Source organism: Melospiza georgiana, chromosome 2 (assembly GCF_028018845.1).
Source record: "Melospiza georgiana isolate bMelGeo1 chromosome 2, bMelGeo1.pri, whole genome shotgun sequence".
NCBI lineage: Eukaryota > Metazoa > Chordata > Aves > Passeriformes > Passerellidae > Melospiza > Melospiza georgiana.
The window spans coordinates 103315569-103387657 of record NC_080431.1 but is presented as its reverse complement, the minus strand read 5'-3'; the positions used below and the strand labels follow the sequence as shown (position 1 = coordinate 103387657).

Here is a 72089-nt window from a genome sequence, read left to right as displayed (position 1 = left end):
AAGAAAGAGAGCCCTACTATCTTTCACATCTTGCAGCCTGGCTTCAGTCATAAGCAGCTCCAGGCAGGCAAACACACTAGTGAGTACCTAGATGCAGGGAAAGAAATGCAGTTTACACAGATTGAAATTGGTGAGAAGAAATTTCTTAGGAGTTCATGGGTGGAAAATCTAGAGCTTCTGCAAGTATTATAGTGCCCTGCTATTCTACATGTGAAATACAATTTTTATTTGACAGGCACTGTGTTGACAACTTTTGATTGTCATGTATAATGGAGGAACTTCTTTTCACAGAAAAAAATATTTTTCCTAAAATTCATCCCACCAGTTTCTTTAAAAAACCCTAGAGTTTCTGTTTACTTATCAATGCTTGCAGAATACAAGCCCCCTAGTATTGCACCAGACTTATTTTCTTTTCTTTCCCCCTACTTCTCTCTCCCTTGAAGCCAATATTCCTCCCAAAAGTAATTTGTTCTACTGTAAATTTAGAGTGTGCTCAATAGTTATTGAAGTCGAGGATTAATGGATGTCTGGGGGAAGATAATCAGGAAATCTCACCCCTCAGCTCTTCTAATACAGTTTAACCTTGCAAATGTTTTTTCATTCTTCAGTCTCTCTTTCTACAAACATTTAGCAGTTCTCATGGTCATTCTGTCCATTATATAAGTATGAAGACCATGCTTTAGCAGAGGAGCCAGTTGTGCTCAGGAGGAATTTTCTGAACTAACTGACTTACTGAGGAGTCTTTGGCATGTGTGCAAAATTACTTTGATAGAAAAATACACATTATCAATGATGACCATTTTTTTTACCATCTACACAAAATATGTACAGATGCAAAGAGCCCCTCCTGTGTTTGCTACAAGTTCATGCCTGGTATAATGCCTACTGATGTCTCAGTTCTGCACTTAGATGATAAAAATATAAACGTAACAGGGCTTCCTTTTAAAACAAGTTTTATTTTCTGGCACTCCTTCAATCACAAAATGACTGTCCTGTGTTCCACTCCATCCTGCTGATAAACAGTCTCTCCTTATGTGTGAGATGTTAGCATGACGGATGAGTGCCAGTTGGCACAACTTCCTTTCATAGTGATGGGCACCTTCTCTCCCAGTCAGCACCAGCACTGTGCTGATCTACGTGCCCTTTGCACTGCAGATGAAACTGCCTGACGGATTTTTATGGGGGAAGGAAAAGAAAATGACAGATGCTCCAAGCTGCACCCTTCAATGTCACATAGGGGGAGTTTTCTCATGTGTGCACCACTTACAACCTGAGTCAGAGCTTCCTGAAGTAATTCAGTGCTAATTCAGGCTGTTGTTTAGAAGAGCTCTCATCTAATCAGGCATCAAGTACTTCAAAAGACAACACCACATGTGTAACAATCCTTCCTTTTTTTGTCTCAATTCCCCTATGTATTGTTCCAATTTAATTTAATCTATCTGTTGAAGAATTAAAGCAGCATGAGGGCAAAATTAATAAATACTCTCTTTTTTTTTGGTTGGAGAAACAGGACTTTGTTTCAAGTGCTGTTATCCACAGGTTAATACGGTGCATGCTGAATAATAGAGCTGTTTCAAAGGACACAGCTTGGTAAAGTACTATGGGCAATAGAATTGCACAGGCTTTTAAATGACACACTACAGAGGGAGCTCAGGGAATTATTTCTGTTTATATTCTGTGGGACTGGGCTGTGGCATGCTCAGTCCTGCCAGTACTGGCTCATGGTCAGCACAGGTGAATGTCTGGACCCAGCTAATATCACTGGATGGGTCTAGGCACTTCCACTCCTTGCCTGGGAAAAAGGCCAGGGTGCAGAGCACATCTTGTGCATAGTGCAGATAGTAGGGGAGACTGGTGTGGAGAAAGGAGTGGGATCATTTGTCCATGTGTCTGGACTATTCTGTCTATCTGAACAGTTGGAATTAACATTCGGGCTTAGAGTCATCGTGCTGCTGGAGACAGACAAAACCAGAATGACATAGGAGTGAGTAATCCCAGGGTCCCTTACTGGTTAGTGGGAAGGAACAGGCACTTCCAGACTGGATTAATTCTTCTTTGGACAGAGATGAATCATGCTACAGATACCTCTTTCTCTTCATTGACCATAGAGGAAAGCCAGGGTGACAACTTTAATGCACATATCTACAATGTAAAAGCCTTCCTTGTGTGAGATGAGACTTTCAACTAGTGTCAGTTCCAGAACTTTAGAAAGAGAAACTAACTTAAAAGAAAAATGTGCCCTGTGATTTCTGAGATGAGTTTACCTCTTTGCATATTCACAATAATCTTGCTAAGTTACATTTGGTGAGATGAAGAGGCAGATGAAACCAAAAAGAGATAACCTTGGCTCATACTTGACGAGGGCAGAGTAAGGAAAGACAAGAAACAGAAATCTACTGACCTTTTCATTATTTAAAACCAAACCACAAACGAAACGAAACCAAGGAGTGGAAAATAAGAAATAAAAGACTTGTGAGTGATCATGAATTGGGTAGCTTTGATTTCTGCAGAGACCCATCAGGAGTCTGCCATTTGGAGCTGAATCATTCTCTAAAGTCAGAAGTCAGGCAATCATTTTCACTCAGTTGATATTGAGCACAATTCATGGTCTCAACATGCAAAGTAAAAAAATCCTTCAGCACTGTTAATGTTCAGTTGGCTGAGAGGTATCTTTTCAAAGATAAATGGGCAGCTGCTGCTTAAATATGCTTACTCTCCACTTGAGCAAGGATTAGACTGTTATTTGCACCTGCATTACAATTTGTGCTGCCTAAACTACAAAAGAAAAGTGTTACCACTCTAAGCCCAATCCTTAAAGGAAGCCTTTAGCAGCTCTGCTTTTTTTTTTTTCTTGTTGGAGCTTTGTTTTGTGCAATCTAAGTATACCCATCACCTAATGGAATTTGTAATAAAATGTCACCTGATCCTTTGCTGTTCACAAAGCATGTAACACATTGCAAAACAGCTGTATTGTGCCCCATCTAAACCCACTTCAATTGCTGTCTAAAAGGTTTTCACAACACAGACAGCATTAGGAGAAGATGCATTGATCTCCCAATTTCCTGGTACCAGTGCTATTTCTGTAGCATTACCTGAGTGAGTGAAAAACCTGACAATAAAATGGAGGTTACCCATGCACTTCATCTGCGACAAGAAAAATGCAAACGGCAATTACAATTCCCTTTTATGCGGAAAGACTCATGCTGATGTGTCTTAGCTACCCAGGGAAGGCCTTCAGCAGAGAAATGGCACAGCTCTGTGGCCTGGCCAGGCACCTGGGTGAGACACTCCTGAGTGCTGACTCCAGGGTGCTGAGACCAGCATTGTCAGAGACAAACACAGAGACCATTGTCAAGTGAGTGGCAGCCCATGGCACATGGGGTCATGCAACAAGAGCCTAATGTTCATTAAGATCATATTTTTGGGCTTCAGTAGTTTTCAGAAGAGGACATATGGACTTTTTGAAAACAAATCCTCACTGTGCCATGATGTGGCAGACTTGTCTTCTGATGAGAAAAAGTAGAATTGTCATCATGGCCTTTACAGGAGTGATGGAAGATTGGAGGAAGGGGAAATTACTGGAAACAATGAAAAGGAAAAGCTCGGTTTGTGACACATTCAAAAGCCACAGAGTTTTATCAAATATCCCCAAAAGACAATGAAGGAAGGACATTGGTCAATATCCTTGGAAATTATTACTCCAATAATTGGCAGAAATGCTTTTGGGTTGTGTAGGTTACTGCAAAGTTTATACATGCTTCAATCTGCATCTGCACAATCTCTCCTGTGTGAATATTTCTTTGCCTAGAGTTTTTAACATGGCTATTTAATACAGTGCTTGGCATTTACAAAGTATTATTTGCCTGTGTGGAGAAGCAGTGATTGATATTAATAGACTTTTTCTTGTTACAAGAAGTCCATGCCCTTTAATCAGAACAGGTGCTGGAAGGTCTTTCCTTAAGAAACAAGCAATGTCTGAAGAAACCAGACAGAAAAAGCAATATGTTTAAGAATTTGTCTTTTCCTCCCCTTTGCTAGTGTAATTAACTACTTGTTCATTCCAGCACGCATGCCTGCTGTTCTTGTTACTGCTTCTCCCTAACAGCCCAGTTTTTTTCAGTCTTTTCTTTTAGTGGGTTTTCTTGTCTCTGTTTCCTCCATTAACCATCTCAGCTACGGGAATTTCAATTTTTTTAGAAAGTCTGAATGGCTCCTTGGCATCATTCAAACAGTCCCACTCCCACCCCCACTTCCCAGGGATCCTAAGCCGCATGGTTTTGAGAATTCATTCTCACTTTCTGACAACTGCATCTTTGAAATTTGTTATGGCATCATATATGATATGATAAATCATGATCATAAATGTATCATGATGATATACACTTATATCTTTAGACATCTTAGATCTTTGAGGGTGACTCTAATCCACACCATTACCCATCCCTGGCACAAGTATCTTTTCCTCTGGTTGATTCCACTTAATAAATACCCTTCCCCATCACCTGTTTTTCATCATGACCCATATTTTCAATTATCTGTTTTCACAGGTCCGTGATACATATTTCAGTTGCAATTAATATTTATGCTTGAACTGCAGCTTCTTTATTCCAGGCTCTGTGGCTTATTTTCTGCTGTTTGGAAAACAACAATGCTTTTATCTTGAAATTTACTACAAGAACACTATAAAAGAAAGTACTTAAATGGAAAATATGGAGGATTAGAGACAATTAAACTGCTTATTGTAAATTTCTCACAACTTCTGCCTTGTTTGGAAGGTGGATTTTCCTTTTGAGTTATGCTAATTTAGCATTATATCTCTCTCTCTATCTATCTATCTATCTATCTATCTATCTATCTATCTATCTATCTCAACCCCTAATTTATGGACCCAACTCCTTACTACAGAGAGATCTGGTATATCTGCTGCTGTCTCCCCCAAGAAATTATTATCTAATAATTTCATTTCCTTATTCACTCTGCCTAGTATCTGGTTAGCCACAAAACACATATGTGAGATCTATTTCTTTGAGGATATTTTAGCTCCCTGAAGCTCCTTTCTTCCTTCCAGATTTGAACCAGGTAATTTTCTGCAAGGCTGACTTTCTGAAGCCAGATGATTTTGTTTTCCATCTTAAGGAATGCAGTCACCCTTCATTCTGATTCCAATTGCTTTCTAATGCTCATGGTTTTTGCAGTGTCTCCTCCTCAGTTGTTTCTTGGCTCTCTGTACACAAAAACTGTAAAAAGCTGTTGCCAGCTTCAAGACATTGCTGGATTGTCTCTGACTACCTGTTGTTAGATCAGGATTTATCATGGAGAAGAGGAACACTGTTTCTATGGTTCTTTGCTCAGAACTGTATTCTTCGAAGACTACAATCTTGGGATGCAGTATGAAAAATATTTATTGACCATCTGTGGCTCAGGGACTCTAATGGCAGTATGCTATATACCATAATAGCAGGCAGTAAGATTTGGAGTAACTCAGTGGGGAACAAATATAAAACTTACTTTCCCATTTGGCTCATTTAGTCAGCCCTAGAGGAATTTTGAACTGTTGCAGTGAATCTAGCTGAGCACAATTTTCTTTGGGACTCTAAGCTGATCATCTGCCTTTATTATCCTTGGAAAGGAAGGGAAAGGTAATAATTTTCAATTAAAAATCCAAAAAGTTGTTGTGAGATTTTATGCCACATACTCGAGCCACTTCCCAGCTCTTACTGATATTTTCAATCTCCTTTTTCCTCTCAAAGAAGTTAAATGGTTCCATGAGGATGACACTACAAAAAGGATTACGGTTATTTTGTTATGAGGGCTCCACTGGGACTTTGAAAAACCCCATAGAACAAATTTACAGGACCGGTGGAGAGGAATAATATTCTCATACTCTGCCCATCTGTATCATCATTATTCTTAATGGCTGTTCCTGCATTTCTAGAATACAGTGTACCTAGAGCTGGATGACTAGCTGCTCCTTGGGACTCAGTGCATTTGGATTCAATGCTGGATACAGGATGCAAACCTAAGGGAAGGTAATATCATGAACGCATTCTCTCTGTCAATCTTTCTGAAGTAGTCTCATGTGTCGTACATATACCTTTTTGTGCTTTATTTCCTTTCTTTTTCTTTCTTTCTGTTGTGGTTTGACACCAGCCAAACACCAAGCACCCACAAAAGGCATTCACTTCCTCCCCTCCCCAGCCACTCCATCATACCTGGGAAGAGGAAAGGGGAAAAAATTAATGAAGGGTTCATGAGTGAGAGAAGGACTGGGAGAAAACACTCCAAGGGCAAAACAGGCTCAAATTAGAAGTAAAAAGTGAATTTATTACTAACAGAATCAGAGGAGGATAATAAGAAGTAAAATAAGCCCTTAAAACACCTTCTCCCCCCCAGCCCCTCCCTCCTTCCCCCCGGCAGTGCAGGGATACAGGGCGTGGGGGTTTGGTCAGTTCATCACCGAGATTTCCTCCCGCTGCCCCGGGAGAGGAGCCCATCCCCTGTGAGGCCGCGGGTCCCTCACACAGCAGGCAGCTCTCCATGGTCTCTCACAGCAGGCAGCTCTCCATGCACTCCCACAGCGGGCAGTTCTCCATGCACTCCCACAGCAGGCAGCTCTCCATGGTCTCCCACAGCAGGCAGCTCTCCATGCACTCCCACAGCAGGCAGTTCTCCATGCACTCCCACAGCAGGCAGTTCTCCATGCACTCCCACAGCAGGCAGCTCTCCATGGTCTCTCACAGCAGGCAGTTCTCCATGGACTCCCACAGCAGGCAGCTCTCCATGGGCTGCCCCGGCCTGGGTCTGCCCTCAGGAACTGCGGCCGAGCCGCCCCTGCTGCAGCGAGAGCTCCCCCAGGGCCGGCAGCGCTCCCAGAACTGCTCTGACCTGGAGCCCTGCCCTCGGTGCTGCCCTGCAAGGACGGGGGAGCGGGGCCCGAGGACGGGCTGCTCCGGCTGGGGAGCGGCGCCCCTCTCCCCTGGATCTCCCCTGGAGCACAGCCTCCTCCAGGCACCCACCCGCTCCGGCCTGGGCACATCCCCACGGGCTGCGGGTGGATCTCTGCATCCCCCGTGGATCCCCATAGGCTGTGGGGTCGATCTCTGCATCCCCCGTGGATCCCCGTGTGCTGTGGGTGGATCTCTGCATCCCCCGTGGATCCCCATGGGCTGTGGGTGGATCTCTGCATCCGTCATGGATCCCCACGGGCTGCAGGGGCACAGCTGCTTCACCTTGGTCTCACCACGGCCTGCAGAGGAATCTCGGCTCCAGTGCGTAGTGCAGCTCCTCTGCCGCCTCCTCCCCTGACCTTGGTGTCTTCATGTTGTTTTCCCTCGCATGTTCTCACCTCCTGTTCTCTGACTAGAAGAAAAAATCTGTGCCCTCTTTGTTCTGATTTTCTTCCTAAATATATTCCTAAATCTTCCTAAATAATCACAGAGGTGTTACCATCATCTCTAAATGGCCCAGCCTTGGCCAGAAGCATGTCCATATTCAGAGCCATCAGTGGTTGGCTCTGCTGGACATGGTGGAAGCTTCCAGCAGCTTCTCAGAGAAACCACCTCTCTGGCCCCCCTGCTACCAAAAACCAGGCTGTGCAAAACCAACCCACTTTCCTGGTTTGTTAAGGACTGCTGGGGAAAGTGCTGAAACAACAGTCTGACTTCTAATGCACCTCTAGAGAACTCCTGGATGAATTGCTTTTTTTGTCAACAGAATTTTGTTTCTCATGCACATCATTTATGGCACCTGTCTGCCATTGTCACAGTAACTTTGGAATGGGTTCTCCCAAACTCCATAGTCGTCATCACTTCCTTCAAATTAATTTGCATAGGAAATTCAGACATCTGTGTTGTTACATTGAGATATAGTTTTATAGGTGAGACTGCTCTCACAGATCACATTTGCATGTGTATTCATGTGATTGGAAGTCTTTTGCTATCCAAATACCATAAAAAATTCACTTGATTTTCCAGAAGTGATTTTTTAAAAAAGTTTGTTTATTGATGTTCTTTGGAAAATTGATGGACATACTAGCTGATCAGAATTTTTTCTGTTAGATATGCTAAAGAAAAAGCTTTTTGCCATCCCCCTCTCCTCCCAAACTCTGTATTTACATGCAAAGAGACTTCTCCTTCCTGAAAATATCTTATACATGAAGACTAAGCAAAGGAATATTAGAAATGGAAGGTGTAAGTCCAGTGGGCACTGTCTAAAGAAGCTTGGGTTTTTTATCCTAGAGAAAAGGAGGCTCAGGGGAGACCTTTTCACTTCTGAGTCTTCTGGAAAAAAAGGAGGTTGTAGCCAAGTGGGAGTCGGTCTCTTCTCCCAGGTCACAAGTGGCAGGACAAGAGAAAATATTTTGAGTTCCACCAGGAAAGGTTCAGGTTGGATATTAGGAACAAGTTCTTCACTGGAAGGGTCATCAGGCATTGGAACTGTTCCAAGATGCCCATGATGGTGGAATTACCATCCCTGAAGGTATTAAAAAACACATGGATGTGGCACTTGGGTACATGGCTTAGTGGTAGACTTGGCAGTGCTGGGTTAACAGTTGGAATTTATTATCTTACCGGTTTTTTGCAACCTAAAGGATTTTATGATTCTATGAAAAATTACTCAATTTGGTCTGAATTAAAGGTAGCATAAATGATGGTATTACTCAAAGTGATATTTTTAAAAAACATGGATAGTTAAAATGAGGTTCCTAGAAACAATAAGACTAAACCCTGAATCTTTAGAATTCCTCCAAAGCATTTTCCTGGTTTTGTAATATCTGAGCTGAAATTCACACATGCAATAAAAATCTTTTTCTCTGTATTTTACTGCAGAATTATCAGAAGTCAAATCAACAAACCAAAGCATCTCTATTTCCACATTTTCGTCAGCTTTCAAAACTAGTAGAACACAAGATGCCTCTTACAGCTTCTGTTTATGACTTTTTAAGCAAGGAAAGAAAGCTCTGCCAAACTGAAAGCAATTGCTGATTTCTAATGCAATCAGCAAATAAAAACTGGGTAGCTGATACCAACTAAAAAGCCAGCCCACATCTTTGCTGGGCTGGTTAACACAAATGTATTAACTCCCCAAAACCTTTCTTCCCACTCCAAGGAAATAATGTATGAGGTTGCAGTGTGGAGTTTAGTACCTTCAACTTTAGAATGCTGTGTGGTATAGAATTTAAACAGGAAGGATGATCTTAGACCAAAGCAAGGCATGATAAAAAAACATCCCAGAATTTAAAAGATGAAGTGAAAAAAATCTTTCTTTGTCTAGGGAATTGTTACTTACCAAAAAGAGAAGACTGTGGTGAAATAAAAAGTAACCCTTAGATCAGAAGCAGAAAATCAAATCCATGGCATGTGTTATTTGTAATGTGGAATAGTTGTGATTTGCAGCTAAGAGTGTCAGAAGAAAAAGGAATCAAAGCATATAGCAGATCTTTTCATATGAAACACTGCCTCATATATCTTCCAGTGAATTATTGCACTTACCTGCTGCCTCCTGTCCAGCCTGGCTGTCGTGTCCCTGTGTGGGTTTCTCTGTGTCCCTATAAACAGACACTTTGGACGTGGTGTCACTTGTCAATGTGGCCATTCTGTGTTTGGCTGTCTTGTGAGACACGTTGTTCAAAATGAGGTTGTGGGAACAGCCTTGAGGGCAGGTGTTCACACCTGGGAGCTGGAGGATGACTGCTCTGGTAGGGTGCAGGGTCTCAGAGACACATCCCACCCTTATGGGACTTCACAGGTGTATGGGGTGGGGATTAGGATGACAGCAGCCACATTTTCAGAAGATGCCTCTGTAATGGCACATCTGCAGTCAGCATAATTAATTCCATTAACTTCAAAGATACCAGGCAGGCTGCTTTACTTGGTGGTCTGGCTGCTTAGATGAAAGAGGTAATGCTGTGTCTGTTTCTTTCTGTACTCTGTGTCCACATTTTTCACTAAAACAAAAAATTAAAGCTGTATTTCCAATAAATGTCACCTTATATCAATCACAGATAACATTACCCTGTATCCCTGTGATTAATTCAGACATATGCACACAACTGTTTGTCTTGGAAGGTTCAGTTCATTGCACAGTAACTTATAACCTGAATTTTGGAAAGCCCAAACCAAACCATATGTGGAAGTCAGCAAGCGCTGCAGTATGCTTCACTACTTGCAGAGTTCAACAGTTAATTCTGCCTGGCTTCCAAACACCCTTTGTCATTCCCTAAAGCACTTCCTCTGCCATCTACCTTCACAAATTGTTTGTGATAACTGTTTGGAAGATGAGCACATTGAGTTAATTAAGAGTCAGACACATATTTTAAAAGCTCAGTATAATTTGCAGTGATAAAATAATAAATCTGTATTACACTTGAAACACAGGCAATTACATAAATTGTTATTGCTCCTCTTTAGAGCCTTGCATTCCCTTCACATAGCAGGAACCCATTACCTCTGCAGGACCAATAGATAATACAAAGTCCCAGTGTAAGGGAAGATCTCAGCCTGAGTGCTCTTTGACTGGTTTACAGGCTGTACAGGAAGTTTGGTACACCTGCACACCTGTTCTCAGCCTCAGAAACAGCTCAAGTGCATTCCTCTCATGTCAGTGTCACCCTGATGCCAAGACAAGCTCTTCCAGGTACTTCAGCAGTCATTCTCCAGTGGTGTCCTTCTTTGATTTCCCAGTTGAAATGTCTGGGCCTGATTATCTTTTCTCCTGCTGTTTGCTCTTGCTGGACTTGGCTCCCTAGAGCTGTGGTACTAAGAAACAACTGAATATTGATCTCTCCCAGTTAATTCTCCAGGATAATCTTTTTGTTTACTCTTTTTGCCAAAGCATTTTCCACTGAGATTGCTTCTCCTCTCAAAGACCAACGTGCTTTGCAGACATCCTGGTTTTCTAGGCAGGAATGCCTCTTCTCTCTCTTGCCTTGATGTATAACTGGCATTTAGCTGCACTCAAACACTTTTCTCAAAGTGCTCTCTTGCCCCAGTCTCTAGTGTTTGTTGACCTCCCTGCTAACCTCTGTCATGCCTGTGGTTTACCAGAAGTGAGTGTGTATCTGCTTGCAGGGATTGATGAGGATGCTGGGTACCTGGATCAGCCCATGAGGAAGATATTTGTCCCCACTCAGTGACCTCCATGCTGACAGAAACTTGAAGTCTGTCAACAAGGCAGTTATTTTTCTTTCCAGCCTGTGCTATATTTTACGTTAAGTAGAGGACTGTCATCTCCTGACACCTAAAGTGTATGACTATTATGTCAGAGAAGTTATCTTTAATCATGAAATATGTCATCTTAATGAAGAATGAAATCATTATTTATTTGATAAGATTTTTGTTATCTGGGACGTTGTGCTAAGCAACATAACTATATTCCTATAATTAAGAGTTTTTTAAAATCAAATCCTTACATTAGCTTTTTCTGGCATTTTAACTACAATTTATCTCAGGCTGGGCTGTGAAAAAATGCATGGAGAAAACAGGAGGTTGTCCTCTCCCATCCACTTTTAAGAGCTTTGTTCTGTACAGTGCTGCCCAAGGTGATCCTGATCCATTTATAAGAATGGAGGAAATTTTGAAAAATAGCCCAGTAATAATACAGAAATTATTTCCCCCAAAGTAGACAAAGATAGATGAAAGAATAACTTTTTCTCCTTTCTTGAGATGAAATCCAGAGCACTGAACTGATAAAATACATGAAAGTTGCCAAGAAAATCCCCAAATTGAATTATTAATGAATAATATTGATTTCTATTTTATTTAGATGTGTTACTGTAGAACAGTTTATTGGGAGGAACCCTGCTTTCACTCAAATATTTATTTTTCAGCACTCAAACACTTTCAATAACTCTGCTTACCTGCTTTTTTTTTCAAAGCAAGAACTCTGCACATTTCTGGACCTCTTGGCTCTTCTCAATTTTAAGTAAAATGTGTCTTTGATAAGCCAAGAATTTAAGCACTCAATTGATTTTTTTCAGGTGTCCTGTTGGGAAATGCAACTTTCCACTGCACCAAATTTACCAGAAGGTCCCTGGTCAGTATGGTGCATGTTGCACTAGAGGCTCCCCTTTGAGGCTCAGTCCCTGAGGATCTGGGTTGTCTGGGTCCTGGATATCTTGAGAGCCAAAGTGACTGACTGAAAATCAGCTGCTGCAGGAGGGTATTGGGTACCAGGGCCTCTGGGCCAGCCTTGGAATGCTGCATGAGCCCCTGAGGTGATGCCACCATCTGGGGGAAGCCCACAAGGCATTCTCCCCTGGCTGACAGCTGTGAGCATGGTCAGAGCTGACCTCAGTCCCATAGCTGCAGATTCCCACAGACAGATTCAGATAGGGCAGTGTGGGTCCTGTTCCCCATCTCTGTCCCAGGACACTGTTTTGGACCTGGCTTGCTGGCCCTGGGGGCTGGCAGGTGGTCTTAATCATTACTCATCTTAAAAGCTGATAAGGGCTGCCAGCCAGTCAGAGCCTGACATTTCAGCTTATGTCACAGCTAATTTTACTTTATTTCCTCGTAACCAGTGGCAGTCAATGGGCCACCACAGTGTGTGATAACCCTGTAGATGTGCTGAGGGCACAAGCACACAACATGATACAGGAACAAGGTAGTGTTTTATTCATTGTGAAGTAGTTTGCTGCTGAGATATTGATGTGCCCTGATCACCATGTGCCTTGTTCCTCCCTCACTCAATGCTTTCTCTCCTTCCACGGGCAGTGACATGTGAAAGAAACAGAGAAGCGTGCTGTGTACAACAGAGCTGTGTCTCATATCAACTTAACCCTGTCTAGCCAAGTCTGTGGTCACATTTCTGCAGAAAAAGTGGGAATAACTTCTATCAGCTTTTGCACAGTTGCTCTTCTGCAGCCTCCTTCTTTCTCTTCTTCTCTCTTGCCCACTGCATCCAGCTTCTGTGATGCTCTGAGCAGGCCTGTCCACACAACTGACTTCTACCACTGCTGTACTAAGTCCACCTCTCACAACAGATCAGACTTTGTAGCAGTTTGCCTGAAATGCATAGTGTAAAAAGACATTGCTACTCTATACCTTTCCTGAGGATGAGGTTCAGAATTGTCACATTATGGAAGCCTCTAGGAATGGTGAGCATTCTCATTATTACACTAGACCTGATCAGCTGGTCTAGGATATGAATTCAATAGCAATCATTTTGCTTCCCTGCTCTTCTGAAGGACCCATCTCAGATCAATGGTAGTGACTCTCCCAATAATCATGAAAAAAAGACGATGTAGAGAATTACATGTCAATGTGCTTGGAAATTATTTTAATCAAATGATGAACTGTTCAGAAAGTACCTGAAAGATAAAGAAAGTTAAGGAGGTAGTGGGGATTTGTAAGGAGCAAATTGTGTTACAAAAAAATCTAATTTTCCTCTGCAGCAGAAAAGCAGATCTAGAACTAATCTATACAACTTCACTTTGGGAACTCTTTTGATTTGATCTCACATGACATTCTTGTATGCCAGCAAAAGACCTACAGCATGGATTAAATCACTAGATGGTGAATCCAAAACATGTTCTGTATCTACACTGAGAATTACTTCAATGGCAAAATCTAAAGTGTCAACAAGGCTCTTCCAGAGGTCTTTCTGTTCCAGTTCTGCCCAGCACTTGCACTGCTGATCACACAGATATCACAGAGTTGGGTTGGAACACAAGCTCAAGGTTCAAAGTTCCTTGGCACTACAGAGAAAGGGCATAAAAACCAAGGACTGCTGCAAGGGAATGCTTCAAGTGATGAGCACCCAGCTGCTTGGGCGCAGTGCATTTAACAAGTAGCCAGGTTGCTGTTTTGGAGAAGGATCATGAGCAGAACACAACAACTCTGTACTGTTATGAAAAAGGCAAACAACCTACCATGATCTATAAACACACGTGGAGTTGGCAAAATACCCAAGGTATCAGGAAGAACCGAGCAGGAATATCTTGTCCAGTTTTGGGCACTGTGGTTTAATGAAGATGGAGGCCAATTGGAGAATGTCAGAAGAGCAATGTGAGCACATCTGTACTGTGGAAATATTTTTCCCTCTAAAATTGGCTGTAGACAGACAGTTCCCTGGCCTGTGCTAACTCATCAGGTATGTCCTGCAGCTCTCCAGGAGAGTGCAAAGCTGTCCCAAGTCCAGCTGGGCCAGTGACTGGTTGTTATGGCCTAAATGTTACATGGTCCTTGGGTATATAGAGATCATGACCATGGGTTTGCAGGATTTTTTAATACACAAGGACAAAAGAGGCTTTATCTTCTAAATTTCTCTGGTTTTATTATAGATCACCACAAATACTATGCAAGGATACATATATCAATAACATTTACATATCTATCAAGCCATTAAAATTACTATCAGCAGTCAATACAGCACCACCAGTGGTATAGCAACAATCAATTGCATAGCAGCAATCAATATTATAGCAACCAATAGCCAACCACCCTAATGGGTGTAGGGACTATTGCAGGTTACTACACCCTCATCGCTAGTGAAGTAAGCTTCTCAACAATTAGCAGCACACATGCTTATGACAGATTACTTATATAGATGTCTAATGCCCATGTCAAATGAGTTAGACAGATTGCAGAAGGGCCCAAACCATCCCGCAGGTGGGAGAACAAACCAAACCAAACCAAACTGACTCCAAAAGAGGGCCCAAAGGGTGTCTAGTAAGATAACAGAGAGACTCTCACTTCAGAGATTATCTCACATCATAGGGCTTGCAGCTGGATCCCCAGTGAGAGCCCAACATCTGGTAAAGAGTTCATGTGGAGCATTTAGCCTGTTTAAGGATAAAAAATGCATGCAGCATGTATTGTTCTCAGTTGTTGTACTCTTTTTGCATAAAAATTAAGTCCTTTTCACATCACAGAGGCCTAAGAGGATGTAGACCTCATCCCTTCAAGCAGCCAGTAGATGTTGCAAAACTTGATTTTTCCCATATAACAAATGATAGCTGGTGTTTTCTGACTTTTTCCAATAATTTTTTTTTCTAGACTCCTTTTCACCTTTACAGATTATAAATGGTCATTAAAGGTCCTTGTTTTTCCACTTTTTGGTGGTATCTCAGAATGTCTCTAGTTTCTAGGCACCCTGGGTATATTTCAAAAAGACCAGCTGCTTCATTTTTGAAGTTTCTGGTTCTCAGGCCTGGATCCCAGGCTCACAGCTCCCAGGCTGGCAGGAATTTTCTGTGTCAATATATTTCAGCAGGCATTTTGTTCTATTCAGTAATTTTACCCTTCTAGCCAGGTTGCATTTGAGGCTACTCACATTGCTTGTGTCCAGAAATTATCTCTGATGTTGTTTGAATTATAGACAAAATACATGATTTCATGACCTTTATCACAGTCTGAAATGCCTGGCACCACCACATGAAAGACAAGCACCATTTCTTTTAAAGTTTTAAACATGATGCCTGAGAATTTAATTAGGTGACCTTTATTTATTTTGTTGTGAGAAATAGTGAATGCAAGTCCCTATTCACGGCTACATGCCATTCATGGCTGTGTACACATGAAGACACACAGGCTCCTTTCTGAGCCTTTTCTTTCAAAGATGAAAATATTTTGAACTCTTTAACCTTGATACAAAAGCTATTCCAAGGCTTTGACTGCTCTTACCTTCATATATATATGTATTCTACTTCTATTTTCCTGGAGGAGGAAAGAATCTGAACAGCACAATATGATCATGCAGTGACAGAGGATTATTATTCCGTTTGTTCTCTGTTCCCTTCCCAAGAATTCTTAATGTTCTATTTACTTTTTTGATGGCTCCTGAGCATGGCATTGAGATTTTATTGTAATTGTCAATGGCAACTCAAAAATCTTTTTTTTTCCTGCTTGCTGATAGCTAATTTAGAGCTCATCACGGTTATGCATGGTTAAGAATGTTTATTTCCATGTGCAATACTTCAAATTTATCAGCATCTCATCTGCCATTTTTCTCACAATCACTTAGTATTGTGGGCCATCTGCAACTCTTCACAGTTGAATTCCATTTTATTGCCTTAAATAATAGAGTATCATCAGAAAATTTCATTACTTCATTTTTCCAGATGTCATATGAACATGTGGGATAACATGAGTTCCAGCACACATCCTTTCAAAAAACTACAAAGTGCAAAGTCTATCCATTAAATTAATGATTTAAAGACATAAAATAACAAAAAAAAAAAAAAAAAAAGAGATTTCTTAATAGGTGAGCAGTAGATATGTCTCCATCTTTTCCTGTGGTGTTATTTTACCTTTAGTAGTGCTATGGGGACTCAGATGGAAGAATACCTACAGAGGATATCACTCAATATTTCTGAAGATTCTGCCTTTTACTCTTGTGACTATTGTTTTTCTTTTGCACAATAGTCTGCTCTGCTCTGTATCAGGGCAAGATGTCACCACCCTATGGGAGCTGCTGGTCCTTCTTGCCATATTGTACTTAGGTTTTCATCATCTGACACAGAGATGTTTTTCATTTTCATCCTATACTCTACCTCAGTAATACCACAGCATGAGAAGCCTTTAAGTCATTGTTGCGGGAGCCTCAGGAAAATTATATTAGAGAAGCCCTGCCACTGAGCTGTGAGGTGCAGAAAGGACCCCCTTGTGTACTAAACTCTTTCTCAGAGAGGAACCTGGGGGCAGATGGATCTGATTTTAGCACAGACTGTCAATGGCTCAAGTAACTTTGTCCTGCAGGCTTTAATGATGGCAAATCAGATATATTAATATAATATGAATTATTTATTATGACAAATGATTAGACAAAAGATCTTAATCAGAGTTACTTACTACACAGTATAAAAAGCTAAAACTATTAGCAGTGTGTAGTGTAGTATAGTGCAATATATCAAAGCAATTATATTAAAGCTAGCAAAAAGAAATAATTGTTAAGTAGAGATTGGTGTAACTCACCATACCAGTGCTTGTGGGCAGATCCCTTTCTCTTAACCTCAAGGAATATCTGTGGGGGGTCTCCCCCTGTCCAAGGGAGTAAACTTCACACATTCCAAGCAGGAATGTGTTGGAAGAACCTAACTCTATGAAAGTGCTTTTATACTATAAAGTGATTGACTACCCATCATATGTGTCCAGGAGAGCTTAGCAGCTTAACTGCCAAATATTTGCCTCTCTATCAGGATGATAATGTGGGGGTAGTTAGCCGGACTGCTTTTAGCATAATTCAAAACAGCAAAACCAGCACGTGGCAGCCCCTCTCAATCAATCCACTATTAATAGCTTTGCAAACAGGACATTTTCCAAGCTGCTTGATCACATTCCAGGGCAGAGCATCTTGCTACAGTCATGCCTTCCCACAATATTTTCAAACAAATTTTGCAAAATCACTTGTGCTTTCACATCATGCCTTTAGTTTGCTCCACTACTCCGTAGCACAGAAGAGATGTCTCCATTCCCACCACCATTCTTTTTCCCAAATAAAGTAAAGGAGGGCATAATAAAGAACTTTCCAGAGGCCATTTTAATGCCTTCCTAAACAGCTAATTTGTAGTCATCAGCTTTTCCCCTTTCCCAAGCTTTTTGCATTGTATACAATAGCTTGGTATTCAACCCAGGGGCCTGGTGTACTGTCAACCATACTCCTGTTTCAATATCTATTCTAAGATATGCACACTTGCAGTTCCTTTCTTTCCTTCAGCATCTGAGGCCAGGCTTCAATAATTACTTTTTCCCAGGGATGGTGCCACGGCAGGACAGTCTCAGCTGCAGCATCAAGAAGTGACATGCATCATTAGGCCTCTGAAATCCTCCCTGCACAGAGAAGAGGATGCTCTCAGTGAGAGTACCCAGCCACAAGACCATTAATTTCTCACTTTCCTTGAGGCAACTGAGGGAGGATGATATTCATGATTTTGTTACTTCTCTCTTGTCTTCTTGGTTTGTGGTATTTACAGATCAGGAATGACTGTACATTTATAAAATACTTGTCTGCATGACTTCCCTCACTCCACTAGATGGTTCAGGAAAAAAGGCCACATTGATGCCAGGAATTGGGTACAAGAAGCAGCACAATTTTGCATCTTTTCCCCATCATGGCTTTTCACCTCTCACTGGTGCCTCAGCACACAGAGGGGTAACCAGGATGCCACAGTGGGCTAGTTCCACCTCCAGAAAAAGGGAATGGAGGCCACTGGAGACAGTGAGGATCACTGCATGGTCTCCAAGGAGCACTTGCTACTGATGAAGCTCTGCCATGGACATTGCACTACTTCAAGCCTTTGCTTTGCCTAAATCCTTCTAGGAAACTTTGGGAATTTGCTTTATCTATTTGCTGACCAAAATCTTCATATTCTGCACTTGCAACACTGAAGGAAGATGGAGTGAGCATTCCTTTCCACAGTGCAGATATACTTGGGCTCCTGTCCTGAAGGGAGGACATTAGATTGAGTGATGGCTTTGGTGGAAAAGTCAGAGGAACACAGCTAAGTTAATTGTGGTGTTTCTTTGGGATATCTGGTGAAGGCATTCATAGTGGATGCATCCCTCTTCCCTGACAAACCAGCGCCAGAATGAAGTCCCACAGGGACTTGCTGTGGGGACTTGTGTTCCTCATGTTTGCTGAGGAAAGCCCTCAGTGCACAGACATCTCCCTCTTTTCCAGATGGTGTTTCAGATGGCATTGCAGAGTGGAGCAGGATGAAGTGTGAATGAAACAGAAATCTTTCACTGAGTGAAGCTATGCAAGGACTAAATCACAAGGAGAGACTTATGGCTGGATAAGAAAAGAACAATTCAGAAAGAGGTCTGGCAAAGTCTCTGTAATTAGCCACATGAGATAGCACCGGCTCACACCTGTGACAGAGAAGCTACTCAGAACCCTTCATGCCTCTTTCTGAAGTCTATCCTGATTTCTAAACTTCTCAGTTGAGCCAGTCACTGCAACAGAGAGTCACTGCAGTTTGAAATATTTGATCAGGATAGTTAATGTGTCTCGTAATGTGGTAATTCTTCCCCCACTGCCCCAGCAACACTGTGTTAATTGAAGCTTGTGGGTCCTATCTTGTAGTAGCAAAATATACAAGCAGCTAAAATAGTGTATTTGTTGGTTTTGCCTATTTAGAGAGAATGGAGTAGGTGGTACATAGGCCAAACATAAGTTAGGAAGGTTCAATTACCACTCAAACCCACTAAGCCAAATCATTATTTGCAGCAGCAAACTGCTTTAGTAGGACTTTACCCCTTTAATAGGACTTTCCCCATTCCAGTCTCCTGAGCACTCAGCATAGCTCATCTCCAGCTCTCTACAATTTGCAGTTCCTTACATTAGACTTCATGGTCCTATGTTAGATTTGCTCTCTTCCCTTCCACCCCTGCAGTCGACAATAAAGACTGTCTCCATTCTCTATAATATATTACCTTTACAGCTGCTGTAATTTATTGGCCCAGAAATAATATAAACAGCTGGAATAATCAGACAACCAAAATGTTACATGGAATAATTATATATATTTTGAAACTACACAAGAGAACAGAGTATAATTTGTATTTCCAGTAAAATATGTAAGACGGTGGTACAACTTGAATATGGATCATCAAATACTTAACACATGAAGATCACAGTATTTTCTTGTTAAGTAAAAATGCAAAGGAAGAAGGAATGAATTCCTAGGACAGCAAGGAGGAGCAGTGGGTACGTGCTGAAATAGCAGTGTGACATACTCTGCTCCCATTGACAGCCCAAGCCATGGGCTCTGGCGGTGTTTCCTGGGTGAGGTGCTGCAGTGGAGAATTCATTCCTCTCCCTGGTAATGGAAACACCAGAACAATCAGAGTCCCTTCTCAGACAGCTCCCCTGAGTCAGTGCAGTGGGAACGGCTGCAGGCAACAAGCCCTTTTCATTTCCTGCTCTTTCACTGCTCCCTCTGTCACAGCTCTTTAAGCGTCTCATTTCCTAAGCCTTTTGACCTGGTGAAACAGAGTAATGAAATTTTTGTGAAAGGCTGACTTAGCTCTCAAACATCAGTCACTGGTCATCATCATGTGAGGTAGAAAAAACTTATTACTAGACCTTTCATGGAATCAGGGCATGAACCACAGGTCACCAAAAGCCAGGGTTATTTTTTTATTAGCTGCAAAAGCCTTCAGGTACAAATGTCACGACCAATTCTCTTTGAAGAGGACCATGAGGACAGCTGACCCCAGAGAGATCTGGAGAGGATTGTGAAGGAGGTGTTCAAGCTCCAGAAGTCGGCCATACCTTGCAAACTGGATAGCTTTTATCTGGGAAATTTTTCCTAGAGAGAGAGGGGTAAAGTTGGGTGTTTGATGGGCTGTCCAAAGGGATGCAGTCAAGAATATAAAAAGCAAAGAATAATTCGTTCTTCTAGCTTTGGAGAAGGATTAGTTTTGGGGCGGGGTGGGGGGGGGGGCGGGTGGCTGGATCAGGGTGGGAATTGCACCTCTGAACTAAAGAGAACACTGGAGAATCTTTAAAATCATCTGTACTACTTCAGCTGGCACAGTCAGAAGAAATCTATCTCTGCTTCATCCTCTCTAATTTCACAAATAAAAACATCCACTAAGGGGTAAAAAGTCATATATATTTGTGGCTTGGCAGCATATCACAAGAGTGAGAAGTTGGGTCTACCCTTCCAGCTGTTGCAGATCACTGAATGACAGCAAGGTTTGTCTCCTGGTTTACCCTCAGCTGGCAGCTCAGTCCCATGCAGCCAATTCCCACAGGCAGATGGGTGTTCTGCCATCTGCAAGAAAGACCACCAAAGATCCCTGAAGCCCTCTGACCCATTTCCAACAAGGTCTAGAAAAACAAACTGTGTGTGATAACTAAGTTGCATAGAAAGCAAGAAACTTAGCTGCAGGGTGGGGAAAACTTACCTGTAAACCCTGTTAAGCCTGGGTGCACACATCCAAGGACACCCATCAGCTGGATCAAAGCTGCAACTTGATTGGTGACCCTTCCTTCCGACACTTCCTTCCTTCTCTGTGTGTTATTAGCAGTTTTCAAGTTTTCAGCACAAATCCAAAACACAGCTCCATGCCAGCTGAAGTAAATTAACTCTATCCTAGCAAAAACCATAGCAAAACAGATTTTTCTCTCACTTCTTTCCAGCAGCTCCAGAGATACCAATATGGCAAATAATCAAGATAAGCAATAAATTCCCAAAATGTTTATCTTGCAGTTATACACTTATTGAAGGCTTCTTGCTCACTTCTGTTTCTCATTTCCTAGTTTTCTGTAAATTGCCTGGATGCTATCCTAATTTCCTGCTGATAATAAGAATTATATTAAAGTACAGATTTAACCTTTTATTTAAAAAGAAATTCTGATATCTATGATACTAAAATAATCTTTCAGGAGTGCAGAGAAACTCACAGAACTACTGAAGAATGGAGAAGATTAACAAGTTCTGAAAGACAATTTAAAAATAGTAATAGAATTTGTGTCTAGAGAGATTCAAGAAAACATTCTGCAAATGGGGGACAGGGACAGATGCAGAGCATCTAATAAACATTTCATCCATGGCACATGAGTGATGAGCTACCCTGAAAGGTTTGGGCATTTTGGAAGGCAGGACCAGAGTGAGTGTCATGATGAAATTTATTTCTCGTCCTGGGCTCTCAAGAAGTGTCTTAGGAGTGTGCCTTCAAAATGTTAATTAATCTAATGGGAATTTTAGGCTTTGTGATCTACTTCAACAGCTATAATAAGGCATCTCTTAACTAGGTTTGAAGAAAATTGAATTATCTTGGGAATTGAAATTTCCATGACATAAGCAGTAAGTCATGATTTTATGCAGGGTGCTATAAATCTCAAATACAAGCATGTCTGCACTGAAAGGTGCCCTTGAATCTCTCAGCTCAACTAGTGTTTCCTGTTTGGCTTACAAAAACTGACATGCCAGCAAGTTACTGGGAGGCAACCTGGAGTGAGTTTGAGGTGCTCTGGTGCGGCAGAGCCAGGTCCCTTGGGCAAACAGCTTGAACCAGGGCTGGAGTCACGATGTCCATACCTGACTGCAGCTGCATTTGCAGCTTCCCATGAAAAGGCATTCCTCTATGTACTGACAGAATCAAGTCTTGGAGCTTCCTCAGGAAAATTCTGGAACGTGGTGGTACCAGCTAGGATCTGCACTTACCTCAGGCTGCCTAAAGGCAGGTATGCCACCATCAGCTGTAAGCAGACTGGATGCACTGGGAGCCAAAATAATTGCCACACTTACATGAAAGTGTTCCAAAGATCCCAGCTTTGTGCAGAAAATAGTACTGGGGTTAGACACTAGAAAAAGCTAGAAATTTAGAGTTCCAGCAAACCTGGGCAGCTGATAGACTTGTACCCCATCAAGCCTGAGTGCTGCTCCCCTGCCCTTTAAACGCTATCAGGGATATGTGTTCACCAAAGCAATGTTGAAAAGAAGTGTGAACCTGTCATCTGACTCTTCAGCCTTGGTGCCATCTTTTCCAAAGATTAGAAAGGACTTGGGTGGCAATCTGCCATTTCAAATGGGAGCTGCCTTAGGATCCTCACTCATCACACTCATCACGGGAATGACTCGTCCCATACATGGCTAAAATGACAATTAAAAATTGCATTTTGATAATTTTTTTTTTCTAAAGCATTTCTAAACCCACACATCCCTGCCAGACAAACACAAGAACAACCATCAGCAGGCAAGGATCGTTCATATACAGCCATATACAGAGAAGGCACACACTCACATACCTCTCCAGTGTTCAAAACAAGCCTGTTTCTCTACTTTGGAAGGTGCAGAAGGCTCAAGTCAACCCAAACCAACACCTAACTCCTTGGATCTTTCAGTAAGAAGAGTCTAACAGATTCTCACAACCTCTTTGAAGCCAGTTGACTGCCCAGCCTCAATGCAAGGCAGGAGTGTTGTGTGTTCTGTTGTGTGTCCATCTCATAATCATTGTAGCACACAGAGAGAAGATGAACTTTTCATTGGCATTATAGTTTATATGGACTGACAGCACTGATAAATGCTTCATCAAAAGGACTACTTCATAAAGGAGCTGTCAAGATTTCCTACAACTCATCATTTAGAAGCATGAAAATGAATGTTATCTTTTTGTTTCCCTGATACCTTTGGAGATGTAGCTCTTATAGCAATGCTACCTATGAAAGCACAGATAATTTCTTTTCTGGTATTTGCACTTTGTCTATACTGCATTTAGTTTAATTCACTGAAGAAAGAAGCAAAATCTAAAAGCAAAGAGTCATTATTTTGTCTCCACCCATGTGCCTTCACTTTTTTTGGAAATTATGATTACACTCACCCTGACATCTTCCATATGCTGTGAACACCTGTGTTCAGAGGGAAAACTGGTCCTGTGCTCTTAGAAAAATTGAGCATAACAATTATACTCCATAAAATAATGTAACAGAAAGGATTTAAATGTTTAGAAGGAGTAAAATCAGTGTGATTGCCTCTTTTCAATGGACAGGGTTCAGCCTAATCTAGGTGAGAATTAGCTCTCTGCAGTGCCCATGCTAGAGGTAATAGCAGAGCCTGCAATGTTTGGAGATGTGTCCTGCTGTTTTGATCTTCAAAAAGAGTAGGATAACCTTTTTTTCTTCACTGAAAGTAATGCTAGCCTGTATGGCCAGTCACTTTTGCAAACTTCAGCCTTTCTCTTAGATATCTCCATCACTTTTTTTTTTTCAGTTGTTTCTCTGCTCTTTTCACCAGGCACAGTAACATTTTTTATCAAAAAACATCTTGCATTGCTTGAGAAGACTCACCCCATCCATCTTTACTGTTTTCTTCAAAGCCTTATTTTCACATGGCATCTACAAAAAGTCTGCAAAGAAGCCAGTGCTGAAGGTAACAATTTCTATAACATTTCCAACATCAGAAATGTTTCCGTTCAGGTTTCTCAATGGATGAAACACCACAACTCAGCTGTAGTGATGTTTAATTTTGTTCTTCCTGTGCCTCTTGTTCCTGGTAAATATCTACTGGGTAGGCTTTGGAAAGTGTCATTGCAGAAAATTATCCCGCTCTGGTGAAGCAGCAGGGAGAGCACATTTTTCTCTCAGCAAAAATTTTTTTGTTTCCCCCAATAGCATTTATTTAATTTTTCAGTGCAAGAGAATGTGGTTTTAGATCCTCTGCCTTAATTTGAATTTTAGAGCTGTTCTAGGGTCTGTTGTGTTTGTGTGAATGTATAGTGACTTACCAGACCTGTTCCCTTCTTACATGGAAACTGCACTCACAAGTTCACTGGAGTGCCTCCTGAAGCTTAACAAATTCAAGTATGGTTACTACAAACAAATGAAAAATTATAATAAAGAAAATAATAACCTACCTTAATCAAAGGCCAATAATCTGTTGCAGGAGGATTAGCAAGAAGTTGAGGTTACCCAAGAAAGCTTAAGAATCAGTTCTCAGTCATAGTGATGAAACTGAATTAAGTGGCTTGAGGGACCCTAGAGTAACTCCCAGTAAAGATATCCTTATTTACATTTGACCAGCTCTGAATGAGGGTGCACATAATATTCCTAATATAAGTATAATATGGAAATCAGCTTCATTAACTTAATTTCCTGGTAAGAGTGTCCTTTAAGCCAGTGGCAGAAAACTTAATAAAACCCAGTAAAGTTAATAACCCCAAACTTAATAAAACCTATTAGGTAAGAGACTTGACATATTTTCTTAATGAGTATCTTAATAAATCCCTATGTCTGATAGTATGAAACAGCAAAGAAATGTATTTTTCCAGTAGAGAATTCCCAAGATCTCTCATGCAAATAGAAATACAATGTAAACTGGTAATTAATGTCAACACTGGACAAGATGCAGCAGAAACCAAGAGAAGCACAGTTCTGCTCCAGAACATTTCTATCTGAAAGTAATGTCAGGCAGCATAAGGTGATTCTTTTTACCATTCTTTGTATTATATGACAAAGCTGTTCTAAGAATTGTGGGTGTTGGTGGACAAGGAGCTGGACATGACCCAGCAATGTGTGCTCACAGCCCTGCAAGCCAGCAGAGTCCTCAGCTGCACCAGGAGGGGTGTCGAGGGAAGGGATTCACTCCCTCAACTCCACTCTCATGAGACCTCACCTGGAGTTCTGCAGCCAGCTCTGGGGACCCAGCATGAGAGGGACAAAAGGCTGGAGCACCCCTCCTGTGAGGACAGCCTGAGAGAGCTGGGGCTGTTTGGCATGGAGAGGAGAAGGCTCTGACCTGCTATCAGCCTTGCAGCACCCAAAGCACTGAAATGAGAGCTGGACTTTTTACCATGGCCTGGAATTCTAGGACAAGGGGGAATGGCTTCACCCTGAGAAAGTACAGGTTTAAATGAGATGTCAGGAGGAAATTCTTCATTACTGTGAGATGCTGGAACAGGTTTCTCAGAGAATTTCTTTACTTCTTTGTGTGTTCAAGCCATGAGATTGCTGATGTGCCAGCACAACTCATAATGGCCTTGTCTGCCTGTGCAGAAAGAAACCAGACTGCAGACTTGTAGAATTTGCAGCCTCTGGGAACTGCATTGCTTGCAGTGCTGTGAGAAGTGTCTTGCAACACTTTTCTCTATAGATTTTCCAGTGAGTATCAGGGAACTTCCCATTTGTGCAAAGTGCTACATAAAAAAAACCCCAAACTAATGGGATTACTGTGCTCCATACCTTTTAATGTTAAATGCACAGTGAAAGGTCTGTTTTGATACATGTAATCTGTGAAAAATATCTACTCAAATGCAGTATTCAGATTATTTAGTAGTGTTTAATATTATAATACACAGATCACTTGGAAGACAATGCAATATAAGAAGCAGTTTTGTATAATGATATATAACAGAACTGTAGCCAACAGGATAGAAAAAGAAATTGAAGTTTTCAATGAGGGATGGTCTAAACATACAAAGAAAACCTTCCCAATAAACAGTCTTTTGTCAATTGTCTATACTGTTTATGCTTTAAATAATATTATTAATAATAAGTCAAACATGGAGCGAAGTGTGAGCTGCATTATGAATCTGAATAAAACAATGCCAAGCAGAAGAAAATGAAGTTAGTGTGACATTCTGCCTCCTGCAGCACTCCTACATTCCTAAATCTGCATCCAGCTCACAATGTTTGTAGTGAGGATGGAAAAGAGCCATGGACCTGGTGGATTGGATGGATGACCTCAAGTGCAATAACTCTCCACAAAAGCAACATCTCCTTCAATTGTGAGCTGCAATTGATTCTAAGAGGGCCAAAACTGTTGTGTAACAGATGCTCTAAGTGGTATGGATGTTGAAGCAAAGGTCACTCACAGTTTCCTTCCAGTGAGCCAGACACAAAGTCCACCGATGCCAACCTGTCACAGGAGAGCTTTCACAACATGCCTCTGTATATTTCCATTAATTAACCTTATGCAGCTAAGCTTCACAGCCAATAACTGTTAGATGTATCCAATTATTCTAAAACAATTGCTCCTAGCCCTTTGTTTTTACAGGCAATGCTGACAGCAGCTTTTCATTGCTCAGGCTGTGGCCTCCTCTCTCCCTGGCTCCCTCCACAGCCCCCGGTGCTGCATTCACATCTCCACCAGTGCTGCAGGTCAGTGGTGGCAGAAATGGGAGCATCAAAAAACCTCTCCTCTGCCAAGCCCTTTGGGTTTGCACACCTGTTGCCAGTCCAGTGCTGCCCATGGGAGCAAACTGGACCTGGGATGAGGTTCTCAGCGGGATTTTTGGTGGCACAGCCTTTGGTCTTGTCTGTTTGGTCACTGGAAGATAACCCTTTCTGATGCTTGAAAATTCACACAAAAGCAAATGGATAAAAATGTTTATGAAACTTGTAGGTTTTCTTCTAACTAAGAAGCAAGAGATGTAATCTATTTTGTCTGTCATGCTTTATTAGCTGTAAGTTTTGTGCAATTCAATATTCACATTTGACAGTCTTCAACTGAGTCCATATTTATGTAGAGGCCAGTCATGAGCAATTTTAAAAGCATAGTGCATAAAATTAGAAAATACATCAAAGTAACAGAAAAAAATCCAAATTGTAACACGTTTTCACTTTTTGACATTTTTTCTTCTAAATTTCCTTCTAAATGCTATTTCAAGAGTGCTGAGACATTGACATTAATGCAAATTTTCTTTTAATAAGGAAATTATTTTTCACTGTTTTCATAGCAGATTATACAGCCTCTGGAAAAGGAAAGCAAAGTATGTTTCAGATGAAATAAACTGCACTGTCTGTGTGCACAGCAATACAAGATATTTACATTCTATACAGATGGCTGAATGCATACATACATTACTTTGCAAAGCAATAAATAATATTCATAGGGAGTATCAAATTTTTGCACATTTTATGAAATATGTACAATCTTGTAGTTTGTAACTAAGCTTTTGCACATATGCACTTGGAAACTGAAATGAAGAGAGCTGTGTTTTCTGCTGTCCTCAGAGTGCACTGCTGATAAAGCTGTGGCTTCTCATCCTGCTGTTCTGATTTTTATAAAAAGCAAATACTGCATGGTCTCTTTAAGATATTTTTAAGTGCATATCATGGTAATGGATTGCCACCTTCCTGAATCGATTCCTGGCTTGTTCTAGATTGCCAGCAACTGGTCTTGAATGCACATTCAGAATGATTGGAAGTGCTCAATGATTTTTCCTCCAGGAACAAACAACCGAACTTGAAATGCCCCCCTGGAGTTTAGTGCTCACCACTCCCTCAAAGGGCTCTACTTCTTGGAAAGGTGAGTTCTGCCTGGACACTGCTAACTGCTGAGTGAGGGCACAAAATTAGAGTGTTTTTCAACCTAGACTCTGTCCCTCAGATGATACTGTGCAGTTTGCCTCTTCCCTGAAATGCAATACTACACTTATAGGGAGAAACACACCCACTTTTCCCAAGTTTTGTTTTGGTCATCAATAAATTGGTTTTTTCCTACAGATTGTCCCTTTCATGGCACATATGAGTGTGTTTCAGATCAAGGACCAGTTCTCTTGCTCTTTGCCTTCAGCCTCTGGCATAGATAGAAGAAGTGTAAATACTGTAGGCATGAGATTGGCTTGAGAACTTCCTGGATTACCTTCTTCTGAATGGCAGTAAGATTTTTATTCTATGTAACCAGATGGCACGTGGGAGACAGGCCATAAATTAGACTTCTGGTCTAGCAGAGCTTGAGCAAGTTGTCTCAAGTGGTCCCACAGGGTCCCTGTGACCACTGGGAGTGTTTTCACAGCCAATTCCCCTTATCATTCCAGTGGGGAATTTGACAACCCCAGAGGGACAAATGAGCAAAGACCTGAACCACCATCTGAAGAGGTCTCCTATATGCCTCATTAAGGTGACTTGTGGGGAGTAAAAGACTCATTCTCCTTGTTAAACCTGAGAGCCAACCTAAGGTGACATGAGATGGTAGTGACAGGGCAGCAGCTGGTAAGAATAGAATAATGGGGCATCAGGTACATCCTTCTGCTGGCCAGCAGGGAGACAGGGCTGGATAGAGAGACTCAGATCAGTGTGCTGGGACTTAGCTGGACAGACATCAGCCATTTAAAAGTTAGGCATTCAGCCCATGTGGCCAGCTGGAGTTGGTCTGAGAGATGGGAGATGGGGCCTGGGTCTCATGCAAAGGGTGGTGTCCAAAACAGGGGGTACAGTGTGCACTGGATGTGACTGTCCATCTCCATGGATTGGTGAGGATGTGTCTGTCTATCTCCATAGATTGGTGAGGATGAGCCTGTCCATCTCCATGGACTGGTGAGGATGAGCCTGTCCATCTCCATGGATTGGTGAGGATGAGCCTGTCCATCTCCATGGATTGGTGAGGATGAGCCTGTCCATCTCCATGGATTGGTGAGGATGTGTCTGTCTATCTCCATAGATTGGTGAGGATGAGCCTGCCCATCTCCATGGACTGGTGAGGATGAGCCTGTCCATCTCCATGGATTGGTGAGGATGTGTCTGTCTATCTCCATAGATTGGTGAGGATGAGCCTGCCCATCTCCATGGACTGGTGAGGATGAGCCTGTCCATCTCCATGGACTGGTGAGGACAAGGTGGATGCTCAACAAGGCTGGGTGCCCGCTTTTATCAGTGCTGTAGGAAGGAGAGTGGCACCCCACACCTTTGGAACTATGCTCAGCTTTTTTGCTGACCTCCAGGGCCAGTGAGCCACCCATTTCTACCTGCTTTGATTTGAGTTTAGGCAATCATAAAACACAGATAGAAACATCACTTTTTCTTTTTTTTTTTAATTTCCTTTAACTCTTTGAAACGTTTTGGACAAGAAGACTTGCTCAATGGACATGTGTTATAGTCTTCCTTCTCTACCTCAGTGCAGAGCCTGGTGTCAAATCCACTCCCACTAAAGCCCAGCTGCAGAGGGATGTCGGTGTGGATAATACACTGACTCTACAGCTGGAAGTGCTGACACAAAGCTCAGATCCATCACTTCAGAGCAACACACTGGGTGGACCTGACTTGCCTGGAAAACACAGAGTAGCCATTACAAAGAGATGTTCAGCATAAGGCAGGCATTTTGCCAGTAAATGTAATTAATTTACATTAAGATAGATTCAGTCTTTTATTTCAAAAGAATTCTAGGATTGATTCTCTTTAATTCATATCCACTTACAGTGAAACAGTCAGGCTAATCACAGAAATCATTTGAAGTAGCTATTTCCATAAACAAGCAATTAGGCACTTATAAAATGACTTTTAGATGTGATTTTAATACAAAATGAGACATAGTCTTCATTGATAATCTTAGCATTAAGCAGAATGTTATTCAGTCTCTATTCTTTAAAGATTTTACAATTGCTGTGCTCAATTATTAGGAAGTAATAAAGACATAATACTAATCCAGCTGGCCAGCAGTGAGGGACTTTCTAAGGGGGAACTCTTTCCAAAGGGAACTCTTTCATCCCTTTTGTGGATGACCTGCACAGCTGCCCTACCTGTGTGAGGACTCATGGGTTAAGTGTGAATCCTCATGGAACTCCACCAATTTCAAGGTGCTAAGCCTTTCAAGGTGGCCTGAAGAATTAGTAATCAAACTTCAGCCTTCCTAGGGGAGCCATTACAATGGAGAAATAAGTTACAGGAGATCTGCAGCCTGGGCCCAAGCAGCAGCACCTGGGGTCCCTGAAGCACCATTTGGAGATGTGTAGTGCCTCTTCTTCCAGGGCTGCAGCTGCCTACAGCCCCAGCTGCAGTGGGATGGCAGCAGTGGAACCCTGCCAGCCCTTCTGGGAGGAGAGAGGGGTCAGGGCAAGGTGTCTGACCAAAGGGAGTGTGTGAGCACCAGGCTGGCCCAGGCTGCTGGCTCTGGCTGCAGAGGTGCATGTGAGATGTACAACCCCTGCAAGAAACACCCTGTGCCAGAAGACCCAAGTCAGCTAAAATCAGCTATTTTCCCTCCATGATTTTCAGGGTTAAAAGACAGTATCACATATAAAGATTATGTCATTAAAAAAATACAATGAAGTGAGGGTAGCACAAATATTTCAGTAAGGGGCAGAAAACTCTCAGGTTTGAACAATGCCATCTAAATATTTCCTTGCATCTTCAAACTGCTGCCATGTTTGTCTTGGAAAGGGCAATATCAGTAATCTCTAATGATTTATGGTGAATGACAGAGGCCCATCACCTGCTGTGGTTTCCTAGGACGGAGAGGATAAGCTACCCTATTATCATGGCCCAGCACTAACAATGAGCAGTTAGCATTCAGGGGATTGCTCACTGCTCAGATAAGCAGCACTGAGCTTCTTGCCTTTAAAGAAGGCTGAAAGATAGGGACTTTTCCCCAGCTGAATACACACAGTTTTCTGCTGTAAAAAAATTATTTTGTCAGAAAAATGAGGAAGAAGGTATATTATTTCTGCCAAACCATGCATAAAAGTATAATCTTTCTGGGGTTTAACTATAACATTCATTCCGCATAAGTCAAGCTAATTGGGAGAATCAGGATTACACATATCAGTAACAGGCTTCCTTCTTTCTTGTTAGGTGAACAGAGATGCTTTGAATTTTTGTTTGTTATTTAAAACAAAGAAAAAGTCATTACCTTTTGCATTTTTGGTAGAATTAAAAAATAACTGAGTTCAACAAATATTTTCCTAAATAAATCTTTGTGTTTAAAACTTAAACTCTTTCTTTTCACCATTTCTTGCCATCTTGATATTTTTTCACCATCTGATATTTTTTCTTGTTTGCACCTATTGTTGCCATGTAGCAGAATTATACACCTTTTATTTTTCATATTTAAACATATTCTAAAAGGCGACATTTGAAAATACTGCAAGAAAAATTTCTCTTGCAGACAGAGGTGAGGAATATGAATTGTATATCTGGTGTCAGTATTAGCAAGTTTCTATAGTTTCTGGTCCTTTGTAGTGATTTTTCAAACCTACAATAAATAGTTTTAGAGCCAAATTGTTCAGAAGAATCCTAAAATAAAGCAAGAACAGCTGAAAGCTCTGATTTACTTGGCATCTTCATCTCCCACCAGGTTCAGGAAAGGAATTCAGGAATTTCAGAAAAAAATTAATTCCTAATGAAGAACAATTTTTTATCCTATTTAATTCCTCCTCAGCAAGCAGGGACATAATGTAAGCATGAACATAACTCAATGTAGAATCAAAAAATAGTTTGGTTTGGGAGGAACCATAAAGACCATATCACACAGGACAGGTGTCACACAGGACAGGCCAGACTGACCCACACTGCCACCCTGCAGACACCTGAAATGGCACAACCGCCATGTGTCACACAGGACAGGCCAGACTGACCCACACTGCCACCCTGCAGACACCTGAAATGGCACAAATGCCATGTGTCACACAGGACAGGCTGGACTGACCCACACTGCCACTCTGCAGACACCTGAAATGGCACAAATGCCATGTGTCACACAGGACAGGCCAGACTGACCAAAGGGCTGCCTGGTTCAAAGGGAATTTCACCTTTCCACTTTATTCCTCAGTCTCCCAGGAGCCAGGCATTCCAGGGACACTGAAATATAGCATTCCTCAAAAACCATGGCCTGAGTCATTGCTGCAGTGCTTCCAGTGCTGATGGAGGGAGCTGGAAGCAGGGTGGAGAGCCACCCCAGGGTCACAGCCAGGGACTGCACAGCCTCCCAGGACTGGGCAGTACCTGAGAGCACAGGGCTGGAGCTGCCTGCCAGGATTTTATCTTGGGCACAGGTTTTCTTGGGATATGCTTGGGCACAGGTTTTATCTTTGGCACTTTGAAAATTTACCAAACAAACAAAACGCTGCAGACAACGCTCCAGGTTCAAAGAATCAGCACTGCAGCTGTGCCAGCAAACACTGGGAGAGCCCTAGATAAGGGATCAGGCTGCTGCAACAGTGTAAAGTACATCGTGTTTTTGAAACCAAGGTAATGAGACAAGGAGTGAGTAACACACATAAAAAATGCAGCTACAAATATTTCAGTTACATGCTGGCATATTTCAGAAAACTTTCTTGAATCTTCCTTCCTTCCCTGATCTCACCTGCTGCATTGATATTTTTCATTATTTTAATATGAGGATGAAATAGGAATAAATCCAACCACAGGTTTGCTCTTTCAGTGGTTTTAAAAAATGAGTGCAAGTTTGTGAAATATGTTTCAAAATATTTTTTGCAAGGAACTTTTTTCAATATTTTTTTTTCACAGACCCATCAAATTGTCTTAAAGATATTGAACAGGGAGTCACGGATCTGAATAAAGTGAAGAATGTTAATGAAAATTGACATCTCATTTGAAAAGACTTGATCTAATTTTCTAAATATTAAAACAACTTGTATGTATCTTAGATTCTGATGAAAAGATTGCATTTTGCATGGAGCCCCCCCTAAATTTAAGCCTATCAGATGCAAAAACAAAGTAAAAAGGAATCGTGGAATCACAGAATCATTAAGGTTGGAAAGACCTCTAAGGTCATTGAGTTCAACCAGCAGCGCCAAGTCCATCACTAAACAGTAGTGAGCAACTTAAGCAAGAGTGAGGTTGTGACACATGTGGACAACCTGCAGCTGCATTTCTGGAAAGCACTTTTCAGACCAGAGCCATAACCCTTTTCTTTTCTTGGAGGAGTCACTAGCTCGGGTTTGAAGTATATAATCAATAGCACTTATTTAAATCTACAGTGCTAAATCTTCATAGCTCTCCTGTGTTCAAAACAATGCCTTTCTCAGAGAGGCAGGCTATTTGATTCAGCATAGCCCTAAGGGAGTTATAACCATGCTCTTTTCCCCATATTTATGATTTTCTCATTTTTATGATTCATGATTTATGATTTTAGTCCCTTCCCTCAGAAAAAAAAAATCAGAAACTTTTGAAGTCTCTTGTAGAACAACAGTAATCTCTTGTTTGTTACCAAACAGGAGGACACATTGTGTAGCTGTTGAAATATGTAATTCCTGGTGTGTTTGCTGTTGAAGTATGTAATTCCTGCTTCCCTTCTTACAAGGCTAAAGAAAATATTTAATAAAATTACCTTACACCAGGTAATTTTTTCTCATTTTGAAATGTCTTTAACAGCTCGGAATTCAACCAAACTCTCTGAAATGGTTGCAGACTGAGCTTCTGGTACTGTATGTGGCTTTGTAGGCAAGATTAGGGAAAGCACTGAAAATTTTAGTAAGGGAGGACCTCAGATAGCTCAGTAAATTGAAATTAACATCATAGTGACACAGTCAGCCAAGCAAGGGCATTGACTCATGTTTAAAATAACCCGGTCCCATTAGTTTTCAGCCTGCCTGGGATGTGGGGCACTGATGATGCAGCAGGGGGTGACACACAGGTGGCAGTGCCCAGGGCTGGGGTGAGCAGGGCAGTGTCACCCTTGGCAGCACAGTGGCCCCATCCTCAGCTCACCTGCGTGCCCAGCCTCATCCAGAGCACAAAAGAGAAAATGAGGTGAAGTTTTCAGGGCTCTGCCTTTGCCATCAGAGCCTGTTTGAGTCCTTGGAGACCGCAGATCCCACCAGCATCCCAAAGCAGCTGCAGACACAGGCTGAGAGCTTTTACACTGCACACATGACTTTTTCTACAAACACAGAGCAAACCCAGGTAAAGTTTTACCAGCTTTAATGTATCTTTTGGTGTGGTAATGAAAAATATCATCATCAAAGAGGATAAGGACCATTAAAAAGCCAATATTCTGCTACAGTGATTGGTTTATGGCCTCATTTGGCAGCAGTTTTATTTATCAGGTGTGCAGCTTCACTGAATGTCTTATAGCCCAGGCGCTTCAGGAGTTTATTATCTGCAGGACACTGCGCTCCTGTTCCAGAACAGATGATATCTGGAACAGGAATTGTTCTGGGGCAAACTTTACAGATCTGTTTCTCCAATCTGTCAGCCAGTTTTGGCACTCTGTCTCCACAGATTTCTGTGAGGACAGTAGGAAAAAATGTAGGCTGGAGATCACACCTTGCATTGCTGATAGCTTTTGCTGAAAAACTAGTGTTTTACAAAGCACCACTACAAGAAAAATAGCTGTACATCAATTTCTGCTATTGCCTGCCCTTAGTTAAACCTGACTCAAATTTTGTGGTACCACTTAGGTGATGGAACTTTCACTACCTCACACCTTTGAAGACAGGAAGAACAAAACAGTAATGCTTGGAAATTGCCCTGCTGTCTCTTCCACAACACAGCAAAAGCTCACACAGTTGAAAGCTGTAAACATATTGCAACTCACATTTATTCACATTACTGCTTTCACATTGACGTGGTGCAAGATAGTGCTCATTTCAGATGGGGCCACAGACATGCCCCAGTAAACTCTTGATATCTTTTAGACCATGAATTAACACTGTACTCAGGACATTAATAAATACTTGAAAAGTCTGTAAATGACCTATGTTGAACTCTTTTGTAAAAGTATTTACCTTATTTAAACGGATTTATTTCTATGTCAAAGTACATTACACCATGAAGTGATGGATGCAACTGTTCTGACAAATTGTGTGCACCTGATATGGTCTTTATCACTGCTGCAAGTCTGCATAAGTATGGGATTGAGCAGGAAATGATGAGGATTCTGCAGAGCCAAAAAAGATTTGATCTTAAGGTGCTCATTTTGCTCTCATTGAAAGCACAGCAGCCCTTCCCAGGGAGATCCTGTGAACTGGTGCTCAATGATCTGATGCTCTGGCGATGCCTCAGTCCAGGGTGAAATGCTGGATGCTTCAGCCTGAGCCCAAGATGAAATGCCGATTGCTTCAAGCTCCTCTGAGCTCTCTGAGCACACCACACCTCCCTGCATGTGCGTGTGCACGCGTGCGTGCGCTGCTCACCATGCCCACGGAGCAAAGTCCAGCAGCCACGCTCATCAATTCATGTCCCTGCCTGTGCCCTTTAGACACAGCCCTCGTGGCACAGGTGGTTGCCATTGATGAGGCTGAAGGTGGCCAGGGAGTGGTTGGTGCTCTTGAGGGAGGTCATGCGCGTGGTGCTCCTGGCCATGCTGTGCGAGCGGATGAGCAGGCGGGCCCTGCAGCACAGCAGCTGGTTGTTGAACTGCTTCCGGAAGCTCTTGCTCAGCAAGTACAGAGCAAAGGGGTTGACACAAGAGTTAGTGAAGGCCAGGATCCGAGCACAGATGCTGGCAATGAAATGCAGCACTGAGGTGTCCACCTCGGAGTAGTGGTAGGAGCGGTACAAGTAGATGATGTGGGTGGGCAGCCAGCAGAAGGCGAAGAGGCACACGAAGACCAGCACGGTCTTGGCCAGGCGCTTACGGGACTCAATCTGGACAAAGAAGAGAAACACAGATTAGCTGATGGTCCTAGCTCAGATCAGGGCCTGGCTATTTCTGCCAGTGCTGCAGCTTTCCAGCTAATATATGGCACATAGCACACCCAGAGCAGGGATGTGGACTGCAGGTGAACACAGTCAAGAAATCTGGACTGCAGGTGAACACAGTCAAAAATTCTCCTTGTCTCTCCTCAACCCCCTTCCCTTATAAACAAAAAATTCTGAGAATTTATTACATAAGAAGTAGTCTTTCTTTTCCTTTCTGTTTAGAAATAAAATTTCCAGTGGCTTGTCACTTTGCAAAATCCCAGCTCTGGCAAGAAAAGTGTGGACAATCTGCATTAGTTATCCACACATAATATATACAATCAAATGTAATTTTAATAAATTACCTTATTATTATTGCTATTATTATAATTAATAATCATGTAGGAGTCTGGGATATTTCACAGAGCTCACAGGCAGGACATTCTGCCATGGGGCCATGTGGTGTATGTATACAAAAGTGCTGTCAACAGCTCACAGCCCTTTAAGACCAAGTTCAGCACTCAGTCTGAAGCAGATGGAGAAACAAAAAGAGGATATTCTGTACTTGGAGGAACACCAAGGTGGACCCTTCAGCTGAAAGCACTGGAGCCACCAGGAGAGAGCTACAGGTGGTGAATAGATGGATGACCACCTCTAGGCAGAATCTGAGCTTTGTCAGGGAAAGGTGCTTTCACAAAGCCACTGCACGCAGTGTAACCTTCATGCAGACCAGCCACACTTTTGTTTTACTTTTTGCTTCCACAGGCTTGGAGTCAACCCAAAGTTATTGCTCAACTGAGGGGAGCTGAGGTAAACCATACCTTGTCTTTTGCCTACAAATGCTGTACATTAAGATAACAAAGCCACTGAAAACCACATCTCTCTTCCTTATGAATGCAAAAGCCATGAAGGAGGTTGCCAAAAAAGAGAGGACAGAGCTGCCCAGAAAAACCTGCTAAAATGCATCACTCCTTGGGAGAGGTAATGCCACCAGAGTTTGCAGGATTGGGAAATGTAACACTGCGGATCTTTTAGGGCTCCCTAATGATCTCCTGTGTGGTAATCCCAATAACACTCCCCGGCACTCCTAGAGAATTAGCTGCATCCCACATCTTGTACTTAAGTAGGATGTGAAAGGCCTGCAACTGCCCCTAGCCTCAGCCCTGCTGCCCTTGCTCCTGCCCCAGTGCGGCCACAGCGCCTGGCCAGGCTCCCAGGACACTGCCCCATCCTCACTCTGCTTCCAAGCTCCACAGGCAAATCAGAAACTGAGCATTCCACACAGGCTGATCTATTCTCAGGACAGCTGCAAGCAGGAAGCAGGCAGGAGAGACACTGCAAGCCCATTTGGACTTTATTTCATGCCCCTTTAATGGCACAGACTAAAAAAATCAGCCATTGAGCTCAGGAAGGACTGACATGCACCAGATGATAACATCTCCAGCAAGCAGGCTGAAAATTAAATCCTTTGAGAAAGGGCTCTCCTTGGCTAAACCATATATTCTTTTAAAATGTATTCTTAATTTGATATAGGGCTATTGAGGCCACATCTGCACTATAAAGAAAGGAAGCAATGCAATAAAGAAATCGATACCAGTTATCTCAGATGGAGACGTATAGCACTTGAATGCACTGCAGGACGGGAATGATGGACGGAGGGTGCTAGACCAGCCTGGCCTTTTGCTTTCTTTAGAGCTCTCTCCCCAAAACCAAAGGGGAAAGGGCTGCTTGTACTGCTCACTTTATTGCCACTAATCAAAACAGCCATCGAATCAGCAGAGAAATGGCCTGCGGGGGAAAAGATTTACGCACATTCAGAAGGGAAAAAGGGTAAGGATTTCAGGGATCACACATCATTTGATGGGCAAAACCCAAGTCTTTCCAGCCTTACAGCTTCAGCATAGCACCTGAAGGCTGGGTAAGATGATTTTGTTGGGTCAGTCTAAGGTGGAGGCGCCAGCTGGGAGCAACTGAGTGGACAATTGCTCAGCTACGAATGGCTTGTGTTAGTTTTGCTGAGGTTGAAGCACACCTCAGTTAAAAAGAGGAGGTAAGGCAAAACAAGATAAATACCTCAAGGTAAATAGGCTGTTTAGAAACAGGCAAGGCTTCATCCAAGGTCCTCCCTCTGACAAAGCAACTTTGTGAAGTTTTGATTTTCTCCCATATCACCCCTTTGCTTCAATCTGCAATGCTGTATCTGCTCTGCCCCTTTCCCTGCATCCTAGTCAGTACCTTTCCAGGCTTTGGCAAGGGTCTCCTGCTATGCTTGCCATGGTAACCACTCTTCCAAAGTCTCTGAACTTACAAACAGGAGGAGATGCTTCAACTGTTTAGCCCTGTATTATGGCTTCTTTCATCCGTTTTAATTCTTTTACCCCACCTAATCTATTAAAATCAGTATGACAGACAGAGTCTGTCACAGTATAAATTTCCCTGTATTCCCTCTTTCCTCCCAGATTCAAAGAAAATGTGGATTTTTGAAGAAAGTCAAATCTCTACCTGTTTCCTCACATGCACATTTCCTTCCACGGGGATGTTGTAAGCACTCCGGATCAGATTCTTAGCAATAAAATAATAATATACTGAAATTACAGATAGGGGAATAATATAAAATATGAGAAAGGATGCCATTGAGTGAATTTTGGGATGCAGCCCATCTGAATGAGGGTAAGGAGCGCAGCTGATAAAGGTTTTATTAGTCCCTTTGTCATGGAAAGGGTGCAGATCTGAAAATACTGCTTCAGGGATGGCAAGCAGCATGGATACAATCCAGATTATAGCAGCTCTCACACAAATCTTCATCAGTGCATGCGATGCTTGGATCTCCATTGGCCTTACTATAGCTTTATACCTAAAAAAACAAACAAAAAAAGGATATAGTTGATTGACCTCAACATTCAAGCATAGTATTACTGCTTTTCCCTTCCATTCAGAAATAACAACACAAACAAAACCATTCTTTACTCAAGACTGGATTTTTTCTGGTGTTTTTCATTTCAATATTTTCAATAGATTTCTCAATTTAAACCCAGAGCCACCTGTCATCAGTTCATTCAGTTTCATGTGTATTGAGTTCATTTAATTTGTAATTGACCCAACAAAGCACAGGGCTCCCTGACATTAACATGTTAATTAATATTAATGACATTAATATGTGTCCAAACAGCATTAAGACAGGAAGTGCAATCATAAACTTCTCTTCCAAAGTGTACAGCAGCTTCTACCCCAGAACAGTGTTGAAGGAAACTGGGCTGAGATTTTGACACACTTTTCAAGCTGTGAGTATAGCGGTCTCCTGCAAATCTTATTTTTTCTCAAGCTACAAAGAGCATGCTGCCTGCTTAATTGCTGTTTGGTGGTGTAGCTGCCAAGAGTAGCTCAATGCATTGAGGTAAAGTAGCCAGAAGTGCTAACTGAGTCTCTTGCAGAAAATCACCATTATTGCTCGCTATTCCATATACATAGAGACATTTTTTGACTTGAAATGTTGCCTTTCATGACTTCAGCCTTTCAGAAAATTGTACTTTAGGATCCAAGGATATCAAAGAATGAAACTTATTTGAAATTGGTGTGGGTAATGAGAGGAATGGAAAACATCAGAGCTTAATATATGCTGGAACCCTGCTTTGGCAGGATTTGACACTCCAAGCAAGCCACAACTCACATATGCTTTTAAGGAGCATAGTAGAAGAAAAAAAAGGTGATTAGGAAGGAGTATCTACAGGTTTCACCAACTAGCATGGAGGGTCATTATTATAAGTTACAAACTGTTGGATATTTCTTCCAGGATCTGCCTCACTCTGCCATGGTGTGCTTGGCTCCCCGTTGGTCACTGCTCCCTGGGACTGGTGTGTGCCTGGGTCCCGGGCAGTCCCAGCCCTCTCTGGCATGGCAGGGTACATCCCATCAGCTCCTCAGTCCATCTCTAAGCTCCTTCCAGCATCCTGGCTCCTTCAGACAGCTGAAGTGGGCACTGGGTGGGAGCAGAGGCAGTGAGCACACACACCCTGCCCCAGTGCGGGTGGCACAGCAGGGCCCCTCCATGCAGCAGCACAAACCAGGCTCTACAAACACTCCATGAGTCCCCCCCTGCTACAGCCTGCATTGTCCTAAAGCCCAGCATCTGAAAGAGGAGTCCATCAGTCCTGAAGTGTTTTAACTGCTTAATTGCGTTATTTGCAGGGTTAGCATGCATTCAACTTCTGATTATATGCAATATCCTGCTCAGTACACCCAGCTTTCCCTCCATGTAGGTATATATGTGTCTACGTATCTTTGTGTATGATTTTAAACACACACACATATTTATTTGCATGTACATTTATGTATACATAACTACATACATAGTTACACAGTTATTTTTATGAAGACTGCATCTAGACATTTTATCATTTGCAGGTATTTCTTCATGCAGGTGTGTCTTGTGTAGAGGACTTTTCCTTTCATGTACTACCAACACCGTGCTCAGTAGTTTGCTGTTTAAACACTTACTCTCCAAGCCCTGCAGCTCCCCTTTTATCCAGCTACAGGGGCCACACACAGGATTTTTAAGGCTTGCTTAGTGCCTCTTTAACTTTCACTCTGAAAACTGTGGATTAAGTGGTGTCATAACACAAAACACAATCTTCCAGCACCAGATCATAAACTCAGGTGAAGAACGTCACGGCTCTTAAACAAATATGATGCTCTGGATATTGCAGTCATAAAACAGAAGTGCTAGGCAGATTACTAAAGGAGTGGTGTTAAAATAGCTCCATTTATAGTCTCATTGACCAGATATAGATTATTGACAGAAACATTAGCTCACTGAAAGTCTTCAGTAAATCTTAAAGAAAAGAAATGCAAAAGGAAATTAATAATATATCAAGGTATTAGCAAATTTGGTTGATTCAAAGGTCTTTCTGCAGATGTTTACTGTATGCTTATCAACATGACATGTTAGCATGATTATTTCAGGGATTGTCTTACAAGATATAGACAGCTGAGAGAATATTTTCTAGTATTATGTTCCGGGAAGATGGGTAAGTTAAAGAATATAGAGAAACTGTTTAATTTTTATTAACATTAACAGAGCCAGGGGAGCCAGAAAATGACTTCATTTCAAGTTATTGGCGCATTTTAATCAGAGATGGCATACACAAACAATTTAATTTGGACAGAACATAATTAGAAATGTCTAGGATGTTGGCACTGACTACTAGGCATTTAGTGTATTTTTAAAGCCTCCAACAGCCGATGTAAGAGAAGATATGAGAGAAGTTTTGCTTGCAAAGGGTTCAGTGTAGACCCATGGGATGGGAATGAAAAAAGAGAAAGATAAAACAGAGGAAACAAAGCTAGAAAACAGATTTTGAAAATATTAGTTCCCAGGTACAGGACCAGGTAGGTATTTTCTTAATAGCCTGACAATCAAATAAAATTATTTTGCTGACTTTCTGCATGACTTCCTTGATGGTGGGTAAATTTAAGCAGAAATCTCTAGTAATCTCTGTCACTCTCCAAGTATTGATGTGTGAGTGATCAGTACTGATCTGGTAGGAATTCCCATTTCCAGCTGCCTTGCTGATGTGTCAGTGGGTCTCTCCAGTTTGTGTTCCAGCATTCCACTCCAGCTCAGGCTCTGGACAGCAGCTGCAGGGGCTGCTCCTGGTCAGGGCACAGGGGATGCTACACATGAGGAATTGGCTCCCCTGGCTGGTGCTTGGGCTGGGTGGGACAGCACTAGATTTCCCTGTTGCTGGTGCTCAGGGTGTGAAAAAGCTGCATCTCCTGGTTGGCTCCTGAGTGGGGGTCAGAAATGCCTTCACTCCTTTACTTTTCCATACCACTTTCCTGGCAGGGTCAAGCCTGGGGCTTACAATTTATTTGAAATTTATTCAGAACTTCATCCAGGTAGACTGGATTTGAGTAGCAGCTCATTCTGCTTTTCAGCATGTGTATTTCCAGTTTGTATGTCAAACAATATTTCAAGTTTCCACAGCTTTGTCCTCTGCCATTTGTTTTTCAATGAGTTAGCCTGAGGCACACAACTTTCCCATATTTAACATCCAGCATGTAAATATTTCAACCCCCTTTGAAGGAGACATTGACGAATATACCTATACACCTTAGAGGAGCCATGGATCTCATGGAACTGAGTTTTCATGCATAATTTTTAGCCCAGGTCATAACATGGCCTCTGAGAATGTGAGTCACATTGCATGCTCAACTGTCTGCAGTAGATCTACACATGGCCCTGGCCTGATCACCTCTGCTGCTCACATGCAGTAGATCTAGACATGGCCCTGGCCTGATCACCTCTGCTGCTCACACATTCACTCTAATTATTGAATTATTGTTTCAAATATATATATATTCTTTTCAGGTAAACTTCTTTCCCTATTGGCTTTTAAAGAATTTTTGGAAAAAGTTTAAAAAACGGAAGTACAATTAATGCATGCAACAAAGCCCAAAACTTCAAAATATGTCTTGTGAAGATTCAGTTGAATTAAAGAAAACACAGTCAAGAACTCATGCCAAACAGCTCAGATGAAAATGACCAAGTTGCTGATCTGATTGGAAATACGAAAGAGATGCTGCCCTTTACTACTGCACAGTCTTTGAATTTCTCTGTTCCCAAAGGTGAAGCAGCCAGGTACACTGCAGCTGCCAATCACCTCCCAGGATGGATGCCAGTCAGCTCCTTGTCTCACAGTCTCACTCAAAGAAGCCCTCAAAAGAAATTACTCATGGGGCTATCCTAAGTGTCCTTAATGCAATTGGAATTCATGAGGCACTGTGAGGATTCCCCTGCTAAGGAAATCCTCCCCACACCAGCCACAGTGACTCTGGTTCTGTCCCTGTTCTCCAGGGCAGTATTCAAGCCTCCAAGAGAAAGCTGTGAGAAAGATGATTGTGTTCCTTCAACCCAGAACACCTGATCACTTTTTAACCCAATCCCAAAAATTCACTGTGGATTGGTAGAAGTCCACAGAGCATGTGCATCTCCACTGAATCCTTGAAAACATCTTTTACACATCCCTTAGAATCTCTATCGTGCTCATTGAGTAATTGTTTCTCACAACTTAAACTACTGAAATGACCATAAACCACTAAAATGTGGCACACCCAAGGTCTTTTTGTGGCAAATACTTTTCCCACTGAGGTTACCATGCAAGGGAAACAGGAAAACTGTGTCATTGTCCCTGTATTAATAATAATGTAACTAAGGATAGCATCACTTAATGTACTCTAAAGCTTGGAGTATGCAAACATTGGTTAATACCATGCACTTAGCCCCAAAGCTGCAGCTTCAAATATAAACACAGAAGTAGCTGCAGCATGAAAAAGACACTTATAGATACATGGTCCAAAGATACCAACCAAATTATGGCCCCAAATGGATATCAGTGTTTCCTAGGTGTATTTCTCTGTTGGTACAAAAATATTTTATCCATCTTTGTGCTCCTCAGCTGAGCCAAGAAAATGCACATCATCTGAAGCATGAACAGGCTTTACCTTCAAAGCCACACTGCCTACACATTTCTAAGCACAGAAGGGCTGCAGTTTTGCTCTCTGGGGAAGAAAGGACCTTACCCACAAAGACTGCAGCCTCTGTGCTTCCTTCATGGCTTTTTCCTGTCACCTTCATCCACTTACTTATGCCTGCTACAGCAGCCACAAAAGTTAAATGAAAACAACTAAAGCATGGGGGGAAATCAGCTGTTTCCCTGGGATTTGAAATTAGTTTAGCTCCATATGGCTAAGTCTCTGGTTTTGTGGTTTTGGTTTTTTTTAGGGAGGTAACTTTATGCTGTGTGGAGAAGCTGGTGCTATAGGCAGCCTCAGCTTGCTCTCCTCTCCATGACTACTTGGTATTGATGCCTTTCTTTCCCTTATGACAACAAGGAAAGCTAATGTAGGTGACCCAGGAGTGTAGGGAGAGAAAATGGCTGAAAAAGACTCTGCCACAGAGTACTGCCCTTTTCTAGCTCTGTCCTTCCAAGCACATCCATCTTTCTACAACTTAACATCACACTTGCAAGAAATGTAAGAGGAAAAAAAAGGTCTGCCCATCTTTCCTCCAGAGAAAAGGGACAGTGCCCTTCCAAAATGAATTTGCAGGAGTACTCAAATGTCAAGGAAAGTTTCCTCCAAGCAGTATCATCTTTTACTATGCCCTACACATTTTATATAAAAAGATCCTGTGCCCCACTCCTGAATTTTTATCGTGGTTTAAAATCCAAGTGTATTAAAACCTGTTCAAACACGATTTCAGAAGCTTTGCCCACTCTTGCTTTATTACTAATCCCACTATTTAGACTGCATGAAGCTGGTTCAAAGATGTACACATTGCTACTTTCTTTCTCTCTGAAGGGAGAAATCCACTTACAAAGTTTTGAATCTGTTTGAACTGTGCTCTATTTTGAGAAGTTGAACTAATTTGAAACTCAGACTTAAATAAAAAAGCAGGGATTGGCTTGAACAAACTGATGTCTTACAGAAGCAGTCATGTAAATTGCTGAGAAGTCAAAACTGTGAGTTCCTCCCAGTTCTAGAAAATGAGCTCCCGAAATTGCAATGACTTCCTGTGGTAAGGATGGAAGAACTGCCAGCATGTCCCCCATACTTCTTCTGTTCCCACTTGTAACTGAATCCCTTGTAGTGAGAAAAGTGCAATTTGCAGTCCCTCTGATCCAAAGTCATCTGTTTCCATTTGCAAGGTTAATGGCACACTGGTCTGGTCCTGGCCTGAGAACAGACCAAACACAAATCCTTTCATTAAGATTTTGCAATTAAGTTCTAAGAGCATCACATTAATGTTTTGCCCACATAATATGAAGGACTGGTTCAATTACCATGCAAAAAAGCCTCAGGCAACAGAGAAAAATTGATGCCATGGAAAAACTACATAAATGAAGAAGATGGAGCCCTGTTGAGTGTGAAGCTCCACCTGGAAAGCAAGAAAAGAGTCTTGTTAAATATACCAAGAAATTTTTGACAAATGCAATCCGCAAACTTTCTTTATTGTTTCCACCATGGATGTTATGAATATTTATAGCTTTGAAGACAATTCAGTAAATCCACAAAATTGCTAGACTGTCTAACCCATCAACACACTCCGACAACCTATTCTGGGTCTATCTGCTTTCTGCATACTTAGTTAAGATTATCATTATTATGCATGATTCTTGAGTGAACATCTGTTATTAAAATCTTTAGTAAATTGCATATGGGCACAAAGACATCTCTAATGGGCAAATCTTAAATACATTGGCAGGTACTGCCTACTTTCTCTTTTTATTAATTTAACACTTAAATGGAAAGAAAAAGGAGGCATTGATGAAAGTGGCACAGCTCCTACTTTTAAAGCATATGTTCAAAATTCAATCTGTATCTGCATACTGCTACATTATCCTGGAATATGGACAAATAAAAATCTCAGTATACGAATGCCTAAATTCAGACAGAGTGTTTTAGAGACCACTGGACTGTACTGCATACTGGTGAAGGAGACCTTAAACATTAGTCATTTGATAGTGAAAGTGTTATTCCTAATCATAATCATCAACAACTTAAAATATTTCAGAAATTGACTATACATATGAAAACTATACGTACATATTATACATATGAAAATCCATAATACAATGGATTAAAAGGTTACTGCAGGAAACAGTGTGACTTCCATGGACATCAGAAGAATGCCCTTTACACCCAGGGTAGTTATTCCCAGAAGGTGATCTTCAGCTTCATGCCAGGTTAAAGATTTCAGTGGGGCCAGCTTCATGGATCCCTGCAAACAGATGTGAGACCTGCTGTCTGAAGCAGGGCTGGGACCCATCCATTTACAGAACCACAGAATATGCTGAGCTGGAAGGGACTCACAAGGATCACTGAATCCAACTCCTGGCCCTGCACAGGATACCCTGAGAGCCAGACCTTGTGCCTGAGAGCATTGTCCAAATGCTTCTTGAACTCTTGTCAGGTTCACTTCTGTGACCACTTCCCTGGGGAGCTGTTCCAGTGCCTGACCACCCTCTGGGTGAAGAACCTTTTCCTGATATCCAACCTAAACCTCCCCTGATACAACTTCAGGCCATTCCCTTGGGTGCTGCCACTGGTCACCACAGAGCAGAGATCAGGGCCTGCCCCTGCTCTTCCCCTCATGAGGAAGTTGTAATTGCAGTGAGATCTCCCCTCAGTCTTCTCCAGGCTAAACAGGCCAAGTGACCTCACCCACTCCTCACATGGCTTCCGCTTGAGACCCTTCACCATCTTTGTTGCCCTCATTTGGATGCTCTGTAATAGTTTAATATCTTTCTTATATTGTGGTGCCCAGAACTGCCCCCAGCACTGGAGGTGAGGCTGTCCCAGTGCAGGGCCAGAGGGACAATCCCCTCCCTTGCCAAGGGACAGTCCCCTTCCCTGCCCGTATGGTGATGCAGGGCCTGATGCCCCCCTGGACACAGCTTGGAAACATCCTTTAATTTCAAAACTGGCAAGCTCCCACTCAGCTGCCCAGCACCAGCCAAGCACTGCACACATTTCTGTGTGCTCAGCGCCTGGATGCAGCCAGAGGGATGTTCCTGCCTGAGCCCTGTGGCACCAGAGCATGTGCTGGGGTCAGGGTTGTGATGTGCAGGGCGTCTGCAGGCAGCTGGGACAACTGGGGCTGGCACAGAGCTGGCATGAGAAGGAGCAGGCCTCAGGAGTGCTTCCATCCTGGGCTCTACTGCCTCAGCCCATCTCCAGGGATGCCAGCAGCCTGGGAGTGGGAGATGTGCAGGCCTGAGGATTGAACAGTGACCAGGGCAACTAAAGCTGCAGCCTCAGACATGGACTCTTCATTTCCCTAGAGAATCTGCCTTATTTCTGCTGAAAGCACCACCTTTGGTCCAAAAAGACAGAATCACTGAGTAATCTAAGCAGGTGGCATAACTGCTGGGTATCCCACAGAGCCAGTTATAGAAATTCATTAGAGTTTCTAAAAATGGCAGTTTTTCAACAGAAAAAGTCCTGCCTATACAATAAATCAATACTGTACCTTATTTTGATAGAGAAAGAAGAGCTCATCATTGACCTAAAAATTAGCACTCCCATAAGCTATAGCAGCTGTGGTTTGCTTATATTAGTTTTTTTGAAATAGAATAAAAAGCTATATATATTTAGAACCAAGGCCAGGTTGGATGAGGCTTTGGGCAACCTGGTCTACTGGAAGGTGTTCCTGCCCACTTCTGGGGGGTTGGAAGTAGATGACCACTAAGGTCTCTTCCAACCCAAACCATTCTATGATTCTATGATTATGTTAACTTTAGAGAAGCAGATTTCCTAAAGTTAAAATCAGCTTTCAAATTAACAGACTCAGAACACAAATCTAAAGGAGTATCACTAACTATAAATTAGTCACTGACTTCCAGCCTGCGCCCTGGTGTCTCTCTCCTTGCCATGAAAAAAGCAAAAAGCTGCCCTGGATAACAGAAAAGGAGGAGTCATGCTAAAACCTCAAAGAAGTAATTTAAAAAATCAATATGCAACAGATGGGAAAAAAAAGCAAAAGTAAATGACAGCAAGTATTGGAGTTTTAAAATGTTCATGACTGATAAGGGAAGCTGAAGGAGCCAACAAATTATCAAAGGTCCCTCTGCAACAGACAAATGTGCATTTTTAAATACATCAGGAATAAAAAAAAAAATCAGTAAGGCAGGCATACCCATAAATAGTGAAGATATAAACAATGATGAGACAAAGTGAAAAGCAGTAACTTGATAGTCATCTTCAGGACCAAATGAGCAGGAGATCTGTGTGGTTCTATACTATGTGTGCAGCACTACAGATGTGGCAGAAAACTTGTGAGCTGTATTAAGGAAGCTGTGAGCCAACATCTGCTAACACAAACTAATTTCACACCAGCAGGCCTGAATAATTTACACCTAGGAGTACTAAAGGAACCAGCTGAAGAACAAGTGGAGCTAATTTTTTTACAAATCTTGAAAAAGTGGTGAATTTTCTCAGAAGTGGAGAATTGGCTTCAAAGATATGATGTTCAGAAAAACTGGATGGGGTGACCAAAAAAAGTGCAAATATTTGTGCTGCCCATGGCCAGTTGCAGAAGGAGTAAGAGATAGGTTAATCCTGCTAACAGGTGATAATTAATATGTCTGTCTTGTTTAACACAGAGCAGATGTCAGCATTGTTTTATCTTGTCATAACATAACAGGGAGTGTAAATAGGGTGTGAGCCATGCTGGTGTACAGAGGAGCTGCAGCTTTTGTGAGCATGTTGGCACAGGTGACTGTGCATGTAGATATGCACATGTGTGAACCAGGGTACATGTGCTCCTCCCTCTCCTACCCATGCAATCCCTGTCCCACTCCCACAGGAGAGGGTTAAAATGAGGACTCCTGGTCTGGGGAGGGGGGAATTCCAGGTGAAGACCCTGAGCCCCATGCTTCCCTAGCAGTGCAAAAAGCATGGTGGTAAAAAGCAGTGTGTGGAAACATTTGTAGCCTGGGTCCTGGGCACTTTGTCTAGCTGCAGTGTTATTTATTGTGTGTATCACCTGCCTTGAGCAGGCTATAAAACCTTGGCTAGAAAAGTTTGCAGATGACACAGTGGCTAACCAGACTGAGAACGTTGTAGAGTCCCTGGGGTAAATGGCCATAGTCTAAAACAAACCATTTTAACTCAGTTATGGGTAAAATAGTAAATACAGGAGCCAAGTGAGCTGGAGATGCAAAAAAAATAGTGCTCTGTTAAGAAGAGATAAAAGAAGACATCAGAGTGACTCTTCTGCATGTGACAAAATGAGATCTCCTGTGGGATTCTCATGGTGTCATGACTTTAGTGTAATTCCATATAAAGCTAAGCCAGTTATATGATCCTTAAGTCCCTTCTGTAGGTTCAGTAAATGTAGGTGTCATAAGAGGTCATCATCACTACATGAACCTTCAGCAGCATGTAGGGGCTGAACAATCGATTGCTATCCTTGACTGCTCTAATCATAGAGCCATAGAATAGCTTGGTTAGGAGGGGACCTTTAAAAGCCCCCCACAATAAGTAAGGACATCTTCAATTAAGTCAGGCTGCTCAAGGACCCATCCAAGCTGGCTTTGAACACTTTGAGAGGTGGGGTATCCACCACTTCTCTGGGCAAGCTCCCTCCAGGGCCTCAACCCTCACCATAAAAAATTTCTTCCTTATGTCTAACTTACACCCACTGTCCATTGCCCCTCATCCATTATAGGCCTTCGTAAAAAGTTCCTCTGTCTTTCTCATAAACCTCTTTAAGCATTGAAATGCTGCAATCAGATATCCCCAGAACCTTCTCTTCTCCAGACTGAACAACCACAATGCTCTCAGCCTTTCAGGTTTGCTGTGAGTTGGGTTATTATGCAGTGGTTAGAGGTCAGACAAATTTCAATTTGAAACATGACCTGAGTTCTAAGAGGAGAGGGTAACAGAGTGCCAGACACACCAGAGGTGGCAGAGTGATGTATGCGCCTTTAGTCTGACTGCTCAGAAAGCAGCCTCGGGTCACTGGAAAGATTTGTTTTAATCCAAATCTTGTGAGATACTCAGTAGCCTCTGTGCACAGGTGTGGGCAAGAACTACTGCTGAGTTGATGGCTAATGTGGTATCTCCTAGTCCTGCATCCACATCTCTGGTTCTTCCAAATAATTTAAACATTCATGTCTCAATCTCATGCTTCAGGGTTCTTGAAGGTGTGAAGAAAAATTTTTTCTCTCAGGGTGTCATGGTACTGCTTTCTGTCCTGCTTTCCCAGAGAGCTGCAGAGACTGACTGTGGACAGAGGGCAAGTGAGGACAGGATGGGCAGAGCTCTACTGATGCTTCTCCCTTTGATGCTCCACAGTTTTCTGCAGTCCAATTAAACTGATCACTAGCCTGGCATAGGAGGGGAGTTTCTGCAAGGCATCTCCAGCTTTCTGCTTTTCTCTACAGCAGAGCACTTGGCTTGCTGCTGGGATGCCTTCAGTTGCCTCAGTACTGTGACAGGCCCATGGACTGTCCCTGTTTTCTGCCCCATGGCACAGGGATTTTGAGAGCCCTTGCTCTGCCTGAGATCCTGCTCAGCAGACTGTGGGGGGGGGGGGGGGTGTTACAGAGCCTGCTATGAGCAGGAGATCACAGCCCATGGTGTCCCAGATATTACAGGGTGAGGTGTCAAACTGCTGAAAAACAAGGTGAGGGGGCTCCTTAGGGACTGTGGTGAAGTCTCTTTCCAAAATAAAGGAAAACAAGTTATTGCAAGGGTCATCTCTGAGCAAAGCAGTTACTGGATGCTTCACAGCGTGGTTGTGCCTGCTTCTACTTTTTCAGCTCAGCTACCTCCTACTCCTCTCAGCCAGGCTCTTGTCCACATCTGAACATCAAACAGTGAGACATGAACGGATGGGTCCACAGTAAGCTCATCTCCTTGCTTGAGTGATGGTGAAATCCCAGCCCACTGCTGGGACACACAGCCAGCAAATTCTCTGCAGCCAGTTGCTCTCCTTAATAACAGTGTGTAGAGCACCTCATACTATGAGACCATGACAACTGATTGGGGGTTTTAGGTTTTACTGAAATGTAAACAATAGGTAATCTGACTTTTCTTCCTTTTGATTGCTTAAATATTGACAGTCTCCAGCACATTAGCACTGACTCTAAACTCAGATTTCCGTACTAGTCCCACTGCTATAAATGGAAGCTCTAATCTTCCTGGTTATAGAAGTACATCCATTGTGTTTTGGCCATCTGCTCTGGTTAATCAAGATATTAAGAAAGTTTGTGCTCTTTGATCAGTTGCTCTTGGTGCAGATGGATTCAGGGGCTGAGGAAATGAGAGCTAAAACTAAGGATGTAAAGAGTGTTTATATTACACTGACACAGTGTCCAGCAACCAGGATCAGCTGAAGAAGACAGGTGTCCATCACCCTGCATCCATCAGCACATGAAGGGCAGCAGCACAGACACTGGGCCAGTGGCAAGAGTGGAAATGGGGCTGCCTGGTGCTTCAGAGTGAGGGAAGGCTTTGGGCTGGGCCCCAAAGTCCCTCCAGTTTTCTTCCCTGTGACTAGAATGCCCAGAATACATTCTAAACTACGGACTTGGCACTTTACAACTGATGGTATTTTTTAAAAGGGTCATTATGTAAATGAACTCAGGGAAATCTGAGTTGATTTTTCATAGCTTTTTATTACCATGGCACACTTCCCTTAGTCCGGTAGTGGAGATATAAACCAGTGATTGTAAAGTAAAATAAATGATCTGGCATATAGATATTACACCTCCTGTAGTATGGTAGGTAATATTAATAATAGGGTCTGGAGACATCTAAATCACAGAAGTGATGAGTCCACTAAACAAAGACATTTGCATGTTTAAAAGTCTTTGTAGAAATTCTGGATTTGTTTCTTTTCTTGCACTGAAGCTTTTTTTAGGAGTGTTGTTTCAAAGTTTTATTTCTTAGATAAACAAACCATCAGAGGAACATCAAAATTTGTGTTTGTGGTGCATTCCAAGGGACCCAGCAGAGCTGGGAGCCCTGCAGCATTCCTGCATCCATCCCTGCACCCAAGGCACTAAGGCAAACATTTCCAAAGATAACATCCTCATCTCAGGCATCCCACATGAGTGCAACCCTGCTGTCTGCAGCTGGTTGTACCACTGTAAGCCACCTAATCTCCCGTGTAATGTCACTGCACATATCTCAGAACGCTGTCACTCCCACCACGGGCTGCAGGCATGCTGCAGCTTCCCAGGGCTAGAATCCACGTAATGCAAGGTGCTTAAAGTAAAGATGCTGCCTGTAAACTCCAATTACATTTCACATGACACTGCTGTGTGCTTGTGAAAACAGCATTGCTTCAGAAAGGTTTCGCTGCAGGAGCACCGGGGCATTTCGATCTTTTACCATGCCGGCCTAACACGGAGGAACGACGATCAATGCTTGACAGCCTGGCTAACTCAAATGCAAATGTGCATACCCTGTCAGTCACGGGAGAAAGCCAATTAAATAAAGACATCTCCCATGACATGGGCAATTAAATAGTTGCTTTTCCTCTTGCTGTGCAAAGATTTTCCTTAATCTCCTGTCCCTTGCTGAGACAGCCTTGGCTTTTCTGCCTGGGCTAGAAGCTCAGGTGCCACTGCTCTCACGGCTGCCTCTGTACCGCTGAGGAGGAGGTGAACGAGGAGGAGGGCAGAACCCGAACTCCCGTTTTTTCTGGGATAAACGGAGCAGTAGCTGAAGAAACCACTGGCTCAACAGTGTAGAGCAGCAGGGCAGACAGCTGTCCGTCCCCTACCAACCTCATTTACAGTGTTTCTAAAACACACAAACATCATGCACACACATGGGCTGCTTGTTTCCTCGCTCTTGTATACTCAGTGCTGGCGTCTTATCACTCATGGAAGGTGGCTGGAAGCACAGCACACGCCTTAACCCTCTCCTGGCTGCTCTGAAAATCTGACACACTTGCAGGAAAACAGGTGTCTCCTGACAGCTCCCACTGCTCCTGCAAATGCAGCCAGACAGATGCAAGCACTGTGCAGACAGTGGAGTGGTCCCAGAGGAAATACATTTATAATACTGTCAACTTTCTTTTTTGTCCTTTCTTAGGTATTTTCTGAAATAACAGTGAAATCTGAAAGAAATCTCATGATTGTACACAGACCCATCCTAAGCACCCAGGGATGCTCTGGCTGTGCCTTGCTGCTCAAACCTGGGCAGGCATGCTCAGCTTTGTCCATATGTGCACAGAGCACTTGCAGGCTGGGAAGCTCCCACGGCAGGAAAAGCTGATGTCAGCAGTTTGTCCCTCTGTTTCTCCTTGAGAAATGTGCAAGTGAACAATCAATCCTCTGGACAACTCCTCATTCTGGTGGGTCAAACCACCGAGTAGCTTTAGGTGCTCTGTGCTGGAGGCTGGCACTCATTCAAGGGTTTGCAGTCACTGGCAGATGAGAGATTCCTAACACAGGGCAAAGTGGAAATGGAAATAATGAAAGTATACCTCAGGAAGGCGCATACTGATGCACTGATGATGTGAGTGCAAGAACCTACTAAAATTGGGCCCCTCGTTTTCAGAAGGTGATCCAATACAGCCAGGACAATTTGTGCCATTGTTGTAAAGCACCAGAAGTGTCTCACACTCCCACATACTCCTCTGCCCATCACACTTACCCACTGCCTTTCACCTTGTGTTTCAAGGCTCATGTCTCTGGAAATGACCCTCTTGTATCACACTCCAATGCTTTTCTTTACACATCAGAATTCTGCTCCCTGTGATGTATCTCAGGCATCACCATGATATGCTCAGTAATGCCAGCAGTTGTTTCCATGTTTGCTTTTTCAATGGAAGGATGCTGAAACCAAGAGGGTTTTATGATAACTTTTTGCAAATGATGAATTATAGACAGAAAAGGTCAGTAGCACACTGACAAGTCTCCCTTTCCTTGGAGACAGTGCCATGTAAGGCTATTCAGAGCAGGAGGTTTAGGAGCCTTTTCTCTTAGATGGCCTATGGCTTTGATTAGTGAGAACAGGGACATTCACACACCTCATGTAAGCATCTCATGTAGGATTCACCTCACTGAACATTAATCATCTCACCACCATACCCCTTTTTTCTGTTTCCCTTCATGCAGTGCCATATCTGTAATCAGAAATGGGTGTCTATGAAACCACCCCACATGCTAGGTTCAGCATCTCACCTGCAGGAGTTGGGCTTCCAGACCCTCCACAGCCCCCAGCCAGCTGGTTCACACTGGTTCACATTCAACTCACATTTTGGAAGCTTTCCCCTTACATTTTGAGGCTATTTCCCTAATGATTCTGACACGATTAATGCTGGGGTCTGGAGTTCAGGGTGACAGTTCTAAGGAGCTAGACAAATGGGCTGTGAACTGACAAAATACAGGCTGTATTATTTTGTAACAAAATTAACCCAGCACTGCTGATAATTTATCAAAATCTAAACTTCTGTAAACTTAACAGATAAGGGACATTTGTGTTTCAATGCACAGCATATTAGATTCATAGACCTAACAAAGTTACAAGTTTCATTATTATCTCCTTCGGCAGTGGACCACATATGCATTAGAAGAGGGTAAAATGACCCCTTGGAACTGGAAACATTTGATCATCAGTGCAGCATAATGGTTAACAGGTTCCTGATAAGGCTGAAGTTCAGAACTTGAAGTCAAAACCCCAAGCTTGGCAGAGCTTCTGTTTTCTATTCTGTTCTACCACTTCAGACAAAAAGTGCTATTGATGTGCTGCTCAGTAAAAGCATTTGCAATGTTTACTTTATGTAGCAAGTGATCAGATAGCAACAAATATCTCTAACATAATCTTCTTTACAATGCATTTTTGTTTTCCTTACACCCCTTAAAACACATTACAGCTTTAGAAAGGTGTATTTTCCTTAAGAGATACTTATCATTTTCTCAACATTTTCTTCAGAGCGGTCAGAGGGGATCCAGACACCACATCAAGCACCACATCAAACTCAGGAGCAAAAGTGCATGTGGTCTTTCAGTAGTGCAGGTTTTTTCTACCTTCACAGCACTTTAAAGCATACTGCTTTAAGACTTTTATCTACACATAGGCCTGTTTGTCATCTGCTACTGGGACAGACAGTGCTATTTTTATATATCCCAACACAGAGGAGAGGACAAACATATTGACCATTCTGTCTCTGAAACACCAAGGAGCTCCTGCTTTCATTGAGACTGCAAAAAGTATATTGAAATATGTGTGTGAACTACACTGAAATCTGAACAAAAGTAGTCTAATGTTTTAAAGCAGCTTAGCAAGGGACAGTGGCATGCAAGAGACCACCCAAAGCAAACCTAGTTTCACTTATTTGTGAGTAAGGATACAATCCCCATGTCTTTTTTGATCACAACAAAACTAAAATAATTTTTCACTCAGTACTTCTGTGTCACTTCAGCATGGTAACAATGTGTTCCTTAATCTCTTTTGGAAGCATTCAGAAAATAAACCAACATATTTACTGCACATTACTTTTTACTAAACATTATTGGAAACTGAAGTTTCTGAACCAACAACACAGATCAGTTTTGATTGGATAAGGGGCAAACTGTTTAACCAAGGGAAATACACTGGCTGTGGCAACTGCGATTCCTGGTTTCAGGCAAGCTCATTTGAGTATTTGAAAAATATTTTATGAAATATTGTCTCACATATTATTAACTTTAAGGAAGCAAGCTACTAGAAAGAAATTATTCTCATTGCACTTTAAATTGCTGCTCCAGTGCCTTCACACTTGATGAAGTATGGATCAATTATCTTTTTGGCAAATATGAACACGCTATCTTTTAGCAGAGCTCCATTAATGGCATTTTCTTTCTGTGGTCTTTAGCTTTAGCTTGATCTGCTCTTGTCTCTCTTTGAATTAATGTAGACTATTAGCTAAGTTGCACAAATAGTTCAGAAAAAGTATCCTGTGTTCAGTCTGCATCCTTGTCAAGTTGTATGCTAATATTCATCAGAAATCACCTGAGGTGGTTCTTCTTCCCTCATCACATTAAAAAGAAACATTTTACCCGAAAATACAAATTTATAATTGTACATTTTATGGGGTCATAATTATGCAGGCTTCTTTTCAAGGCAACAGCAGCCAAGCTTACCTGTCAGCTGAGAGAGCAGTGAGAGTAAAGACTGACACCCCTACAGAGGTGAGCTGTATGAAGGGAATAAGTTTGCATCCAGTTCTGCCAAACAGCCACTCGTCAGCAAGGTACCTGCTGGCATCCACAGGCACACAAGTCACTAAAAGCAGCAGGTCTCCCAGAGCCAAACTGGAAATGAACAAATTAGGGACATTTCTCATGGATTTCACAGTACAGAAGATCTTGATCAAGGTGATATTGCCAATAAGGCCTATCAGAATGATGATCCCATAGATAGTGGGGATGGCGTAGAGGAACGCTGGGTAGAACCAGTCTTCCCCCAGGAGGGAGAAGTTTGCACTCTGGTTCACAGAGATGTTATAGAAAATGAAGTTATCTGTTTCTAGGTCTAGCAGAAGGCACTCTCCAGATGCCATCGTCCTACTTTGCTCTTCTCAGAAAACAGCTTTCTTCCTTGAAAGTCCCAAAATTCCTCAAATTAAATTCTTGCTTCAATTTTGCTGCTCTTTGCTGGCTTTAAACAGTCAGAAGAGTTTAAAAGTCATATCACTTTGTGGCACATCTTGTCAATAACCCAACCAAAAAGCACCTGCAGCTTACTCCACAGTCCTGTTTCCATAAGGTCGAAAGTAGAACCTGTTTTAGCATCGTTTGAATTGTGAAACTTGCCTTTTCCTCCTCGACTTCTCTTGCTGTTAAGTATTCCTCAGCTCTGGAAGGCCAATTATCAAACTCAAAGACCAGCAAGTGGCAGGCATTTTCGCAGACAGGGCTGGTTAAACTCGCAGCTTCGGCTGTGCCCGGCGGCTCCGAGTCCGAAAGCCGGGAGTTACAGAAAGCAAGAACTTTGGGGAGTCGCTGCCGCGCTGCATTGCCAATCTCTCCCGCTTTCGCCGCCTGCCATCGCCGGCCGGATTTAAAGCGAGGGGGGAAAGCGGGGCTCGGCTGGCGGCCGGGATCCTATAGGCAGGATGTTCTGGACGTCAGTCCTTGCGCTGCTTCCCGGGGAGTGCGCGGGCTGCCGGCGGCGCTCCGGGAGCGGCGGGAGCGCGGCCGCCTGCTGGATGCTGCGGGCAGCGCCGCCCTTAACCCTTCCGCGGACAAAACACTCATCTATCTGCTCACTCTGGGCTCCTGGCGTGCCTCACCGGCTCCACACACGCTCCCTCCCCCAAAAAACCCAACCCCAAACCTCCCCCCCCCAAAAAAAACCAACCCCAAATCTCCCCACCCCCCAAAAATCCAACCCCAATCTCCCCCCCACACAAAAAATCCAACTCCAAATCTCCCCCCCCCAAAAAAACCAACCCCAAATCTCCGCCCCTTCCCGAAAAAAACCCACCAAGCCCCCCCAAACAAGCGACAAAAAGCCTAAAACTCACCAAAACCAAACAGCCGTACCCCATACAAATCAACCAACGAAACAAAACCCAACCTAGGCAATTTCATGCTGCGAACAATGTGTTCAGGAAAGCCATCCCACCTTCTTAACTAAAAGCACACCTATTTTTCTTGCACTCCAGTATTCAATTATTCCAGTGAAAGAGAATGATGATATAAAGCCAAATTCATCTTCCCCTCTCCTCCCTAGGCAGGTGAAATTAATAAAGCCAATTAGGATAAAACCCAACATTGTTGTTAAGGTAGGCAAATGAATATCAGCACTGTGAGCCTGAAGTTTTACAGGGAAACCTTAACTCTGCACACATTTATGTCAATTTTTTAATTTGGAGGTAACAATGCCAAGAGACAAAGTTCACCATTCTATGCAATAATTTCTATTTATGAGGTATCCATCATATTGGCATCCATAGATAACGCATGTTGAGATGAAACAGAAAGAAATTTGCTTGGCTTATAACAGTCTGAAAAAACTCCTTAGAACTGAATTAAGATATAACTATTACTGATGCCTTACTGCTTTATAACAGGCTATTTATGAATTTATAGGAGAACTTTCTGGACTGCAGAGATACATAGTTAATTTGGAAACCAGCCTGCAGAATTAAATGAAGCTGTACTTTAAATTTTCTCTCTCAAGTGCTAATTTTTACAGGCAAAAGAATGTTTCACCAACTGCTAGAGTTACTTGGAAGTGAGAGGGGAGGCAATTCAAAACAGGCATTAAAGTGTGATCACTGGTTTCTGCATAAAAGAAGCATTTCAGGACACATTCTGGAAAATCCCCAGGGGTTTGAAAGTGGTGTCCCAGGGTGGGATTTGAAGCAGGAGGCTTCAATAGCTGTTTTTCTGCCTCATTCTCGTGACCCGGGTCAGTGTTTTCAGCTGTTTTACTGCTGTCCACTCTAAGTCAACAAAGGACTTATGTGTACTCTTAACTTTAAGTAGGGCTACTTCCATATGTTTTTCAAGCCAAACACACACGGCAGTGCTGTGCTGAGAGCTTGAGAGTGCAGAGGAGAAGCCAAATTTTGTAGTGTTCCTTTCAGACAGAAGCCTGCTTTTAAGAAAAGGCTGGAGGTTACCACGGTTAAAAGCAGAGGACGCAGAGCAACTGTGTGCATTCTGGTCGGGGCACATGGGCACTTGTGCAGGTCAGGGCCAGCTCTGGGCAACGCTGCCAGCCTGGCTGCGTGCCCCTGGGAGGCAATGCCATATTTGGCACAGCAGAGCCAAAGGCACAGAGAGGAGCTGTGGAGCTACTGAAGCAGCCCTGCCACACACCATGGTGGGACACCTCTCCCAGAATATCCCCACAGCATACCTGGGAGCCTGGTGATGGGGGCTGCATGAGAAAGGGATGCACACCTCCCCCTCCCTCCTCCCACACTGTGCCTTCTGAGCATTGGGATAAAGGGGACAGGACACTTCTGGAAATGGGAGCAGCCACTTGGTGTAATCCTGATGGACCCCTGTGCCCAGCAGCCTGGTCAGTAGTTGGCAGTGACCTACCCTGAGTAGGAGGTGGGGACTTGTCTCCTTTCCCGTTCAGATTGACACTGGGATTTGTAAACCCACCACTCAGAGATAGAACATCTTGTAGAGCCTTCCTGTTCCAAGGACGCTGTAATCTGATTGTAAGACTCCTCCCATGGGACACCTGATAAAACCCCATGGCCCCAGGTCTGCTCGCTCCCAGCTCTCTGGGCTCTGCTCAGGCTCTCGGGCCCTGCTCCCCCTGGCACGGGGGGGAATAAAATAGACTCTTGTACTACACAACGACTTGTCACGTCTGTTTACCCTGCCACCAGTTGTGGCCTCCCTGGATCATGATCACATCACTGCTGCCTCCTCAGAACATCACAAGTCCCCCCCTGAGTCACCCCCCTGGATGAGCTCAGTGCCCTTGGAGAACCACTCCTACCATGGGCTGTATGGGAGGTCCCCACAGCTTCCCCCAGCCCATAGCAGGCAAAATGTCTGGGCACTTCCATGAGCATACCACCTCTGTGTTCCTTTCAAGATCCCAAGCCTCTCTCCAAAGGACAGTAAGTATCAATACCCCTGTTTTACTACTGGAGTCACCTGCATGCATTAAAAAAAACAAAAACAAAACCAAAAACAATAAAAAACAAACCCAAAACCACCAAAAACCTGGCACAAAGTTACTTAACAAGCTGTTGGCAGAGTTGTGAACAGAATGATGCAGGGCTTGTGAGCCTGGTCCTACATTATAATGGTTTCTGGTCGGACGATGAGAGATTCCACACATCCTTTCAGTAGATGCTTTTATTTAATCTCTCAGCCTTTGTCCAACCTCCAAATGACAGCTGCAAAGAGAAAACTTTCTTAACTGTGCATAGTGGGGGAGATTTGTAAAAGTTTGATGGGCAAAATTTTCAAAAGCACTTAAGCCTACATGAAAGGTAATGAAGTTTGGGCTCCTACATTGCTTATGAGTGTACCACCTGGAAGTGGAGCCAGAGTTTCAAACAACTGCAGTCTGCACTGAGAAAAGTACACGAGGACCCACTTTTCAAAGGTGCTTGGAGAGCTGCAGCTGCCACAATCACAGCTCCAGGCAGATTTTCAGAGCCCTAACACCCAGTGTGCCGAGGTCTTTTGTACGACACTGATCATGTGTTCTACCTATCTAAATGGACCACTTTGGAAAATCTAATGCAACAGGGGATTCTGTGAGGTTCCATGGGAGATGACCTGGTGATGGGAGCCTGAGAATGCTGGTGTGGCCACCAGCAGACCCTGAGGCTGGCCCAGCCATCACCTCGGAGAGCAGGAGCAACCTGCTGCACCAGGGTGGGCAGCCCGTGCAGCATCCCCCACACCAGACACCTCCCACATGCAGGGAACATGGTGGCAATGGGAAATCATCTCCTTGGAGCTCTGTGCCAGGGGTGTCATGGTTGCTTGTGTGACTTTCCTTTGCATCAAACTCTTCCCCTCTCAAAGGAGATGGATAAACTTGCATCCATGGTCAGGAGTCAGGAGAGGAGTCTCTGTGCTCAGGGTTTTGCTGTTCCTGATAACTGGATTACTGGGGCTAGGAACCAGTGAACCAGGGATTACTCACTGCTGAGCTTCTGGAGCACAACATCCGCTGATTTACTAAGTATTCTCCTGCAAACTTCATCTCCCAGAAGGAATGAAGCAGTGTAAGGCATCCTGCCTATAATCTCTTCAAGCAAATTCTTCATTTTTATTGCTGTCACTCCTACGTGCCCAAATAGTGCTCTGTGTTCACCACTCCATTTCAGTCACCAAAGTTAACAGAAATGGTTCACAAAAGGGTGATTTTCTAACCCATTTCATTCCAGGGATCAGATTTATATCAGGGCTTTACAGACAGTAAATTACATAAACTTTTTATTTTCTTGAGCCAAGATTTTACTCATACCTGCATGACTGGGGGTCAGAGGGGCTGAGGAAGAAACTGAATATAATTCACAGTGTAAAAATCCCCTGAGTAGACACAATGTGCTGGTTTCTTGCATATGTAAAAATGGAAATGAAGCATTGTCAGGTTTCCTCCATCCTGCAGCCTTGCTGACGCACAGCCTACAGTGCAAATGAAGATGCAGGCCATACAATGTGAAGTGCTCCCACTGTGCCTTTGAAAATAGCTTGTTCATTCTAAATTAGGCAACTCCTTCAGCGTGTTTTTAGCTTTACAAATCCCTTATATATTCCCAGCATTTCATCATGACACACAGCCATCAAAAACTGACACAGCTGGAAGGGATGTCTGAACTGCCTAACACACTGGATGTGTGCTCATGGAGAAGAAGTGTTTGAAGGAGACACATGCAGATAAATGTTTACAGGAATCTTCTGCTTGAAGAGTAACAAAGCCATAACAGCATCTGAAAATGCTGTAAGTGAGAAAATAAAGGTTGCATGGTGGGCAAGCAGGAGCAGGGAACCAGACTGTACCTGGTAAATGAGGGATGAAAAGGGACTTGAGAATGTAGAGAGATGCCTGTGTGAGCCACTTTCAAGGAGGGCACAATTGAAAAAGATGCACAGGGTGTTGATGTGAGCCCAGTGCAAGGAAAAGGATCTTGGCAACCCTTCAAGAAGTAACAATGCATTTTTTGAGAGCAAAGAATGCTGTAACAGGCAAGATATGGGCAAGAAAGCTAAAAAAGAGGTAGGAAAAGTTTTATTTCACATACTTTGTGAGCAGACACCTCTCTGCACCCACACCCTGCAAGACAGAAAGACCTGGGGAAGCAGGGAGAGCAACAAGTAGGAAGCAGGACTGAGTGAAAAACAGTCCAGAAAAGTGCTGCCACCTTGGTGCAGAGAAGACATTAACATCTCTTTTAACCATGTGGATCTCATGTTGGCAGCAAATAATTCCCAAGGAAATGTTGTAGGATGAGATTCCCATCCTGATAGATGGAGGTGAAGTCATTGAAAGAAAGTTGTCTGCACGGAAAGAAGGCGAAAGTTTGTGGATAAGGACAGCTCAGAGAGGCAAGGAAGGATACAAAGGAAAGATCATCCCACAAACAGCTGAGGGGAGACAAAAAGAAACCATCAAAGATCCTGCAGAAGGGAAAAAGCATGCAGAAAAAGAGAAGGCAGATGAGAAAAGGAGGGGAAACCAAGATTTTGGGTTCAATGTATAATCAAATACATAATCCTAAATAGCATGTCCAGGTCAGGTGAAGCTAGTAGCACAGTTTGGGCTAGAAGAGTCTTAAAGAATCATAGACTTTTGTGCATGAAACTTCAGTGCTGTGGGGGTGATTAAGCCGGATTAAAAGTTTGGGCTGGAGCTGTAAAAGAAGATGCTCTTTTTCCATGCATCTGTTTTCCAAGATGAAGGGGGAATAAAAGGATCTGGGTGCAAGAAGGTTGGGACATCAGCATAGAAGGGCACAAAAAGTGCACAAAAAGTGCCTTTCCTGAGTTTGCTAATTCTTCCTGAAGGGCACCTTAAACTGGGCACTTTGGTGAGACACTCCTGGAAAGCTCTCCTGCTCTTGGCCCTCAGCAGAGCCAGCACCTTCCTGCAGTTGCTGGCCCTTGGCAGGGATGTGGGAGCATTTCCCTGGTAAGACCACTGAGCAGAGCAGAACATTGAGTGGCATACACGCTGCAAAAGAGGTGATGAAACACCACCCTCAATGTTACCGGTCCTTCCTACCAACACCTTATTTTCAGATCTACTGCCAGACAGCACTGAACTGCACTGGGACCATTAGTAGGTACCTCAGACTTTATTTGGTTGGTGAAACCTGGGCAGAGTCAGCCTGAGAGTTTGTTCAAACACTAATTCTGGCAAGGCCAGGCAGGAATACTAAAGGCACTTAGAATTGTGAGCATCAGCCCTGTGTCCATCAGCATCTCAGCTGTGTCACTTCACAGGAAGTACAGGTGCCAATTTAACCAGACTAAATCTTTGTTCCTGACCCCTGGCTTGCCAGAAGTATCATTTATGATGTGCCAGCCCTTCCTTGGGCTGAGCAGTGCTGATGGATTCACACCCAGCTTCACTCCCTTCCTTCCCTTCATCATCCCACTATTTTCCTTGGGCTCCTGGGGCAGGAACATTTTTTCTTTCAATGTTGTCACTGACAAGCAGCTGGTGGAATAAATTATTGCTGAATGCATGCTGTTCTTTTCCTTTTATAAGGTAAGATGCACTTTTTCCCCCCATCTTGATTGTCATCAGAAAGTACAATTCCCCACCTAAGAGAAAAACACAAAAATGGAAATATTGTTATTATTAATAATAAGAATTGTACTCTGGGAGATTGGAACAAATGAAACAACTCAGTGTCAAATATGTATTTTAGAGAAGAAAAATATGTTGAAACCCATCATCAACAAGGCTGTTAAAGCTTTTTCTAAACAAATGGTTCCAAAGCTTCCTGGCATAACTCACCAAGAAATGTGCTGGAGAAACACAGCAAGGTAGTATTACCATTTACCGTCTTCATATTGTACTTGAGGGATGTTTCAAGAAGAAAATCACACAATATAGAGTCAGACAGTACTGACAATTCTAAACAAATCGGTTTTGTCTATAGCTGGTATCTGATTGGTTTTCTATTATCTTCTCTCACATGAGAAAGAGAGCAAATCTCAAATATTTAAGGGCAGTGATTGTCGTGTAAGTTACAAGGGGAAGCAGCTGCAGTTGTGACAAGCAAAAGGCCCCGAGCCCCTCGGCGCATCCCCGCAGAGCGCTCCAGCGGCTTCTCGCGGGCAGGGGGACTCTGGACCCTTACAGAAGCTCCGAGGGCAGTTTCGTCTGAGCAAGTCTGCTGTGCTTTATCGGGCCCGCTGGGACGCGCCCCGCCGCCCCTGCCCGGGGCTGGGCCTCCCGAGCCCGCCGCTGCCCGGGCGCTGCGGGCCGCGGCCGCCGGAGGGCGGCGCTGAGCCGGCGGCGGGGCCGGGCCGGGCGGGGGCCGGGGAGGGTCGTGAGGGGCCGGGAGGGGTGTGGAAGGGGCCCAGAGGGCTTTTGGAGGGGCCGCTGCCGCCCCACCGGGCATTGGCGCTGCAGATCGCAGGTACAGACAGCGACAGCAGCGGCCACAGGCACCGAGAGCCGGCCGAGAGCGCCCCTGTGCTGCGCTCGGGCCTCAGGAGGGGCGAGAAGCCGGCGGGTGACAGTGACAGACTGAGAGGGTCTTCCTACAGCAGGGAAAGGCAGAGGCAGAAGTTGGGCAGACTTTCTGTTCTTGTCTCAGTTTAATTTAGCTCTGATTGTAGTTTAGTGCATTGTCCCCATCACCCATCCACGGGATTTGTTTTAGTGGCTTTGCCATATCAACACAGCATCTGACTCCATCCTGATTGATTAACTCCAGCCGATGTCTGGGAAGCGCGGGAAGAATTGCATTTTCTGGAAAGCAAAGCCATCTACCAGTGTAGTTCCATTTATTAAAACACCTCCTGTGAATTTGCCAGTGCTGGGTTTTGTGCCAAGTAGTGACTTTGCTCTGACAAATGGTAGTAGAAAGAAAGGTGGTGCAAATGTTACATTGATGTCCAAAAAGCGTGGAGAGCTAGGGTGCTGCAGGGCAGACACCTTGCTTCTGGTGTCTGAAGAAGACAGCATATTTAAAAACAAAATCAGTAGAAGAAATACAAAGAGTAGGGGGAAAATCAACACAACATTCATAGAAGGAAACCATTGCCCTCAAACCTAATGTTACTGAAGTTGGGAGGCAGTGTGGTTGCAAATAAAGATAGTCAGACAATAAATTTATGCTCGGACACCATGAAAGCTTTCATAAACTTGGGGTTTAATAAAGGTTACAAAATAGGAGAGTGCTTTGTATAAATAACATCTGAAAATTGTATATTTACCTGTATGGTAGATGGGTGTTCAGAATGGTCTCATGGTATTCTCTGAGCATCCAACAAATGATAAACTAATGAAGGAAAAAAAGGGGGGGGAAATCGATCATTTGCAACAAGCAATTACATTAGCAACAATAAAGACAGAGGGATAAAAGGCTTTGCAATGCTGAAATAACTGGGCTTTTATCCCCAGAAAAATAGTGTATCAGAAGGAAACCTGAAAGTGTGAAATAGGTAAAGCTTAGTTTGATTTGGAGCATAGCTTAGGTTGCAATGAGGCAGAGAGCCAACTCTGATATCACACTGCTTTTCTAATGGCATAACTTCCCTGAACTCAGTGATTTGTTGTCTTGATTTACCAGGAAAAGACACATAGCAGCATTCAGCAAATTCAATTCTGCATTTATAGCAACTGCAGAGAGAGACAAAATTGAAATACAGAACTTTGAGTGTGCTGGAAAAGTCAGCTCTGAACCAGGAGAAAGCTCTCCATGCTTCGTAAGGAAGAAAGGCCCAGTGTGAAATTCCCACTCCATCTATGTAGAGTGCATTTCTAAACATGTTCCTCAACTTCACTCAGAAATCAGAGTGCCAAAGGTTTGTAGAGAATGTGCCAATGGATATAATTTAATAGGACCTCAATTCAGTTATATCATTCCAATAAAATACAGCTCTTCTTCCCATGATGAATGTTATCCATACAAAATGAGGGAGCTGGAAGATCCCTGGAGTTTACTGCCCTGATGGTTCTTACCATGAATATCACAGGGAAAAAAATCTTTCAGGAAGATGCATAAGCCCTCAACTAAAATTAAATCAAAGTCAGTGTAAAATACTATCTGTATTCATGAATGTATTGACAGCTCTCAGCACTCATTTCTGTTTCTTGGCAAGTCAGTGTCCTATCTTATTTAACTGAATAAACAAATTATTGGTTTTCTGGGCAGACAGACAAGTGTGTGAAAAATAAATGACTTTTTGAATAATTTTCTCAGCATATCACTGTGCTTCAGCAAACATCCTATTCATAGAAATCCCAAATAAGAGGCTTCTAAAACAATACAACAAGTATAACTATTGCTTTTTCTGCATTTCATGGAGCTAATCTTATTATCTGTCAGACTGCACTGTTAGAAGAGAAGAGAATTCAAGTACAAAGTGAATGTATCATCCTGGAAGTTCAGTGAAAATGTGAATATGGAAAAGACAAAGCATCTGGCAAATGCTTTGAGGATCCTCTACCAAGGAATGGCTCTGCAGTCATTCAACTGGAGCTGTAGTTGTGACACTTTGCTTTGATCTCTTTTCTTGGGACACATGTACATTGGACATGTATCTTTTTTTTAACTTTAGGTTGCCTTTCATCCATCCTGCAATCTTTGTATTAGCATTCTTCTAGTGTGTTTGTACTGTTAATTTGGATGCAATATGCAGCACTAGAAAAGGCAAAAGGACTGTTCCAGCTGTCAGTAACTTTGCAGCTGAAACTAAATTATTCACTTCTGTTCAGCAAAGAAGTTTAAACCTCAGGCAATATGAACACATTGTGGACTAAATGAAGAATGTTGAGGTCCTCAGCTTCCACCTCACAAATTTGACGGGAAAGAAAATATTTTCAGCAGGCATTTATTTTACCAAAGATGCTGTCAGTAAAATGAAGATTTTCTAGCCTCAGAAAACCAGCTATGCTGGTTGGGTATTGGACACAGATGAAAGTCACCAGAGGACTCTGAATTATCAACAATTATCTCTAACACACCAATTATGCTGTCATACTGAAAATCCTTTCCAGGAACTTGAGCAGTGACTGAAAACAGGACTATCCTTCGCCCACCTTCTGTGAGATTAAACTTTTGTGCTAATCCAGTCTGCTCTTTCGGGTGTGCCAAAACACAGATATCATATTAATATTTAAAACGCTGGGGAAGAAAGAGTAGAAATAATTAAATACTTTACCATCCAAAACTGAACATCATTCTATCCCTTAGATGAAAAAAACCCAGCAGTACTGATAAGACATTTAGCAGCACTAACAGTTCAGGCTTCTCCCTGTAATGTACAATGCAAATGGACCATTTCAAGTGTGTTAAATATGATGAAGGTAAAATGAAACCATGTCCTTGACAATATCTAAAACAATTTCGAGGCAGACTCAACCCAACATAGCTGTATAACTTTCAGCCACATCTAAAAACAGTCCAGATTTTGTGGTTGTTTTCCAAGCCTCGGTAGTCAAATAGGAAACCTATTTGAGGTTCCATTAATGCCAATAGGCTGCACTGGGAACACTCTTGGCCAATGCCTGACTGCAGCCATTTTCCTGACATAAAAATTCTAACTAAACTGAAAACTAGAAGTATCAAGATATTTGTACACAGGAAGGCACCCTACATTTCCCATCTGAATAGCTCTAATTTGAGACCAAAGAACCAGAAAAGCTAGAAAAAGTTATTATGAAAACTCTGTGAGGGAGCTGATAAATGAAAATACCTTTTTTTGACAGTAAGCTCTGTGTGTGTAAAGGCAATTCTAAGTGCTGTTTTTGTCTGGGCTAACACAGCAGGTGGAGGCACTTCACCTCACTGCCCAAGCTGCTCTTTCACTCAGAATGGTTATTAAGAGTGCTCATTCAGTGTTTCATGAGGATAAACTAAGCCACAATAAAAAGCTATGAGCAAAAGTTTTCCACTCTGATAAATTACCTATCAACTTGTTAGTGGAGTTCAAAGACTTAATTTTTGTTGTTTTCTTGTCTGATTGCTCAGCATCACTGAGAAGACACTGGCTCCATCCTCTGGCACCCTCCCTTCAGATACTGATAAACATTGATGAGGTCCCCTTTTAGCCATCTCTCCTTGCGGATAAGCAGGTGCAGTTTCCCCAACCTTTCCTCATAAGAGAGATGCTCAGATCCCTTATTCATCTTTTTTCTTTTTTGCCCTCCACTGAACCCACTTCAGTACAAGTCTTTCTTGTGCTGAGGAGCCCAGAATTGGACACAGCAGCCCAGATGTGGCTTCACCAGGGCTGCCAAGTGGGGCAGGATCACATCCCTGGACCTGCTGGCAATGCTCTTCCTTATGCACCCCAGGATTCCATTTGCCTTCTTGGCCACCAGGGCACACTGCCAGCTCAGATGCTTCTGTATTTTGTGCTGTTCCTCTCCTGCACACTGCAGGAGTGAGCAGGTGGGTAGATGGGGAAGGTAAGCATATTCTAGTGGGGCAGAACTCCCACTTCACTCCCAGAATGAGGGCACAAAGCACACATAGAGCCCTGCCACAGCTGGTCCTCCCTTACCTTTCTCACCCTGGCTTCTCATCTCCATCCCACTCCTGAGCCTTGCACTCCTTTTAATGCCTTTAGTTCTGCACCTTCCCTGAATGCAGTGGTCATTACTCCAACCAACCCATCCATCCTCTCCTTCTTGTACTTGGTTCAATGGAATAATTAACAATTTCACTGGAGCTGACCCAAATGGCCCTAATCAAGAGGAATTGGCAAGCTGGCAAACACCCTGCAGATGACTGTCAGGGATGAAGTACGATCACCTTTTCTGTAATAGATACCAGGATTAAAAAAACAAACTACATCTCATCTTCCCCACATTCATCATTTATAAGTACTAGTAGAAAGGATTTCAGATTTTTATATTAATGCTTTGGGCCCCGCCCATGCAGCCTGGGGATGGATGCAGGATAGGTTATATATATTCCTTTACACTGGTTTTTGTTTTTGTTTATGTCTTCCTCTTATGTTTAGGCATTACACCCTGAGGCAAATGTAAAGATATAAACATCTGGTTTCTAATGGCTTACCTCCTGAAAATTAAGTCAATACAAATGCAATTGTTATGAAACAAAGGAAGATAAATGCTTTATCATGGGATTGCTGTTATTTACTAATAATTTATAGGAACACTGGTCTCAGACAGATAAGCATCTCCTTATCAATGTAATCATCCAACAAATTCATGGCTGTTGGAACAAAGCCCTGTGAAGTGTGCAGCAATTCACTTTTCTTTCACTGAAGAGAGAAGCAGACAGACAGGATGAACTGAGACTCAGCTGAAATCCAACCTATTTCCTTCAAGACAATTGCCAAGCTTTGGTGTGTTCCTTTGGCAGAAATGGTCTCTCAGAGCAGCAAAGTATATTGTCTGAGGGACTGACCTTATCACTGCCTGTGACTGCCTGAAACAAGGTTGTGGCCAGACAGGGATCAGCCTCTTCTCCCAGGCAACCCATGACAAGACAAGAGGACATCATTATCTTAAACTCCACCAGGGGAGGTTTAGGTTGGATATTAGGAAGGGTTTTTCACAGAAAGGGTGATTAGATTTTGGAATGGACTGCCCAGGGAGGTGGTGGAGTCACTGTCCTGGTGGTGTTTAAGGAAAGACTGGATGTGACATTAGGTGCCCTGGTCTAGTTGGCAGGTGTTGGCTTGTGGGTTGGATTTAGTGATTTCACAGGTCTTTTCCAACATGATTGATCCTGTGATTCAAAGAAATAAATAGCAGTGAAGTGCTGTTGTACGGTGAATGAAGCAATAAATAAGACTCCTAACCACTCTGGAAGCAAAGATTATTCTCCTGAAAAAAACCCCACAAATGAACAACCATGGACATGATCTGCATTCAGTCAAGGCTTTCATGTTGTCATGCTCCATCATGAGTGTCTGCCAAGCTCTGTGTTCAGTGACATCTCCTCAGTGACTCCTTTTCAGCTTGTTGAGTGCTTCTGCTGCTACTTACAAGTGCAGCCATAGTCTCTCCAGGCAGGCTTTAAAGTGTATGGATCTGACCGATGTGAGACAGTATTTGAATAGACATGTGAAATGAGAAGTATGCTTCTTATTGCCTATTTATTTCTCCTTGGAAATGCTGAATTCACTTGAGCCCATGCTGACAATGATCTGTGTTTATGAAGATTCATAACTGAGTCATAGATACTCTAAAATAGCCTGAAAATCCCACAGCAAGTGTGTAAAAGGAACATGCTCAGGAATAAAGAGAATTGTACTGGGAACAATGAGACCTTTCGTGCTGACATAATAACACCGTGACATTTTCCTGTTCTTTCTGCTATGGCTACCACACACTCAGGACCCTGCTGCACAGTCTGTACTGATTTTGGCCAATGTCTCATTCCACAGGTGAGACAGGTGAGACTGCACTTTATGTAAGGTGTTGCTCCCTGTCAGTAATGGTATTATGGTCCCTAATGAGTTTAAATTGTTTAAATAATGCTCAAAAGACAAATGTCCTGACCACAGTACCAGACAGGGACAATGAGTTAGGCTGTGTGTGAGAGGGTAAATTTTTTCTACCGCTATGAAGCTAATACATTTATGAATGGAGCTCAAATTATGAATTACCTGACTACCTTCTGTTTTAGATTTGTATCAGATTCCTGTTTCTTCAATTTTACAGAACAGTGTTTTTTAAAGTGTAGTCTATAAAATGAACAGTCTGGGTAATCTTGGAAAGAATCTTTCCTTTTTCATTAATGAAACAGGATAAAAATCCCTATAGTCCACTTATCCCTAGGAATGTGTGAATTGAGATTAGTCGACAATTAAGTTATCTGGTATTGATCTTACATGCACTATCAACCTGCTAACCCCTGGCTAGCAGAGATAGAGTCTTTAGCTTGATGTTGTTCTGTTACGTTTTTTTCAAAGATAAACAGTGAAACATTATATAGCAATTTTCATGAAAATGTTCTCATTTTATACCTCTCAAAAATGCATGAACAAGTTTGTTCCATAAGTACTTGTTTGGTAGAAATTACTTTGTGCTCAGGTGAGAAACTCAATCTCCACATTTTCAAGGAAGTAAATAGAACACTGAGTTTGAAAAGAAGAATGTTAGCTCTAGCTTTTACTAATTTCTCAGTGGCTATTACCAGAACATGATCAAGACTATTCCATTATCATGTGGGGAATTATGATTTGTCATTTAGATCAGTGAATCACAGTATCACATAATGGTTTGGGTTGGAAAGGACCTTAAAATATCATCGAGTTTCAACTCCCCTGCCATGGATAGGGACAAGTCCCACTACACCAGGCTGTGAAAAATTTGGGAGTGTTCAATGTCTTGCAGAACAAAGCAAAAAGACTTCCTTTTAAAAGCCTGCACTAAATATTATCCATGGCCAAATCAAAATGTGATCACCTCTTTTGATTCAAAACAAAATAGGCATGCCACGAATTCCTTCTCAGCTGGAAAGTGAGTAGCAGAGCAGTTTTCCTCAGAAAGGAGAGCATTTCACAGGTTATGCAGAACTCACAGGAATATCCATGTGCCAGTCACAAGGAGCTCATGTTGCTGCCTGGCCTTAGGAGCTGTAGAACAGGAGAGGGCAGAAGGATCAGCATAAAGAGTGCTGTGGCAACGCCTTTGTGGTAAAAGCAGTCCCTTTTCAAGAGCAAAATGAGGCCAGAGGTAGCCTGGGAATAAAGCTGCCCTGGATCCCAGCAGCAAAGTGGAGCTGTAACTTTAGGCTCAGCCTAAAGGCACCCAGCAGCAAGTGCTCATGCCATGTGCACCCTCTGGGCTCCCAGGCAGTGATCAGCACAGCCCCCAGAGCTGGGAACTCACCTGCACAGAACTCTGTCTCAAAGCTCTGCCAGACCTCTGTGTCAGGCTGCTCCTGCCAGGAACTTTGGGCAGCCCTGTCACACTGGTGTAAAGGAGGCTCTTCTGAGTTATCTGCACTTCTCTTCCCCTGAGTGTAATTTAAATGGCATAAGAAAGTTGTTTAACTGTTGAAGCCTGATACAATCTCAGGCCTTGTGCTTCTCACTGATTTAGCTCTCTTCCTGGCTAGGATCTCTACAGGGAATGAGGCTGTTGTTCTGCAACTGCTTTAAGCTGCAAGATCTGAGGGGCAGCTGTCACAAGAGAGGTGCTGCCCTGTCCCCTTGCTGGGCTGTGCATTTTCCACATCCACCTTTGTTTTCCTGTGAGTACTGACACCTGAGACCCGGGCAGTCTCAAGAAGCAGGTCCAGCTGGCAGCAGGACCAGAAAGAAGTGAAGAAACACTTTTTATATCCAGATTGGTTTTGGTCTGGAAGTTACCAAGCAAAATATGAGCTAGCTGTGAGCTAGAGCACAGGCAGGCAGGCAACTTGGGGAGATTCATCAGGGCAGTTGGCTGCTAGTTTACTGTTTAAGATGGAGAGTATATCACCACACATTAGAGCTCTGGGGGGAAAGTCTGTCCTCTTCAGGGTCTTATGGGATCTCACTCTGGCTGCCTGCAAGGCTCTTTCCTCCCATTTTCCCATAATGGTACTGGGGAAAAGGTGCCCTTGCAGCTCCCCATCTAACTGTGCAACAACGCAAGTCCACCTGCAGCTTCTTCCCAATCTCTAAACTTGTGATGTTCTTACAAGTTTCTTCTTCAACATCAATTATTCCTCCAAGAAAATATAAGAGTTTTAATAACATTTTTTGCACTCCACTGCCTTTAAGGCAGGGCTATAAATCATACTAAATGCCTCCACATTATGTAAATTGACTCCTTTGCAGAACATTTTTCATTCAGTATAAACAGAGCAATTACCCTTTGATGTTTGCCTAAAATTGCTATTTCTTTTCCCCCTTCCAAAGGGGTACTTTTAATCTGTGTCATCTTTTCTCTTGTGTTATATATTAAATGGGAATATGCTGCAAATGCTTCATCCCAACTCTTCTTTTTAAAAAAAAATCTATGTTTAACCTGCTATCTTCCTAGCCCTTTCCACTGGTTCATTTAACCTCTTTCACTTTGTGCATTTCCTTCTTGTATTATTAGGTGACACTTTCAATACTTTCCCTTCAATTTTCTTTCTCTTTTTTCAGAGCATGTTTCTTGCTTCAGTACAGGACATTCAAAAAGTGTCTTCTTTTGCCATGTCATGGCCAAACATCTTAAGCAGCTTATTTTATGTCAGTTAATTCATCATT

The 72089-nt window shown here is 42.8% G+C and overlaps 1 protein-coding gene across 1 annotated transcript; it reads right to left on the bottom strand.

The window, feature by feature from the left end:
* Positions 1 to 34661: 34661 nt before the first annotated feature.
* GRPR (gastrin releasing peptide receptor) lies at positions 34662 to 55807 on the bottom strand. The gene is made up of 3 exons (XM_058018451.1): positions 55389 to 55807; positions 38248 to 38599; positions 34662 to 35712 (listed from the first exon to the last, which is right to left on the bottom strand). The coding sequence occupies exons 1-3, from the start codon at positions 55805 to 55807 to the stop codon at positions 35320 to 35322; spliced, it is 1164 nt and encodes a 387-aa protein (XP_057874434.1). The 3' UTR covers positions 34662 to 35319.
* Between the last annotated feature and the right edge of the window lie 16282 nt (positions 55808 to 72089).

Bases quoted from the DNA above. Each gene is read 5' to 3' on its own strand.
- GRPR (XM_058018451.1), bottom strand. From the start codon at position 55,807: ATGGCATCTGGAGAGTGCCTTCTGCTAGACCTAGAAACAGATAACTTC. The intron at 38,600-55,388 runs GTAAGCTTGGCT...TTGTTTTTTTAG, and splicing joins ACTGCTCTCTCAGCTGACAG to GTATAAAGCTATAGTAAGGC. The intron at 35,713-38,247 runs GTAGAGATTTGA...TTCTTTGTCCAG, and splicing joins ATGTGCATGTGAGGAAACAG to ATTGAGTCCCGTAAGCGCCT.